At 44.2% G+C, this 72,089-nt stretch overlaps 1 non-coding gene across 1 annotated transcript; it reads left to right on the top strand.

Annotated features, from left to right (window-relative positions):
* Positions 1 to 47,368: 47,368 nt before the first annotated feature.
* Positions 47,369 to 47,487, top strand: LOC120609975 (5S ribosomal RNA). Its single transcript, XR_005654859.1, has one exon. It is a non-coding gene; the product is annotated as a 5S ribosomal RNA (ribosomal RNA).
* Positions 47,488 to 72,089: the final 24,602 nt, after the last annotated feature.

The following is a 72,089-nucleotide window of genomic DNA, read 5'->3' as shown; positions in this document are numbered from 1 at the left end:
TTAAGAAAATTCTCTCGGGGTTAAAAAAAATAATAAAATTTTTTAAGACGGGTTCTGAAATGAGGCTGCTTGAGTTCGATCCCAAATACCAGCATCAGCTAACTACAGTGCCCTTGACCAGTCGTCTTAAGTGTTCTAAGCCTGTCTCCTCCTTGGTAAAGTGGAAATTTTAATTATACATGGCTTATAGTGTCACTCTGGGGATCGCGTGAGATAATAGTACATGAAGGCTAGCTGTCTAGGATCCAGCGAGTGCCCAATAAATGTTACGTATTTCTTTTAATGTTGATCCTTATAAGAAAAAGTCGTGGTTAAAAAAAAAAAATGGCCCCTGTTCATTTCAGCTCTGTCCGTCAAACCCTGCCTGATATACTGCCTGAGTATATCTCCCACAGAGAAAAGTCTACCTTATTTCTTACCTTTCGCCAACCCCTCCTACCTTCAATCTGACCGCTCACGCAGAATCTTAAAATCCCTAGGATTGGTCTTATAATAACTTTTAATATACAGAAATAGGACCGATGGCAGAAAGTTCACCCATAATCATATCTTAATCATCTACACGTGGACCAAAAACATACAGATGGCTTTTCACTCGGGCAAATTACAGAGTTTGCTTTAAAGGTATCATATGCTACATTACAGAAATAAAATTTAAAATTTTATAAAAGGAACGGACTGTCTATTTTCAGGATTTTCTTTAAAAAAACCAAACTGGAACAAATTCAAGGTGATAGCTAGTAATTCCCGAGAATTTTGAAATATGCATTTTCTTGCTTCATACCTCCACCAGCTCCTCAGCCTCTATGCCCATGCCAAAACCACAAAATTCAGTCACATGTAAACTCAATAAAGGTCCACCGACTTCTCAGCCACATTCTCTGCCTGCCACCAGCAGAGCCAGCTTCTCAGCGGACAGGGGAAATCAGTGGACTGTTAAGACTACTTCTTGTGTCTTCTAGAAGATCCTCTTCCTCAGCAGCCCCCATCAGAGCGGCATACACAGCCCACTGCCCTCACTCACGGAGACATCAGGAGAGTCCACAGCAGAGGCGACATGGGGCCGCAGGGAGCAGAAGGCGGGCCCGAGGGACAGGCGCGGCCACACGCGTGTCGATCGATTGTGTCTCTGGTGAGTGAAGGAGTAGATAAGATTTCTCAACTCCCTTTGAGCATCTTTCGTTTCCATGGCAAGATTCAGGTCAAACAGCATCCCGCCGTGGTGCCTTCTTTTGAGTGAATGGAGAGACAAACCAAACAGAGCACAGCACCCACACGCCAAACGGTGCTGGGGCGTAGGAGGAAAGGCCCGGTTCTCGTCTGTGTGGTTCTGCGCCCTCTCACGGGCCTCTCCCCGAGCGGGCAGAGGTCCCCGCATCTCGGCACCCTCAATCAAATCCTTTATTGTGCACTAAGTAGTAAAATACTAAGAAGTAAAGGGCTTTTTTTTCTTTTTTTTTTTTCTTTGCATTTAACTATGAACCAAACCAAATTCTTAAGCTGAAGGAAGTGTAAATACCATCCTAAATAGTTAGGAAGGAGAGTTCGAAGGAGTTTAGTGCCTTCCCCGAAATCTTATCTACTAAGTAGAAATTCTACCTTATGCAATATGATTTCCCTTTACTTAACCTTTGCAGGTAAATCACAGACAGATGAAATCACAGATTTTTTTTTTTTTAAATTTCAATGCTTTCTTTTTCCTAAAAATATAATTCTTTTCATTTTTCTCCATTTTAAGATTCAGCCTTCTTCTCAGGTTCTCATAAATGCAGGACCTAAGGCCGCGTATAAATGTTTTTGGGAGGCCACACATACACAGAGGGGCAGATGGAAGGCTAGGTTTATGGACTAATTGTCACCTGTGCCGATGTAAATCATTTCTTTGACAACAGCCTTAATTTTCAGGTTCTTTCACCATCCACCCCCTCGAAATGCTACACGAACAAGATAAGTAATGATTAAAAGGCACTTTTTTAAAAAGCTGCCAAATGGTTCCCTGGTTGACCATTACATACTGAAGCACATTGTCATATGCCTCGGTATTTGCCGGAAGCTGGAGGGCTCCTATTGGTTGGTTGTGAAAGTGAGAGAAGCAACTGCCAGAAACTACAAGTCCCAGCATGCAGTGGTCCGCAGAGATCAAAGCGACATAATAGGAGATGATGATATCTTCATGTTAATTAAAAGAATTCTCTTATCTTCAAAGAGCTTTTCGATACTCCCAGCACATCACAAGGGCCATACCATTATGCATCCAACTTGAAGATGGATAAGAGGCGAAGAGGTCAAGGTGCTCGGACTTGACCCTGAAAGTTACCATCGTAGGAAGCCCCCGGACCCCACACTTTGCTCACCAGGTTGATGTTCTAAGATTTCAGCTCCCGAATGAGAGCTCTTTCCAGATCGCGTTACCATGTAATCGCTATGTTCTGGGGGAGATAATCTACATCAAACGACCTGCAGATCACTTTCTTCAGATCCCAGGATCTCAACGTCTCCCGGTAAGAGTGACAGTTTTGCTGCGAGAAACAAGCAAGAAGAAAGCTTTCAAGTCAAAGCCGTGGTGAAAGAGCTGAACACTAGGAAAACGGGAAAGATCAAAAAGCATTAAAAGTGGAAAGATAAATTGCTAATCCCCATAAAGCACTGTCAGTAGGGGGCTGCCGGAAGTTAGCCACCAAAACTTAGCCCTTCACCCATGTTGTTAGAACAAAAACACCTCCTATTAGAAACTACTTCTTTTAGAAAGAATGATGAGATAACACCGTGGCCGTCCTTCCGTAGGTCATTGGTTCCTCACGACAACATGGGGTCAAATGACAGATGGCCACTCAGAAGAGACCTACCAGTCAAGGGGGATCGGCGTCCGCACCCCACTTACTCCCTAACGAATTCATTCACAGTGAGCACCCCAGTCCTCGATTCCCCCACACCCCTTCTCAGGTTGGCTTTGTGTTTTCTTCTGATTCGTTTATCACTAAAATACACATTTTAATTGAATTATGCAAGATTCAAACTTCCACAGCTTTGAACATTTCAGTAAACACTTCTACACACCTACCTACAGCAATGCCACAAATCCTGGCAGAAAATTGAGGGCAGTTCTGACAGCTTCTCAGTAAGACTGTTTTGAAAATTATAAACCAATTTTCACCGCAAGCTCCTCAGACGAAGTTCAGTATTTCTCTTACTTACTTCCGTGTAAACTTTCGGAACCATTTTCTAATCCCTCCGTTCTTTCCTCTGTGCGTTTCTGGACCCCACGCAGGCCCAGGAGCAAGCTGTCCTGTCGTGACCTTGTCACGAGTCTCCTCCTTTAAGGGAACGAGCGTCGAGATGAACTGTCTACTCAGCTTCTGCTATCAACTCTGTCAACCATTTGTCCGTTTTCGCTTCCTCTCTAGTTCCCCGTAAGTTATCCACGAGTCTCTGCTCTTGACCTCAGGGCTGCAGCCCCTCCTGGCATTTCGGTCCAGGCCTTGGCTGTTTCTCTGCTTTGGCCTTCTCTCGCTTGTTTCTTCTCATTCCACGGCTACCAAACCCTCACCATTATCATCTCCGGTGTGCCACCTTCGTATCTGAGGATCCCTTCCAAACTCATTCACCTTCTGAGGTTTCTTCTAACAATCGTGAGGAAGAACAACGTAGAATATTTTTAAGTTGAATGCAGAATTAAATTCCTATGGGGCAAAAGTTAACCCATGTCCATAAGAGTTTCTGATTGAGCCAGTCGGCTCCACCAGTGATGGCACAGAGCCCGGGAGGCTGAAATCAGAGTGGGTCCCTTTCTGTAGAGAAATATGATTGTTCTTCACGCTCCCACTGCATCAGGAATCGCGGCAAACATTGCAAAACCGTGTGTCCTTTGGTTACAAGTCTAGGGTAAATGAAAAGATCGTAGGAGGTTTTGTACCCATCACCACTATGGGGAGAAAAGGCCATTTATGAACATATGTTCATCTGTATGCTGTATCTTTCATAAGTGAAAGTGCACATATGAAAATTATTTCAGAGAATCGACACGTCAGAGCGTGGCATCTCTACTTACCATGAGTCAACCCAAAGCCCCATTGGTTCAAAAGCTGGAAAGATTGTGACTGAGAAGACTTTACAATCGCTTATCAACTTGAAAGTCGATGTGTGCTCTCAGCTTTCGTGAAATATGATCCAAAAAAGGGCGGCGGGGGCAACATTTATGGACCACTCACTTTGTGCTAGGCACTGTACTACGTACATACAGTATCTCATTTCTCATTTAATTCTCATAAAGAAATGAGTATTGTAGAAGGCTGATGAGTTAATAGGACCAAAGTCACTCATTCACATCCAGTGATACGGCAAACATCCATCCACCCCATGCGAGATGGCTCTGGGCTCATATACTAGTGTGTTTGCCTCTGAGTCACTCAGGGGTAAAGAGACTTTAAATGCTGACAAAGCTTGGCTAAAAGGACATGAGAATGTTTGACCTGACTCTAGGGAGATCTGGCAGTATCTTAAGATGTCCTTCTGACTGCCACATGCAGAAGTGATGACATTTGCTTTGTGTGACCCCAAATAGAGAGGAAGATTTCAGCATAAGGAATGGTTTTGTCGCTATGAAGGGAATGCAGATCCTTGGGAAGAAGAGAGCTCGCGTCGCTGAAGGTGTTGACCCCAGCACTGACTCGTGTGAAATGATAATTACTCAACAGGATAAAGTCAGTGCTAAGTATTTCGTTGGGTGCTGGTAATAAGGCGAACTGAATACATATGAGATTACAGTTGGAATTCAAGAATTTGGTGTGATCAATTGAGACGAGGCATTAGGGGAACACAGAAAAGGGTCACCACTCCCCGGCTGAGGTGAAAGAATGGGGCTGGACATGGAGGATGACAGATACTTCCTGAGGAGGTGGCACTTGAGCCGAATCGTAGAGGCTGAGGAGGAGTTAATCAGACGATGAAAGTGGGAAGGGCGGGAAAACCAGACCTTTAGCGAGAGCGAGGGATTACAGTGAGATTCGGATAGCGGATGAGAGGTCTGACACTGGTTGACACTGGACGTCCAATTCTGACTCCGCAGCTTCTGAAACTGACCAAGAAAGCCATCAACCGGGCCAGGACTGATCCGCACAGAGCCCTTCTTATCTCTGAATGAGGAAGGGGATGGCTTAAGGATGCTGGGTTACGGCCCAGAACAAAAGTCAGATTCCTGGTCCTCCCAGGAAGCAGGTCGGGGACGGTAGGTGGCGAGGCACAGTGAGGGCAGAAGCAAACACACAGGGAGGTCCTGAGGAGCGCACGCTGCAGAGCGGGCCAGGTGGAAGGGCTGAGAGAGAACCAGTCACGCGAGGGAAAAGGTGACGGCTGAGAAACAGGCACCAAAAGAAAAAGAAAAGAAAAGAAAAGAAAAATTATATGGAAGCAAGGAAATAAAGGCATCATCTGGTCTACCCCTCATATTAGGAAAATAAAGCCCAATGTCTCATGACTGTTTGGAAAGAGGGAGCCTAAGTCTAAACCCCGAGGGATTTTCATCGTGCCACGTGGTTTAGTTTAGTGTTTTTGTTTTTGTTTTTTTTTTACCTTAATACGAAAATTACTGCTTATGCTTCTTTGGGCTCTCTTCCCCCCAGAGACCAGGCAGGTGATTATTTGTTTTGATTTAAAACACTTTCCTTTTACAGTTTCTGCCGGCCTTAGAGGTTACACACAGGAGGAGGAATGAATGGAGAGGGTATCAGACAGGTGGTAACATTGACTGGGCTTTTAAAATAGATTCTCACATGGCAAATCTTTAATGAGAATAACCCAAAATGGACCACATTACCACAATCAGTTGAATCTTGTTGCCTAAGAGGGTTAGATCATAAAGCATATAATAAGCTTTACGGATTTCTCAAAGTTCAACTTTATTTAAACGTAATAAATATATATTTTTTTCTTTTGGAAGCCACTCAGCAAAAAGATGACACTATTATACCAACCTTTGAGAATAGACAGTATTTGGCAAATTCATGTCAAAAGTTTCCCCCTTTATTTTTTAATAAAAGGGAGCATTTTTAAAATGCCCATAATGACCTTTTTTTTTCTAGTGACATTTTATTCATATTTGGGTCAAAAAACATATTTATTTGTCTTGCATAAAGTCACCAGTAAGCAGAAACCAAGAGGTAACACCGAAGGGTATATGGTCAGTGAGACTTTCACAGGTGTCAAAGGCAATCGTAGGCCTCAGTGGATAAAGAAGTCGATGTTTTTCCGACATAAAACTCCTGTGGGTAACTGACAGGGTAACGGTCCACCAGACGGACAGACAAAATTAAGGCTATTTAAGTTTTCAAATCTCTACCTACTATCTCGGGAACAAGTGACAATGAAGGACCAGAGTGAAGGTGCCTTTGGCATCTTAAGTTGCTGTAAGAATTACTATATAAATTCATGAGTCTCACTCATCGAATATACTTCATAACAAAGTGCCCTAAAAGAAAAGGTTTAGTAGGAGCTTGGCGCGTAAAATCTCTTTTGGACAAAGCATTTTACACACACACGCACGCACACACACACACACACACACACACACACACACACGTTATACCAAATTAATAAATATACCAAATAACACTATTATACCAACCTTCGAGAATAAACTTAGTAAATCCATGTCAAAAGTTCCCCTCCGCTTTTTATTTTTTTAATAAAAGGGATCATTTTCAATTTTTAAAATGCCCGGCTCCTTTAAAAACAACTTGAAAGCCATTTCTTAAAGGCTGATAATGTCTCCCAAGCATTAAAAATCAAAACACAAACGCTCATATTTTCTTCAATGCAATATTTTCCCTTTTTTCCCAAGCTCTATTGAGAGATATAATTGAACCAACATTGTATAAGTTTACGGTACACAACACGATGGTTCGATACATACGTATATTACAAAATGATGCCCACAATAGTTAGTTAACACCTCCATCACTGCACACAATTACCGTTTTTTGTGGGTGGAGAGAACATTTAAAATTTGTTCTCTTAGCAACTTTCAAGTATACAATACAGTATCGTTAACCGTCGTCACCATGCTGTACGTGAGATCCCCCCAAATTACTCATAACTAGAATTTTGTACCCCATTTCTCCCACCCACCCCACACCCCTGGCAACCACCACTTTACTCTCTGTTTCTGAGTTCAGTTTTTTTTTTTTTGCTTGAATGCAATATTTTCAAAATGGGTCGAAAAAAGAAAAGAACTGTTTAACATGTCCAAAATATTCATTTCATTATTAGTCTAACCCCATTCATTCCACGCTATTAAGTTGTACGTTTTTGTTTTTTATCTAAAAAGGAAGGATTCTATCACATTGAGATAGTCATATCAGCTTGAACTTTTTGTCTTTATTCTCCCAAGGCGAATTGACTTAAGTCTTAATTGGCCAGTGGCTGGAGCTGGCCAGGTAAAGATGGTATTAGTACTTAAGCGTCCGTCATATTTTTCACTTACCCATAGTTCAAGAAAAAAATTAAGCATTCTCAGCATTTACACAGTTTCATAAACAAATTTGTTTATCTGCCCATTAAAAAAAAAGTTGGTTATCAAACTGCATAGGCTAAGATCTAAGTCGCTCCAAAATTTCCCTAATATTGAGGAAATTTGGGGCCCTCAGAACACCTGCTTCTCATTTTCACCGCACCACTGGGAATGTACTACATAGACACAGTAACCGGCAACAGAAAATGAGAGCTTAGATCTGCTGGTATTGACACTTAAATATACTTTTGAGTTTGCAGGTATTTGGGTCAAAAATAAACTTAGGAAAAAGAACCGTTTGGGTATTTGACGAGCCATCTTCTAGCTCCCCCAAAAGCTAGGAACCGAGAAAACGAGCTTTTCCCTTTAGATGAATATTTTTTGCTCCTTGATAAATTATAACCCGGTATTCTGGGTTCCAGAGACAAAACAGGATTGCCGAAACAGATCGCATTTTATAAATTTTGATGCAGTAGAACTTGGGGAGGAGAAGTCTCCTAGAGTAGACATTTAGAGGGAAGAAGGAGAAAAATTAGGAAATAACCAAGAGTTTTTTATTTGAATTAAATTATTGTAAAATGCCCTTCGTTGGATGTGATTCGAAGTGGGTTTGCCATCAGTCACATTGAGGGAGACACTTGTAAGCACTCTGAACCCCACCGCCCGAGCGGCTGGCATACTTTTTATTACTTGGATGGTAAACCCAAACAAATAGATTTATAATGGTTTGTAGACAATTCCCATGCAATAACTATATTATTAAACCTAAGGCATTATTAAAGGTTAATTATAGTTCAAATTATTGAGATTTTACAATGGTGTAATCTATGGAGAAGATAGTCATCTTCCCCTGTTTGTACTATAATTACTAATCCTCAATGAGCTTCCCTCTTTAATTCCACTGCTCTCCTGGCTAAATAGCCTCTCTGAGAGAACCCGACGCCTACAACCCCAGATGACTCTTTCTGCGTTAGACGTTTAATGTCTTCCTTATCCATCTCCCTTCTTCTCCATCTCTCCCCGAGATCTTGTCAATGTCTTCAAAGGGAAAATTGTCGCTTTGTAGCAAGAGTTCTCACCCTTCCCCTACTTTCTCCTTTACCAAGCTAACACCCTGCTCTTCGCTGACCCGCGTCGCAAAGCTCTAACCGTCTAAAGCTCTGACTGTGTCACGTCAAACCCATCGAGTTCGTCCGTCAGTGACCACGGTTATTTTTCCTGTGCTCGTCTGTATTTTGCCGCCATTCTGCTTCCACTCCCGGCTTCCAGAAATGTCCTTGACCCAATCCTAAATGAAACTTCTCTTTCTCCAGTTCATCTTTCCCTTAGCCTCACAGACAAGCTCCTACACATATATTTTGTCTTCGGTACTTTGATTTTTCTCCCTTAAAACAGGATGCAGCATCTACCTTCTGAGGCCGATATTAGTATTTCATAATTAGGTCCTTGGCTGACATTTCCTCTTATTTTCCTGCCATGTAGTTTTTCATCTTCTAACCGCAAACGTTCAGATACCTCTGTCCCCATCCTTCCCAGTTATTCTTCTTGAACCTTCTCTTTTTTCAAATACGACCATTTCTATTGAGCACCTGCTGTGTGTCAGACCTGTTCTAGACCCGAAGGCCACAGAAGAGAATGACACCGTCTGGATCCCCACCTTCCTGGAGCCTGGAGGTGGAGAGAGACAGATGGTAGAAAGTATCTAAGTAAAATCATAATAATCCTAAGTAACGAATGTCACACAGTCCAGGAAGGAAATCCAAGTAATGTCATAGGAAGTGACTGGAGAAGAGGACAGCCACTCAGATAGCATGTGCAGGGGGACTTATCTGAAGGAGTGACATTTAAGGCGAGACCCAAGCAAGGCGAAGGAGTCAGCCGTGAGGACAGAAGCCATGGGCAGACTCAGAGATAGAATATTCCAGGAAGTAGAAACGGCAAGTACCAAGTGCACGTGACAGCAACAAGCTTAGTTTATTCAAGGGACCAAGGGAAGGCGAGGTTTGCCAGAGCAAAGTCAGCGCCTGGGGAGAGTGGACAGGGCCAGACGGCATGCCGAGGGTGGGCTCGAGCCGAACCCACGACCCCGCTGCCTCGGGTCAGCTGAGGTCAGCTGCCAACGTGGTAGATTCCAGATTTCAAGGCTGACTATCCCAACTTCCATAAACACGTCCCATGTTTGATCCAATTCCAGAAGCCGAAGAACAAAGCATGTCCTGTTGCCTGTCATCGGCCAGCTGCTGCAGCACCACGTCCGTGTCTTTCTCCTGGCATGATCTGCTTTCATGTCGCCACCAAAGGAAATACACCAAAATGTGACAATACTTGACTCTCGCCGCTGAATTTACGATTTTTCTTGACACTTTGCAATGTTTTCTGAATTTTCTATCCTGCACACTACTTATGTCATGAAACAAACATAATTTCAAAATATACAGAAGATGGAAAACTATGTGTACATCTCTGCGTGCAGTTGGCACTTCTCGTCAGCTGATTTATCGGTTTTTGCTGTTGAAATCATCGAGTGCTCTTTCCCCAAAGCCTCCTCTCTTCCTCATAGTGATTCTGGAACATGGAGGCGACCTGTTTCCCTGTGGAAGGGCCGCCGAGGTGGCTGCGTGAGCGCACAGGTGGGGGCACACCTGTGGGATGGACGCAGGGCTTGTCGGCACACGCGAAGGATGCTGCTGGTTGTGTCAGAGCCTCTCCCGCCTGGTGTGTTCGGTACACTGCTCTCATTTAAATGGTATCAGAGTAAACAGGATGCTACATGCAGAATGAAACTCCTCGAGCCCTTCCCTGAATAGATAAGGCTGACATCGTAAACATCACACACCATTTAAAAACGAAATCTGGGATCAGCTCCAGGGACCCGGGTCGGGACCCACACTGCAGGCACCCAAGCTTTCCAACAGGCCAGAGCGAAGCAAAGGGACCACCGTCGCCTGGAGATCATTTCCCATCCATTTCTCCTCACGAATTTCAAAATTCCATCTTTATTGAGTAAGTCAGAATGAGTAAGAAGAAGGTTGAGAGAGGTGAACTCCTGCCAAAAATCGAGGATCCCTATTTAAAAAAGAAAAAAGAAAAAAAAAAAAATCCCCAAAGTATGCCAGGTCAGCCACGGCACATCTGGGAATTGTTTGAAGGATAATGATAGTAATAATTATGATTACTTACACTTAATTCTCCCTCACAGGGGCGCTGTGAAGATGAATGAGTTAATGCTCGTAATGTGTCTTTGGTTTCCCAATGAAAGCCCAGATTATTATTATGGTTATTGTTGTTTATATTAAGCCATTCCTGCAGAAGGCTTCCCTTTCACTGCCTATCCACTTAGTTCCCACCATAAAATACAACCGTTTCTCTCATGAACAGCCGCTGGCTCCGGAGGCAGCCACGGGAAGCAGGAATCCCCACTTTAAGAGAGAAAGTGCCAGCTGAATCTCTGTCAGCACGTCCCTCGTGCTACTAGACTTCATTCCAAACTCTCAGCTAAACCGTGAGGACACAGGAAGGAAGGTCGGCGGTGTCCTACCCCAAACGGGACCTATATCGACACTGTAAATATCTTCCCAAAATAGAGAGCCTGCAGACAAATTCGTAGATATGATCACAAAATTGATAGAGAAAGCTTTAAGATAATGTTTAAAGAAGGCTCATAGAATAGCTTGTTCAGAGCCACATAAAGATAATAGATCAATGGAGTCCTATTTAACATTCATTTATTCACTTCTGTAAAGAAAACTATTGCAAACCTGCTTTTCTCCTAGGCATGGGCCTAAACCAAACAATGTTGGTTGAGCAAGACAGGCTTCCTGTCCTCGATGAGATGGTCACCAGAGGCTAGCACACTTGTCATCTACATGCGGTTAGCCGGGGAGGGGAGGGCGCTCTTAGAAACGCAAGTATGATACATTCCCTACGACGGTCTCCGGCTTTAGTGATAAGTAGAAGTGGCATTGATTTGCTCAGGAACGAAAACATCCCTTCTGTAGGGCTGACAGAGGAAGAAGTTACCAGAGTTTCTTTTTGCGGGGCTCCTATGTAAGGGCAAATGCATGCGATGTGTCTGCTTCCTTTAAGACCCTCACTAATAGCTACATAACACAATGGCCCCGGAAGAAAAGAAGAAGAAAGAGAGAAACAAGGATTTCCTTCCTCCTTCTACTCCGGTTTCTCGTTTCTCAGCTCATCACTGTCTTCACTCTGAGAGCCGGGGGTTGGGGGGGGGGGGCTGGGCCTGCCTTAATCAGAACCATCAGAAGAGGCAGAGGCTGCACGTCTCCCACTGGATAGCCTCTCTCACACCTCCCAGCCTCCCTCAGATGGAGGTGCGGCCACTGACGACCCAGCTCTGGCCATCGAGAGGCCGTGTGACCGCGAGCGGAGCCGTCAAGGGCGCTCTTCCGTCCGTCCTCCCCGCTTGCTCCCTCCCACGGCCTGGAAATCTGACGCGGCGGCAGAGATCGTAATGGCTATGAAGGACCGTGAGTTGGCCTTGGGGACGGAAGGCGGAATGATGTCCCCTGCCAGAGATGTCCACGTCCGGATCCTTGGAAACTGTGACCAAGTTAACGTTACGTGACGAAGGGAAATGAAAGTCGCGATGGGAGATGATCCTGGATTACCCAGGGGGCCCGAAATAATCACAGGAATTTTTCAAAGGGAAAGAAGGCGACCAGAGGGAGAAGGACTCGACCTGTCACTGCCGGCCTTGAACATGAAGGAAGGGAGCACGTGGGCCGCCCCTGGGAGCTGCCAGAGGCAAGGAACCAGATTCTCCCATTGCTTCTGGAAGGGACGAAGCCCTGTTGATCTCTGATTGTAGCCTGGTGAGACCCATTTCATAATCCTGACCCCAGAACTATGAGATCGATACATTTGTTTTGTTTGAAGCTACTAAGAGTGTGGTCACCTGTTATAGCAGCCACAGGACACTGATACCCTAGCACTGAGGATGACCGAGGGGAAAGAGAGAAGGAGCCTGGGTCCCTGATGACTTTGTGGGTCTGTCATACTCGCCTGGAAGACCTAACTCTAGGAGAAACGCCTTCCACGTTCCACCAGCTGGTGTTTGGGGGTTTCTTTAATATGCAGCAAAACATACCTCATAGCTGATGCGCTCACCACGCTTGAGAGACAGGAGACCGAGATCCCTAAAAGTTAAGTGACGTATTACGCAATGCCATTCAACCGCTGATTCAGAAGCAGAAGCAGAGCCCAAGGTCCCCGGCCGCCCGTGTGCACCATCCGCCCAGAAGCGAGCACCACGGCGGTGTGCAAACGTTAGCTTGCATTAGGAGCATCGGGGGGCTTGTAAAAACACGGGAGCTGGGCCACACCCTGAGGCAGCAGGTCTGGGGTGCAGCCAAGGCCACGTGCCAAGGACTCCAGCCTGGACCGACCTCCCATACCCAGAGCCCAGCCCTCGTGAACACACAGCAGCAGCTTCCGAGCCGGCCGGCCTGCCCGCGGGCCTCACATGCCCATCGTCTCCCCTAGCTCACTCGACTGCTCCGCGTCCCATTTCTGCTTCAAACCCATGCTAGCTTCCTATCATGAAACTAACTCCAGGCCCCTCCGCGGGACTCCCAAGGCCTGCCCTCTCTGCCACCCGCCTCAAGCCGTCCCTCCTCCAGCCACCCCTAAGGAGACAGAGGGACCCAGACGTTTCTTATGTTCTAGCCAAGGGGACCGGGAGCACCCAGAGACAGCTGGCCCGGTGTCCAGGCAGATTCGGACTGGACCAGCTGACCGCTCCCCTCCTCCTCAAGCTCCCCAGCCTCCCGCCCAGTGCATGTCCTCGGGGACCGGGTCCCCTGCAGGTGGCCCATCGCAGGTTCCCTTGGGGTAGGGGTGGCGGGGCTGCAGGACGAGGTCGGAATACAATGTGCATTTCAACTAATCACCCCAGAAAGGGCTCCTGGCCAGGAGGACCTGGGCTCGTCTGCCTGCTGTTATTCTGAATTCCGAAAGAGAGGGCAGACCTAGAGGAAGCTGGCAGCCCTCGGTCCCGCGGGGGCCAAACGGCGTCCCGACCCGCCTCCCGCAGCCGTGCGGCCATGTGGCTGCGGCCACAGCCCCTGCCTGTCCCTGCGTGCAGAGCGGGGCACCGGCCAGCCCGCCTGGCCGGAGGAGGCAGCTCGCACTCCCCGGGGGAAGGATGGTTCAGCTCGGGGCCAACGGGGCACCCGATGAGCCTCCGGTTGGTTCCAAACCTGACGCATCTCAGGGTCATCACTGGCTTCTCGCGTCAAAGCCGGTCTTCACAATAACGTCGGTTGTGCCCTGGCCGGGAAATCTGGTCCCTGTGTCACCAAGGGCTTTTTCTTTACAAGGGACCGCTTGTCGCCTTGTTTGTGGTACGTTTTTCTCCTGCTCCGTTAAAAAAGCATTCATTCTTCCGAGTCTTTGTTCGCAGGCCCGTCTGCTTTCTTCCATCTTTCCTTCCTGTTATTCATTCAGGGAAACCCTTTCTCACGCCGAAAGTGACTTGCTTGGTTTTTTACTGTCTCACCGTAGTCCCCACTGTGTGGTCCCCTCACACCTCAGAGCTGCAGGTCTGAGGCTCTTGGGTCCCCCCACCACACACAAAACCATTCCACTTCCTTCTCCAAGCGCAGGGGACCATGGCTGGGAGCAGCGACTCTCCCAACAAACACCTCTTGAGTCACCTGCCCTCCGCGGTGTGTCCTGTCCTCGTCCCTTAGAGATCGGTGTTCACGTTTCGTCACAAGCACCCACGAGGGTCTCACTTGCACAGCTTCTGGTTAAGGGTCAAGAACAACTTCCTTCCAGAAAGAGCTGCGTGAGATGGCCATCCCGAAGCCACGAGACTTCCTTCCCCGGTCCTTCCTTCTGTTCTGACCCCACCAGAATGGTTTGGGAAAAACGGCATCCCTGGAAAGCAGGATAGACTTGTAAGAGTACGAAAGACATTATTTTTATCGCGAGCCTCTTTCCTTGGGCTCATTGACGTTTGTTGCTTCTACACCCTTCCTCGCTCCCTTTCTTCCCCCAGAAACCTACTGTTTTTACCTTCTCAGACTGACTAATCTCTACTCAGTTTAAGTGGGAGGAAGGTGAAACCCTTGCCTTGAGTAATTTTCATGAACTTTATATTCTCCTACCTGGATTTAATTGTGGGAAGATAACTCAGAGAGAGAGAGAGAGAGAGACCCAGGTGTTCCCATCACAGCCGCTCCCAGAGAGAGCATCTCGGCTCTGCAGGCTGCAGGGGAACACACCCCGAAGGGCATGATAATTACTTTGTAGTTCTGTAGGTTTTCCTTATGTTGAGACGAGGGTAGCTGACTTTTAAAGGAAATGGGGGGTGGAAATTCCAGGTGAATTGAAAGCACCTGGCAAACAGGCACCTCTTCTCAGAGTTTCCTTGTCTTTTCCCCAGGACTGACAAGCCATTGCCTTCCCAGCTCGTCCGTGGAATTTCTGTGTGGTCTTGGCCTTGCTCAATGAACCTCTCCCCTTCTGCATTTCGTCATGCATCTATGGGTACAGGATCAACTTCAAAGAGGTCCAGGGCCTAATTAATGTGTCTAAGGTGCCTGAAGATTCTGGGGTGGAAAGAAATAAAACCACCACCTGTATGCAGAGTCTGAGGCTCCACTCCAACAGGTGAACATTATTACTAATAAATGCGACTCCACCTGAGACTATTTAGCAAGCTTCTCCTCTGGGGCATGAGAAATGTCGTTATATGTATATAATCTCTCTGTTTTCCACATATTCCTGTTGGCTTTCCATTTTTCACATAAGAGGTGTTAGAACTCATGGCCACGGTCCTTTGAGTGTTGAAGACAGACTAGGTAAGATCACGAATTAGTCAGGGTTCTCCCCTCAAAAAAAATCAATAGGATATATATTTTATAAGTCACAGTATATATAATATTTTAGATATATAAATATTTTACATATATGTATAATAAAAAATTGGCTCAAGCTATTATGGAAGCTAGCAAGTCTAAACCTTCAGGGTGGACCCACAGACTACAAAGCCAGGGAGGCCAATGTTCCAGTGTGAGTCCCAAGGCTGTCTGCTGGAGAATTCTCTCTTCTTCTGGAAAGGCCAGTCTTTTTCTCTTCGACTGATTGGACGAGGCCCACCCACATTATGGAGGACAATCTACTTGACTTAAACCTCACCCACTTAAATGTTAACCTCAACCAAAAGACCTTCACAGAAACACCCAGAGTCAAGTTCGATCGAATATCTGGGCACTTGTGGTCCAGCCAAATCGACACATAAAGTTAACCAACACAGGTAAAAAAGCCCTATACTAACACAATTTTTGATTCCTTGTAGCTTCTTTCGCTGTAAGTGTGTTTTTAACATCCTTCTCCATTTTATCTCTGTTTTATAAAGTTATGGAGAAAATGCAGACACATGACTAGTTAGTTAACTGCTTAAATATTCTAGGATTAGCCCTGTTCTATCTGCTACCATTCTTGATGGATTATTGTATCATCTAAATACGTTTTAAATGCCAAAGATGTCGACTCCAAAACTGTTTCCAAAAATCTATAACTTTAGTGCTATAATTTGGGGGAAAAAAAAAAAGCTAAATCTCTTATATACCTGAAAAGTAACAGAGCCCGCCCCCAAGTCCCACCCAATCTTCTATTTTGAAATCAAGAAGATGCCAGTGATTCAAAGAGCCACTGACCTACTTTATTTCTTGATGTTCCACATAGACTAGAGAAGGAGCAGAAATAAATCATAGACACTCCCTGCTTTCGAAAAAGCAAGCTGGCTTTGGGAAAAGGCAGCACACAGCTGTGAGAGGGCTGCATCACATACATCTCGTCTGCACGTGCCTTTGACCTTTTTTAAATGAGGGAGCAAATAATCACAATGTTTTATTTACTTTACAGCTGTTGATGATCCTGCGATGTGGACTTCAGTTAAAGCTGCAGATCCTGATCATTAACTGCGAATTATATATTTTTAGAGATGTCATAAATATAGTAGGTATCCAATAAATATTTGTTAAAGTTACACTTTTTCAACAGTTAAAAATGAGTTAACTATCACACAGACATTTGTTTGTTAATTCATTTAACCAGTATATATGGCTGAGTACTTATTGTGTAATAAGCTCCACTGAGAACGCAAAAATGACTCAGCAATCATTCCTAGCCAAAGAAGCCCAGTACACAAGGGAGACAAGCCAACGACGCATTAAAATAGCACTGTGAGAGAAGCCATACTAAAGCTAAGCTCATCTTCATACTAAGCTCATCTTCTAAGAGCTATCGAAGCAGAGGCATGCCTTACCTTCAAATGCCTTCTTCAAACCATCAGCCTCCAGATCAGACCTAGACTGTTGTCACAGAGGATATCTAGTAGCTGTAGTCCAGAGTCAGCACGATGACAGATGGACGAACAGACGGGAGACAACCAGGAAAGGCATCCAGTACGGATGATGAAGTAATCAGTGATTCGAGAGTTGAATACTACTGTGTGACTTTTCGCATCTTGACGGCTCCGAACTAAGAATATGCTCATATCAGAGTCAGCAGTCACACACTCCGTCGCCGGTACACGGGGCCCTCCCGGAGAGAGACATCGCATCTCTCTCTAATTAACAACTTCGTATTCTGCGGTTGACAGTAAATTCCTCCCCTGCCACGCGTGATGCGAATTTTCACACGATTCGGCTTTCCGACCCAGCAGAAAACTGTTCTCATCCGGGACAGAAGGTGGCATACCGAATAACGAGAGACCATTCTTGGTAGCTAGCGGGTTGATGTTTGTAATAGGAGGCATTACATACACCTTATTCACCTACTATTCCAGCTCTATCGAATCCGGTACAGTGGGGTTTGTTCGTTTGGGGTTTTTTGAGGGATCAGACTTAGAAATATAAACTCTTGAGCTAGAAATATTCCTTAAAACAGCCTCTTTATACAGATGAGGAATCAGAGGCCAAAGTAATTTGCCCCAAATGAGTTAGGAAATGACGATGGCAGAATTATATTCTAGATGTCCTTCCTCTCTCGGTCCTATTATTCTCTTAAGGGGGCCGTTAGATGGCGACGCTAAAATCCTGAAGGCAAGCGCTAACTACTACCTGAATTGTCTAAAATCCAGGATCAGTTTACAACTGGATTGTTCTTCTAGCCACAGATACGTTGCACGTGAAAAGCCACCTGGAAGAAATCGGGAGCGGTGGGAACCGATGTGTGGAGATCGAGCAATAGTCAGACTGGAGGAAGTATGCAAGGACTTATAGGGAAACGTGAGCCCTTACAACACGTGAGATCCATGAAGACAAAAATACGTGTGATTCATTCTATCTGCAGCGTGCGGCAACGCCTGGCAACGGACATAGACGCTCAGTGACACCTTGCATGCCCAATGGGTGGCTCCACAGACATCTTCACAACAACAGTGAATGAGAGTGACAAGCATACGAATGTGTCATAGATACGGAGCACCTCCCTGTAGGTTGCAGCATCTACAAAAAATAAAGAGGAGAGTTGCTGGCATTCACTCCGGTCAAGTGATAGCCATAGACCACGCCTGATTGATTTGAAAGATGATGGCCTTATTAAGAAAGAATGTCCCAAATCCGGCAAAGTCATTTTTCTCTCTTTCAGATCTGCTTTAAAATTCGCATTTGCCTACCGCAGGCATGACCCTTATCTCTTGTTATGCATTTTATGAGTGTGTGGGACTTTTCACCTTCCAGCTCAAAATGAATCTTTCCTTAAGTGACCACTAGGAAGAGAAGGAGGGGAGGGGAGAGGAGAGACAGGAGGGAGGGGAAGAGAGAGATAGAGAGAGAGAGAGAGAGAGAGAGAGAGAGAGAGAGAGAATTAATCACCTCCAAATAAAGCACTAGGGCTAATTTACATTCCCAGGAATGAAGCATAAAGCGCCACTGCTCAGAGAACCATGGGAATTTGGCCAAATTTAAAGTAAAACAAGCTCCATGCAGTGCACACAGCTGTCTGAGTCCTTGAGGGGCTCCTTGAACAAATAAAGAGAAGATAACGCTACCATTATCGGTTGCATTAAGACTCCGGGTCGTGCCTGACATTACTTCACAAGTCCTTATTAGATATTTGCAACATGAGCTAATGTCAGTGAAAAAAAAGGTGACATCGTGATTAAAATCGAAATTTGAAAGACATTTAATATTGTAGGAAAATCCTTATAATATATTATGGCATGAAAAAAAGCTACGTGATCCCGGTTGTGTATAAACCTAAAAGCGGTGTGGTGTGTGTGTGTGTGTGTGTGTGTGTGCTGCCTGGTTATGTACTGCTGTTGTATAACAGAGTTCTGTAAAGCCGTGACTTAACACAACCATACCTTAATTTAGAGAATACTTAGTGTGAAGAAGAGGAAGAGGAAGAGGAGGAGGAAGAGGAGGAGGAGGAGAGGAAGAAGGAGAAGGGGAGGAGGGGAGGAGGGGAGGAGGGGAAGGGGAGGGGGAGGGAAAAAGCCTCCACAATCCAACACATCGGACCACATCCCTGAGAGGGACATACGCGTGTAAACATATTTCAAAGGCTCTGAAACATTCTGCTGTAAAGGAGCCCGAATTCTTCTCCACTTGAACCCATTTCTGTAGCATTTGTATGTCGAAAACGCTCTGGGGAGATACTTCTCTCAACCAGGGTTTCTCGACCTCTGCAGCATTGACATTCTGGCCTGGAAAGTTCTTTGTCGCAGAGACCTACCCTGCGTGTCCCCGGCCCCCGCCCACCCCATGCCAGGTGCAGTGCCCCTTCCCGTCCCAGCTGTGACAACCCCCAAATGCCTCGAGACGTTGCCAAATGCCCCCTGGAGAACAAAAATCACTCCTCGTTAAGAACTATTGCTTAAATTAATAAGCAAAATTGGTTGTTAGTGTTTCAATAATGTAAAAAGAAAACCAGCCTTTCCCAGAAATTTTGAAAAATCGATCGAAAGTTATGCATATGCTGACTACAGGTGTGGCTGCCGGGATCACCTGCAAAACCAAGCACATTCGCTGGCTATAGATCACTTCTGCTCAGAAAAAAGGAAAACCAAGAATATTTGCTTCTTCGGTTCTCATTTTCAAAAATCTACAGTCAAATTATGGAAATCTAGCCTAACAACCAAAAAGTTCAACCTAAATTACCGGAAAGATTAACTTATAATTTTTTTTTAAATGAAGATTTTTTTTTTTTTTAGCTTTAAAAAACATGCAGGGATTACTACAAGATTAAACAGGTTTTGCCAATTAGAGTTGACGAGATCTGCTTTCGTAAGCACATACATGATTAGCAAATACGTTGTTTGTATGTAAATAAGCCTTCTCTTAGAAATAGTTGATCTAACAAAGAATCCTACTTACAGATGGATTTAAATGTTAAAGTTCATTCAAATTCATATCCAAATTGATGACAGCCACAAACTCATCATCACGGAAGTCTTCAGAACTACTACCGGAAGTATTCTCTGTTTTCCATGGGCTCTTCGGAAATTGTGAATACGATGAAGTTCTCGAAACTTAAACAAAATAGCCAAAAAAAAAAAAAAACACCCAATAAAGAGAAAAGTAAGATAGCATAGGGCTGGAAAGGAGCTGAAAAAGAGAGTAACATTTTAGAATTTTAAGATCAGGGGGCTTTAGAGGTCAGGTGTCTGTCTTTGGAAGGCAGCTGCTAGAAGCCCCCGGGACCTTGGGTGGCATTCACACCTGTGTGTCATTTGTAGATGCTTCCAATGAATGGAACATGGCGACAATGATGGAACGCCACTCCTGAGATGGGGTTCTGTCCTGAATTCATGACCCACAGAAACTACGATATCATATATGTGTGTTGTTTGCTGCCACTAAGTTTTGGAGTGATTTTTTTACGTAGCAACAGATAATGTTTAGAATGAAACGAGTCCCTCAAAATCCAAAAGTTGAAGCCCTGACCTCCAGGACCTCAGCATGTGACTGCATTTGGAGATGGGGATCTATAAAAAGGTGGTTAAGTTAAAATCCAGTCTGACCGGCATCCTTGTAGAGGCCAGATAGATATGCATATACACAGAAGAGAGGCCACATGAGGACACAGCAAGGAGGTAGCCATTCGCAAGCCAAGGACCGAGGCTTGGGGAAACCAATGTGCCATGCTCAGTTGTTTACTTACGTCTTTCGCGGCTTTCCCATGTGACACAGCGGAGTGGAGTCGAGACAGAGACCGTAATATCAGGATAGTTTGCTATCTGAATCTTCACGGAAAAAAGTTTGCTTGCCAACTCCTGGGCTCAACGAGCTCCAAGAAATCATCAAGTACCAAAATGTCACAGTCCTGGGACTCTAGAACCTAGAACCCCTGCCACCCGCTATGACTGTCTTTACATTATTAGACCAGCAATTCTCGAAGAGTGGTCCCTGGACCAGCAGCATGAGCATCGCCTGGCACGTTCCCAGGCTCCGCCCCAGACCTACTGAATCAAAAATGCTGACCTGTGTTTTAATAAACTGTCCACACGCCGAAAGGAATCGCTGTATTAGACGGCTCTCCCAATTCACGACCTCACATCGAAAACTAGGTGAGAATCGTTCTTTAAAAATAAAAAGAAAAGGCAACTTAGATAAAGAGCTCTTTTTCTGGGTATCTCAGCCTATCACATGGAAGTGCATACATCAATTTGTATATGCTTATTTTTATTAAATACATTCCTTTCCAAAAAAAAAAAAAGACAAGACAGACCAAAAAAAGTGACTCAGAAAAAAAAAAGGGGCATAACCCAGTGTTCCTTGATTAGAATGAAAAATAGAGGTGATATTAAATAATAATAATATGATGATGATGGTTTGATCTCTATCATTTATCTCTCTTTGTGGAATTAGTAAAAAACCACAGATGTCAAACCCCGTGTTTACTTTAGCAGCCACTTAAAACCATCCCCAGTCAGCCTGACAGTTTCACCTTCTGGAAGAGAAAGCATTTTGCATTGTAGACTTGACGTGCCAAAGAACGGATCATTCAAAATGGTCTTTCTGGGACCCAGAAAATAATGTCTAATTTTGTTTTACATATTAGAATTCCACCTCCCCCCCACCAAAAAAAAAAAAAATGAGGGCATTAAATGTAAACCGTAAAGGGGGAAAAAAAGAAAGAAAGAAAAAAGAAACAGGAAATGGCGACGCCCACACACTCAGAAAAGGAATCCCAGGACCAAACCCCATTTCCTGCCCCACGAGGTAACAGAAACGTCTTTTTTATCTAAAATCCGGTTCCTGTGCCACTCACTCAGAGTCAAAAGCTGAGCCAAAATGTTGGTTCAGGGTTGGCAGAAAAAATTCTATTTCTTTCTTCTCGTCCTTGAAAAATAGAACTGAAGTGAAGTCGCCCACCTTTTCTTTATGCATGAAAAAGAGAGAAGGTGACCTGGGCCCCCCACTCCGGCTTGGCTTACCCCTCGAGTGACCTCGCTCGGTCTGTGTGTCACCTGGAGTCTCTCTGACAAATGCTGACTAGGGAGGGGTGACTCCATGTGCTGCATTCTGACCTCAGCCTGGTGCCCCCACTCAACCCCCAAGCACAGCCAGAAATCAGTGAGGCGCGACCAATAGCATCGTAGCTTTTTGCTTTGGGGCCTGATGTATACAAAAGCAGAACAAGGTTTTGTCATTATCTGCTCACTTGGGAATGTGAAGAAAGCCATACTGTATCACTTGGGAAAACAGGCTCCTATTTTAATTGTGATTTGCCTAGTCTGTCAGAATTCGAATGCTTTATATGGCATCGGGGTTTTAACCAATATATTGGCTGGGGACTGAATAATCCAATTAGGTCAACTTCCAAGTCCCAAACAAGGAAACGAGTGTCAAATTATTTGTTTCTTTTTCAAATCTGCCTCTCTAGGAAAGATACTGGCTCTAGAGAAGTTTTAGGGGTATCTGCTGATTATGGGCCCATTTCTTCTTGCAAAAACAGGTACCAAGAAGAGATGCAGTCCCTTCTGTAAGAGAAACCAGGAGGAAGGTTGACTAGTGATTTGGCCGCTGCTATCATGGTTTCTGGGAACTCCCAGACAAATGATTTTGATTGCCTTATGTAGAGTCAACAGTGTAACATTCTCTGATACTCAGCTCCCCAAAGAAGAGATTAACATGCAGTCTCTGAATGTAAAATGGTACAATTGCTGTGGAAAAGTTTGGCAGCTTCTTACAAAATTAAACATACGTCTACGTGTTGACCCATCTATCCCATGCCTAGCTGTTTACCTAAGTGAAAACATTTACCCAAATGAAAACATATGTCCACACAGAGATGTGTATGCGAATGTCCGTAGCAGCTTTATGCCAAACACTGGAAACAAGCCAGATGTCCAGTGGCAGGTGAATGGGTAAACGAATGACGTAAAGTCCATATGATGGACCACCACTCAGCCATAAAAAGGAGTGGACAATTGATACGCCCCACGCGGATGAGTCTCAAAATCATTAGGCTGAGCGAAGGAACACAACATTGTGTAATTCCGTGTACGTAAATCTCCAGAAATTGCAAACTAAGCTATGGTGACAGAAAGCCCATCACTGGTTGCCTGGGGTGGGGGAGGAGGGTGGGGGAGGGTGTTGGGAGAGGTGGGGGCAGGAAGAGGGAGGAGTCAGGAATGGCATGGGGGGGGACTCGGGAGGTGAGTATGTTCACTATTCTGACCGTGGTGATGGTTTCACATGTGCCAAAACTTATCGGACTCATCAAACTACTATAAAGGTGCACAGTTTAGCTCATGTCAGTGACGGCTTCGTAACACTTTTTTTTTTTTTTTTGCAGAGGTGATTCCTGTCTTATTTTCACTGGAGACACAAAATGTGCCACAAACTGGAAGCGTGGGATATGCCGACTACGTGCCTTGAGAAAACAGATGAGGTGACCCTTTGAGAACTATGAGAAAGCTGGCTCCTCTCGCTCTGTGCCCCCCATCCCCCATCCCCCCACCCAGCCCCAAGCCCAAGCGTCTGCCAGAGAACCATCATCTGTGTCTCCAGTTTCAGACTGGGCAACGTCTTCCCTCCGGGAGAGGAAAAGAACAGACGAGGGCAAATCTCTCCTTTCTGTGAAGTCAGAGAGGACAGACCCAAGGTGAGAAGCAGCAATGCCCCCACGGGAGTCCCCACGCAGGCCACAGGAACCAGCCTTCGGCAGGAATTCACCTTGAACTTGAGCAGTGCGGCCTTCTGGGTGGGCCAACCTTGAGGCCGGGACAGAGGGTGAGGAGAGAGAAGCACCTAGTAGGAGCATGGCCCCGGGGCCTGTCCTGGCGGAGACTCTTTGCTCTTCCTGCCCTGTAGGAAAGCCCCCTGCTTCTCAAAGCTGCCTCGCCCACGGACAGGCGCTCACCAGGAAAACGTCACTCTGTGCTAAGCAGTGGGTTAGCTGCAGTCACTCAGTGTATACACTCAGCTCGGGGCTTGCCGGGACGACAAGCAACACGCGTTCTGACAGCCTCTAAGTTAACTCCCCCATCTCCAGCCCAGGAGTTGTCACAGCCACTCTGTGACAACCTCCTGCTGCCACTCTGTCACTCCCACTGCAGGCGAGCCCCAGACAAGCCCAGGTGGCTTATTCCCGAATCTCGGATATCACGAGATGATGAGTTTGGGTACAGGTTTTACCCAAGATGCAGGGAGTGAGATGCTCACGCCCTTCCAAGGAGCTCAGGCCCAGGGGACATTTGCCAATGTCTGGGGACATTTTTGGTTGTCACACTGGGGGTGGGAGGTGCTACTGGCATCGAGTGGGTAGAGATCAGAGAGATTGCTAACCATCCTACGATGCACAGGACAGTCCCCCCACCTACACACACACACATACACATACCAAAAATCATCTAGCCCAAAATGTCAGTGGTACAGAGGTCGACAAACCCTGCTACACGATGAGAAGTTGTGTCTTTCTGGGGACTTACCAAATTTATGGAAACATGAGCCACCCCCATTTAAATTCAGTCTTCAGAACATGCTGTGAGGCGAGGCATCTAAGTCTCCTGCCTCGACTTCCCATGTCTGCAAAATGGGGCTGTTCCTATGTCATTCATTCTTCTTGTCTCCCAGAGAGCAGCTAATGAATGTTTGCCCAGTGCTTTGAAGATTATAATTACTGTTATTCCCAGTCTATCGGTTCAAGATTGTCGAGCACCTGGGAGCCTTGAAGACGGGAGATAGGGAGCAAATGGAGCCAGTGCCGTCACTGTGGTTACCCTTTATCCTCCTCGGAGGGCAGTATCAGGCCCTTAGGCTTCAATTACTCAAATCGACTTCAGAATCTGCTGAAGGAAACCGAGGGTTCTCACAATGAAATCCAAGCCTTTCCCAGAGGCGAGGACCTCGGCCCAGCGCGTCCGGTGGCCAGCAAGCACGGATTCGGAGAATCTCAGCCCGTGGTGAGCGCGCACTTGATCTTGGCTGATGGCCTGCGCGGTTTAGATAAAACGTGTAACGAAATGGAGATGTTAACACCTAAATTTCAGAGTTGACGTGAGGATGACATCTATTAAAAAAAAACCATTTCGGGGCCTCACACAGAGTAAGCGCTGCCCTTTAAAAAAATATAAGCTTATCATTGAAAGTCTGCCGGGTATGACCAAGTACGTCGGCCCCTCAGAAAGTGCCCGCCAAGCAGCCGATAAACTGATGTGGGATCCCCAAATATACTGGCCTAAAGCCGAGCTGCTATGCAGCACCATCTACTCTCATCACCCCTTCCTGAGCCCCGACATCTCCCCAGTTAGAAGAGGGGGCGGCCCCAAGTTCACAGATCGGGAGCCATCGGCCTGCAGAGCTCCGCTGAGCACACACTACGGAAATCAGCACGGGGCGAGCCTGCGAGACGCTGGAAATCTGAAGGCGCCGTTATCTGCCACCACAGAACGTCCCACCGCCCCGAGAAGTCAAGGTGACCGCGACCTCCCAACGCCGGGAATTGCTCGTGCGCGTGGCACAGTTTATGAGCTCGAGAAGTTGAGAGGACAAGACCTGGCCTGGGCCAGGCAGGCTTCCGAGGTGTGGCGGGGTGTCCAAGGGCTCGGAAGCCCACAGGTAGGAATTCTGGAAGACGATGCTAAAAAAGGCAGCCTCGGCCTTTCTCCCACTTTCCCGCCGACTGCAAGGTGATCGTGGGGACTTTCCAGGCCAAATCGCACCTCAAGCATCTGGCAGGGGCTTTCTTGCATGACTGCATGGCTAGACTGCAGCCCAGGCTCCCTGGAGCTTGTCGCCCATCAGGAGGGGACCGAGGCACACTGTGGTTCTCACCTTGAACCTGCATGCAGCCAGCTGGAGCGCCTGGTGGGACACAGACTGCTGGGCCACTCCTGGGGTTTCTGATACAGGGGTTGGGGCCCGAGAGTCTGCACAACAACCCCGATGTTGCTAGCGTGGGGACTTCTGTGGAAGAACCACTGAACGACAGCGTGGCCGCTTTAGAACGAGCACAGCACCTCTTTGGGGAAAATCCTGCAAAGGCCCAGCCAACCAAAGGCTGGTCGGGGGCGCAGCTCTGGGGGGAAGTGGCACGTCACGGCCTGGGAAGTGGTGGCGTCATTTTGTGATGTTCACCATCAGGAACTCAGACGTCTCAAAGACCCGGCTCCATCAGACGAGTAATTCTTCAGCCTCCGCCGCGAAGCAGGGGCTTTGCAAGGAGTGACATCGTCCGGCTGGCGCTTTCATCTCCGCTTGAGGGGTCCGCGTTCGATGCCGCAGAGATGCTTCCTTGCCATAAAGGAAAGGAGGCGACAGACAGGGATCCAGCGAGAGATTTTAAACACAGACACACACTCACCGCACACGCCAACACACCCCGAAGTGACCTGTTGCACAGGAAGGGGTGGAGGCCAGAAAAAGGGACCGAAGAGAAAAAACAAAGTGAGGCAGATGACAGATAAACTACTCTGTGGTTGGGGCCAACGCGTGGGGATCGAATCAGTTCTGGAAAGTGGCAACCTCCCTGGTCCGCTTACTCCTCATCTTGCACATTTTTGTTTTTTTTAACCAGCGATTTTTTTTTTTTTCATGTTTAAAGCGGCTTTAGCAATCAGAGCACCTTCCGCTGCGTGTGGTTTTTTTTCCAGAATCTTCTACTAAAGAGAAGTTCTCTGACCGGTGGCAGGTGTGTGTTCGCCTTTGCCGTGAAGACCAGAGCCGTTGCTTCTGGCCGTACTGCTTTTTATTTCCTTTTAATGAGTGAAGCTGAAAACTAAGTTCATCAGCTGAAACCACCAGGGAAGTTTGAGACCGCGAATGTGATTATTAACGCCATTGAAATGTATTATTAATAATAATGCTGAGCTCTGTTGTAGCATTTTCTGGCTTCAAAGCCATTTACAAACCGACTAATTAATCCTTACCTCAGCACCGTGAAGTAATTAAGTGTTATTATTCCACTTTACAGAAGGGGAAACTGAGGCACCCAGCGGCTAAGCGCCTTGCCCGAGGCCACAGAAAGGACGGGCTCTGCTCTCTGAGTCACGGGCCTTCCGTGACTTTCATTGGTACACCGAAAAGTTCTCACTCCTGGGGAAAATTAAGTTTTTAGTGGGAACCATTCATTCTGCCCTCCCCCCCCCCAATAAAAGGGGAGGATGGGCAGATACAGCCAGGCCTCCATTTTCCAGAGCACCCTGCTACGAATAATCAGAATATTTCTTTCATGTTTTCCTTCCCCACTCACTTTTCAAAAAGCACGGTGACTTGGGGGAAATGCCAAGGCATTTTAACGATGTCTGAAATAAAAAACAAATAAATAAAACCTCCCGCCCACACAGAGAGCGTGAGCCTGCTGTTTGGACGAGTACTTCCCCCCACCCCCCTGGTCCTGGCAGCCACTCTGCCATGGAGCAGCAGCCAGAAACGTTTCTGTTTTTGTTTTTGTTTAAAAAAAAAAAAGAAGAAGAAAAGAAAATGGACATCAAAACTTAGCAGGCTGGGCCAGAAGAGCAGGGAGCTTGGTCTAAATCGCCCATTTACAAATCTCGCTCATGCTCCGTTTCCCCGAACTTCTCTCGTCTGTTATTTTTCTGGTGTTTTTCCTAATTTTCTCCCCATCTCCCTTCTGTCTTCAAAGCTCACCTTCCACAGGAAAGATAAGCGGCTGGGTGTGAGTGCCGGCACCCGCTATGTCCTGTGGTTTCCACCGAGGAGCTGAGACAGACCGAAACGACGTGTCATAATGGGACAGAGGTCCGCAGCTTCCTTTCGAGCCTGTCACAAACGTCCCCACGGCCTCCAGGGGCCTCTCCCTGCACCTGTCCTCGCAGGGGTGAGTGGGAGCTTCGCCACCATCTTTTTCTCTCCTTTCAGCTGCCCGCTGAGGGCACGTGGCGGGAGGTGGGGACAGTGGTGGAGCAGCTTCCCATGTCCCCACCCGCCCGCCCCGGTCCCGGCCAGAGTCCCACGGCCGGCTTCGCCTGGGTCATCGCGTGGACACGTGGGCACCGTTCGCACATCTGCTCGCTCGTGTCCTGCTCTCTGCGGGCTCGTGGGAAAGTTACCTCCATGAGCTTTTAATTCTCCCGTGCAATTTAAAAGACGTTATTAAAAAACCTTTAAACAACAGGAAAGTCAAACTGTAGCAATTAGGGATGCCCGTTTGGGTGACGATACCTTAAAGCAAGCACAGAAATCATGACCATGCAAGACAGAATAATGGAATAGTGGTTTCTTGCAAGCATCGGAAGGGGTGTGACAGGTCGCCTGGAGGGCTTCTGGGATGGCAACATTGTCTTAACACAGTTGCATTCACGTTTTAATTCACTTATCACTGAGTTACACGTTCTGTGCAGTTTTCTGTATCTCTGCCATCGGCTGCAATTTTTTCAAAGTTTTAAAACCATATAGATAGGACTATATGGACTTCATTCACTATATATGGGGTTATGGCACTGCCCAATGAAAATCGTGGGTTTTATTTTCCTTTGGTTTTAACATCACTATTTCTATTCCCTCTCATTAAATCTGAGAAGAGCTCTTGGTGTCCCCAAAGAAAAGGCAACAAGTTTTGACGTCTTCCGGCGGATGAATTATTCTTTGAAACGTAGATGCGGGAAGTTCTAGTCTGTTCGTCGGGGTCCGCTAGGTTTGGACGAGTTTATAGCAGCGTAAAAGGAGGGAAAGTCTCCGTGGCGAAGGCAGTCCTTTCTGAACTGCAGGCGATCTCTTCTTCCCTGCTCCTCCAGCCAGACACGCCTCGATGTTCCCGTCTACAGGAAGAAGTCACCGGTGAGACCTTACCTGAGGTTTCTTGAGGTTCTAATGTCCTACGATTCGGTGGGAAAACCTCCAACGTCGCACGTGGCTGCCCTGTGCTCCTAACCTCTCACGCGATCTAGGCTCTCAAGCCACTCATTGCCTTAGGGTTTCAGTCTTCCTCGTCCCTTTGTGTTCCTAATGATGACAGTAAAAGTCGCCGAGGGAAGACCTGGCTTAACGTGATATTCCTGGGGCACGAGCGCCCCCCGAAAAGACCCCGGCCATCGCTCCCCGCTGCCCCCACACACCACGCCAGCTCTGACTCCCACTCCAGCCTCTTCCACCCATCGCCCCTGCTGCCTTTCCAGGTACCTCTCAGGTGTATGTGTCAGGAGCCTCCCCTGACCCTTGGGCCAATGTCCATCCCTGGCACGCCATGCCCCGGTCTTAGCATAGCCCATCACACAGAGAGTGTCTGTTCACGTGTCTGTCTCATTCACTGGGGTAGAACTGGATCTCATTCATGTTGGCACCCTAACACCTGGCCTTGCACCCGCACGCAATGGGTATGTTTCTAAGTCAGTAAGTGTTTATTTAATCTAAGAGAACTGAACCATTGATTGATTATCTCAGATTGAGAGGGGGATCACCAAGGCCCCCCCCCTTGCTCTACACCCGGCGTTCTCAAACCGCCTGGCTGGTCGCCAGGATCATCTGATACAATTTTAAAATATAGATTCCTAAGCCCTGGCACAGAGAGCTTAAAAATCTTCCCCAGCATAATTTAGATACGTCAACCAAGTGTCGGAACCATCACTCGAGTTTGGTCGGAGAAATCTGACACGAGGTAAAAATGATGCTTCGGGAGACATGGAAACGAAATAGTAACATTCACCAAAAACGCTGGTCATGAGTGCTGGAATTTTAGCTTTTTGGCACAAGTAACCTCAAGCAAAATAAATTTAGTCAAAGACTTCGTGCGAAAATTCAGAGCACCTGTCAAGTAAACCACTTCTTTCCAGAAAGCAGAAGGGGGAAAAAAAAGTAGCAGGTCTCTTTAACTGAAAGTACAAACTCGAGTCTTTGGTCAATGCCAAAATATCTTCGATAACACATTTACACACCTATTAAAAACAAAATGTTTGGTCAGCAATGCCAATACATGATTCTGAGCCTATATGGAAGCCATACAGCTGCAAAAACATAAAATATAATCTCAGATTTTTAGAGCAACTGCTTCAGAAAAACCAGTTCAGGAGTCGAAATAAAATGACTTTTTTGAAATGTGAACGGTGGAAATAGGGTTGTCTCTGACTTTTTATTTTACGTGTTTTACCTGTGTGTGCAAAATCGAGTGAAGACACAGATGAATACTATCAGTGTTCCTCAGGATGGATGAAAAAAGTTTGTGATTAAGGAACTTTTTTCTGGCCTAGCCTCCAGCCTGATACCAGGCAGAACTGTGGCCATTAGCACAGATGCAGATGAGGGAGAAAATAAAAATGAGAGTGGCTATTCCAGAGCCGGCAGTAAGAAGAATGTCTCATGCCATCCTGAGAAGCCAGGCCAATGAAGACTAGAAAAGGGATTTGTTAGATTAAAAATTAACATTTCCCATGGTACCCACTGGCTCCCCTTGGGCCTGTGTGTCCATGAAGCTGTTTTCAGCTGTCACAGGTGTCGTTTCTACCCGTTTCGGATCCGGCTGGATGTGCTTGTTTGTTCAGCTTTTCCCCCTGGGCACCGCAAGGAGTTACTCTGTTGAAATTCCAGTCCCAGCTTAGTGCATCTTCAACAGTTCTTGTGTTATTAACTTAGTGACTAACTGAGAGGTGTTTGCCTTTTGAAACAGTGCCACCAAAGCTTCTCTCTCATCTCCGGGTGACGTCAGCCCCATAAATGGGAGAGCCGGAGGAAACAATACAGATTTCAGTGGTAAGTAACATTCAATGAGGTGGACTCTTATTTTCCCCAGATTTAAAATCACCTCCGTGTTGTTCTGCACCGGGCAGCTCAAAGGATCAACGAAGCAATCTAGGATGTGGATTTAGATGGAAGGGTGGTTTTGGTTTTTGACTTTGAAATTCTCTAGGAAAGAAGCGCGAGACGTCTTTTGACATTCTCCACTAGCCGATGATGTCAAGCGACTCATAGGAACTTTATGAAAAGAAATTGAAGATTTCCCAACGTACTCGACCCAGATGATCAAAACAGCCCTCAAAGGGAGGAGACAGTGAGTTTAGACTAAAGGACGTGAGCCTCGTAAAATGCTTCAGGGGAGAGCAGTACCCAAGACTCTTCTGCACAGGGACTTAGGTTTGTTCATAGCTAGAAAAACAGCCTAGTCATCAATGTCGCCTAAAAGACTAGGTGCCCCCAAAGGAAAGACACACAGAGTAACGACATTCATTAGAAATGTGACTTCAAATCCATGGTGTAACTTTTCAGAGCGATTGTGAAATGCAGCATCCACGTTGACCTGGTGAGAGCTAACGCATGATAGTAATTAATGGTTCACAGGACCTTTGCCAAAACACACAACGCTGTGCTGACACAGCCCAGTCTCTTCAACCAGTACACTTAACGTTTTGCTTTGTGTGTGTGTGTGTGTGTGTGCGTGTGTGTGTGTGTGTGTGTGTGTGTGTGACCCTCCAACCAATGCAGTGAAGAGGTGTTTACACCAACAACCTGCAACAGCCCTCCTTCACTCTTGGGCCTTTAGATGCAGCAAAAACAAGCGAAACAACAAAAACAAGGTACGAGGTGCTAAGTGTTGCAACATCTGGCTCGAATAAGTGTCCAGAAACTCATCCAAAAGCACGGAGCCTGAATTTCCAAATTCTGAGTCCGCATTGCCGTTGTCGTTGAATTCTTCTGATGCTTCAATCACCTTCTCCGGCGGCGATTAGGCAACTAAGAGAGTTTGTTTGACTTGAAGCCCGCCCCATCCGAAAGAAGCCAGGTAAATGTTAAAAGTCTCAAGAAAGTGTCCTTCACTTGCTACGTCTCTGAGGCATTCTTTGCCAGTGCCGATTAAATGACCCCCAAGACAGAGTGGACTACTATCCCCAGCAAAACTATCCCAACGCGTGGATGACTTATTTACTCGAAATCCCACCACGAGTTGAGACTTCATATCACAAAGCGGCAAAGCACCCATCTCTGCTGGGGAAGCACAGCATATCATCCTCTATTTCTGTTGTTTCCTGGCACGCTTTTTGTTTGTTTTCATGTGTTTTCTTCCCAGTTTGAATCTCAGGAGCTAGAACTCCATATGATGGTCAGCCAGTTTCCAAGTAGCCATTTGGGACCTGAATTTTGGAGCCACGCAAGGGATTTTAAACCTACATCATATCTATCTGCACATCAAACAGCAGAACACACGATATAGCAGAACGAGCATAACCTTGCATTTATAAAGCCTTTGACGAAATAGATGCATTCTATCACTGAAAAATAGCCACCCCCAAGATACAAACTATGCCTCCACCTTCATCTAGCAATAACATAGCCCTAGAAACCCCTCTGATTTTGAACACTTAACAGGAAGAAAACTTCTTGCGGCCACATCTGAAACAAGTTTCCACGGATAATTCGCAATCCACAAAGACTACCTCCATCTAAGTAAACCGGCTGGAATATGAGTGTGCATTTTTTTTTTTTTAAATAATGCTATTCAATGGATATACCTGGGTTCTTTTTTCTCTCTAAATTTCCCCACCCACTGGCCTAAGATCCTGTGCATTAGGAAGCAGCACAGCCATCATTACCAGCTGGCTACAGACCTCACACAAGACTAGTTCAAGACTCGCAGTACACCTTCCTAGGCCAGGATTCCCTCTTCCCTCCGCATCGTGCCTGTAAAATACTCAAAAGTGAACCCTGTGGATTTTGCCCTAAGGCAGGCTGGCTTTCCAGATATGGAAAATCAGGCAGTAAGATAGGAAATGATTTATTCAGCACGGGCAAGAATAAAGAACTGTCAGCTCCATCTTTCCTTATCCATCTCTAGATAAGTCCCACTAATTTTTCTCAATCTGATAAATTACTGATAAATATCAAAGGGAACATGAAGCGTGATGTTCTTGTCTCCTCAATGAGGCCTAAAAATCTGTATGTGTTTGCATACGCGCCTCCAAAATGAGTAATTTAGAATTACATGGCTTGTGTCATTTGGTAGAGTCTGCCTTCGGGCGCAAAGAACACAGGCATATTAATGACGAATGTGGCTCGCGTCCCCTGCCCTAACCAAAACCTTCAAAGAAAAGCCAGAGGGAATCTTGGTGAAGTTGGGAATATTGGCGTGTCATGGAATCCTGCAAATTCCTTCTTGTGTTGTCGATTCAGGAAGGAAGGTGGGCACAGGGATGGTTAAACAGACCCATGGGTGAGTGAAAATTACTACCTCATCAGAGAAGAAGAAGTCAGTGTGGCCTGGACGGATGATGCTCGGGGTAGCTCATCTTAAGTGGAGTGAGGTTGAGATCACCTGAGCCTACGATATAACTGGCTTTCATCAATGCAGAAAACGCAACAAAAACTCGTTATTATAGCATAGTAGTCAACGATTTCTTTGAATAATAACTAACAGTGATTGTGCATTTATTAAGTGCCAGACACATTGGTGAGCGTTCAACTGAGTTACCTGATTTCATCTGTCCCTCAAAATGTGACAAATTAAGTAGTAAAAAAAATCAGAATCCAGGTAAGGTTCTCTCAATTATCAGGTATGTGATGTTGGCAAAGTAATTTCTCTAAGCCTTAGCTCCCTCATCTGAAAAGGAGGTCATGGTGCAAACCTCACAGAGACCTTGTAAGGATGAAATGAGTGACATATAGAAAGCATGAGGTATGTAAGTGTCCTTCCCTTTTCATTTATGGCCTTATTTTTAGCTGATTTGATTTACACTTAGCGAGTAAATTAGCAGCGATAGCATCTTCCAAACACCTCGAGTATGATCTTTTACACAGAAAGATGAAACGTGTAGAACAGAAGCGTCATCTTACGGATTGCCCGAGGGAGTTCAGTTTTCCGGCAGGGCTGCAGAGGGGTGGGTCGTTCCTTCGGCCCTCGCACGTGTGTCCATCACAAAGTTTCTATCCCCAAGAACCTTTCCACGTTGGATGGAATCATCCTTTCGCCAAAAACATACGGGCCCTTGTGCTTTTCAGAAGAGCGAAAGGAAAGACTAAGGAAAGGCTTGTCTCCTACGAGGCCAAGTTCAGTTGGGATGCTTCTAAGAGCTGTTCCTTCAGCCCTCCATGCCTCCCGAGGCCTACACCAGTTTGCCATCACTGTGTCCTTTAGATCAACTGCTCCAAACTCCGCTGGCGGGTGGATTCCTCTTTCTCCGTGACCTTGCTGCAGAGAGATGGGGCGGGAATTCCTCTCGCTGTCCTCATGACGTAATTATTTATTCGTATTGCAATCCCACTCCAACATGACCACCTACTTATTCCCAAGTGCCAAGACCTGGCCTCTCTCGGGACATTCCCACACCATCTCCCTGGAGCCCGCACCGCACAGCCGTGCTCCATCCTCACTGCCATGTTCAATGTCACTTTAAAAGTTATCAGGTTCTCTCGGTCCGTTCAAAGACTACCTCCTCGACGAGCAAACAGCATAGAAGGGGCCGCTTTTTGTGTTTTTAAATATTAAAGTCCAAGGGGCCCTCGGCCTTTTGTCAGTCAAAATGTCAGTCTTGTGCCGTGACTCTTCATTCCTCCAGGGAATAGAAAAGGCTCACCGCCCAAGCGAGGGTTGACTGTTCATTCCGATAATATGGCTCTCTCTAGCATTCCACCTACAACAAAATCTAATTCTTACAAGCGAGGAGGTTGACTAATGGCCTATGGAATAATTAGCTATCTATCATTTCACCCTACTGCCTGCTATCCATACATGAGAAATAAGCACAGGAAAATGTGATTCCTACAAAAGTTAAAAGCTGGATGGACACTCAGAGCAGAGGGAAGGATTGAATGCTTTCTGGATGTGTTTTAAAAGAATGAATGTGAGACGTTAAACGACCCACGTGTTTCGGGGTGGGGGGGGCTTGGTGAGTGGGACTTCTCATCAAGACAAAGGGCTGTATCTTAATTCCTCTTGGCAAAGGAAGAGTGATGGGCAGGATTAGCTTTGTGTCTTGGAAGCCTTGGTGATGGTGATCTTCAGGGTGTTGAAATGTACTTCCACGTGCTCTCAAACGCCCAGGACGTAAACATTGGCTGGGATCTTTCGGCGCTGTCATCGTACGTAGTTTGAAACCCTCCCATGGCCCGTAGAGGTCTAGTGGAGGAAGAAGGGTGTCGGAAGACAGGATTTCAGCTTGTGGGTCTCTTGGCATCCATCTGTTTAAGATGCCACCGAATCACCGACCTCTCGGGCCGCCTCTCGGCGGTTCAGTTTAGCCACCTATGAAAGACATGAAATAATACCCGCTTTGCCTTTCTCCAAGGGATGTGGCTACTCGCTGGAATTAAGTAAGAAAGTTGAGGTCCTTGTATTAAAACAAAGTATTGCTCAAAAAGGCCCTCGAGATGGAAAATGGAAGCTGGGATTTCATCAACACACTTGCCTGCTACTCCTGAGTGAAGTGCCCTCGGGCTATAAATGGTTACAGGAGAGGCCGGGCCGGGCCGGGTGCCACGGGCTCTGCCATTCAACCTGCCGCCTGCCCTCGTTTGCTCGGAGCCCTTGGGCAACTAGGTAAGCACCCCATCGTTCAGCATGTTCATCTATAAAATGGGTATAATCATACTCACCACCTCACTCGTGGTGCATGAAGGAGTTAATTAACAGCGCATAAAGCTTTTGAAAATATAGAGTGTGACGTACGTGCTAATTATTATAAATCCAGAAAAAACACCACGGTTCAATTTTTAATTACCTATATATTTTATTGAAAATACATAAAGCACATAATAAAATTAAGCTCTGTGTCAAAAAATTACTGCTCGCCTGTGCTGTCTTGTTCCTTCCTCTGCCAAAACTATAGTAGCAATTTCCTACACTAAAGTAATAATTGTATTTCGGCGGTAGAAGTTACACCAATATGACCAGGCCTAACCTATGATTTACTGTGCTGTAAAATAGCACCTCCCATTTGTGCCTCGATTTCTCTTAGTTATTATAACCCAATTAATGTAACACCAGGACCCGTCATCAAAACGTTTTAATAAGATAACAGGGTTTTACGCCAATTTTGTGCCCAAGGGTTTAAACGCTGGAGTGGGACTTTTTATTTAGATCTTTGAAGAATAACCTAAAATAGTCCATAAAAAGCGAAAGATATTTAAAGAGCAGTTTTAAAGACCAGTTTAGAATGAGAAAATCTGAAGCGGGAGGAGGAATACCTATACAGGTTCCAGTCCCCGACTTCTAATTCTCTATTACCAGAAACGGCATGGCAAAAAAATGTCACCGCCTGGGTCCGTTGCTTCCCACAACAGCGTCGACTTCTTGTCCGTGACAAGGAACATTTCTCCTCTCCAAGAAAACCTGGGCTTATCCTGGGCGTATCCTTGTTTAATAATAAATGGTCATTCAGAATTCAAGAGAGGACAAGAGATACAAAATGCGATCGTGGTTGTCGTCAGCCTTTAGAAAATGATAGTGAAGTTATAATCAGTCGCATTATTTGTTCCCGCGGGAACGAAACACTGTGATCGAGACGTGAAGACCAAGGACGTGCTCCCTGCCTCAGATTAGTTACTGGGCAGTGGGAAAACAACACCTAAGATGTTATGAACCCAGTCGAGACCACTCTGAAAGCCGCGTGGAAGAGCGCGTGGCTGAATGAATTGAGGGGAAAATGGGTGGATAGGGGCACGTCACCGCTAAAAGAATTCGGAGCAAAGGAAAGGTCTCTGTGAAGAAGTCTTGGAGGCTGTGTGTCCTCAGCGGAGCCACAAAGAAAGGACAGAGTTGGGAGAGGCAACGAGACGGTGAAGTAGAAAGCCAAATGTGAGTGCCTGGGCCATCCACAGTGGTGACTGGGGACCGAGGGAAGGAGGAAGGTGCCAGGATGCTGTCCTTTTCTAGAAACCGAGCAATGCCAGCCAGGGACATCATTCTGCACCCCGTCCAATTATATTTTAAGCCGCAGACAAGTCTCCAAATGTTATGGAGCCACCTCTTCCGAGCGCCCCCTCCAGGTGGGCCATCCTCGATGGCGTTGCCTCCTTTGACGATGGGTACCCTCCCGGAGAACTGAGCACAGGTGACGATGAGCGAAATTCGTTTCATTGTTTGCAGCTGCAAACATGCTCCATCCTGCTTGGGAGAGAAAGCCAGCCTCCGCCATTCTGTTTGCTCCGTCCCACACTCGCTGCCATGCCCGCTCCTTTCTCTGCCGCCCGCGAGCTTCCGCGGACACGAGAAACACAACGTGCCGGAGGCGGCCGGCCGCGGGAAATGCTTACTGCAACTGCATCATGGCTGTGGCTTAAAATCACATCACCCGTCCACTTGGCACACACCCGCGGTGTTCAGAGAAAAAAAAAAAAATGGATGGTTAAATAGCACAGGGGTCACAAACCATTAGATGAGGGATCTGGGTTTCCTAGAGAAGGTGTTTCCTCTACTTTAAATATGGGGGGCTGAGAAAGTATAGGAGAGACTTTGTCAGCTTCCTCTAGAATTGTTGTTTTTTTTTTAAGAGCTTGATTACGATGCATGTGAAACATTTTAAAGTTTGAGGGCTCCCCATAAACCTATGCCCTTTATGCTAATTGTTCTCAATAAAACCAGATCGAGAATGAATCTCTCAGCCCAGGACCAGTCCCAGCATGCCTGCTGGGCACAAGTTCAGAGCACGCAGCCCCAGTGGATGGGCCTTTTAGAAACAGATAGATGCCATGGTAGATAAATGATAAACAGACAAGATACATCATATTAATAGGCAAACGATCTCGCAAGGAACTCAAGGTGGTGGAAAATGAGATACGGCAAACAGTTTGTCATCACAGACATTTCATCAGAGAAAAAGGCTTTGAAGGGAGGAGGCACCGTGTTTTGGCAGCGGCGGGGACCCACACAAACCTTCAGACCCCTTTGAACTGGAGTTGGAACAGCCAAGTGAGCAGAAGAAACAGGAAGTCAGACAAACCGGCTTATAGTGCATCCTGGGGCTGGCTGCCTCTCCCCGGGGCATCAGCTACTCCCATACTCCAGCTAAGGACAGTGACAGCCAAGTGCCAGGGCTACAGAGGGCCAGCAAGGCAGCACCTTGAAGCTCTCGACCTGGATTTGAAATCGCACGTGCGCTGGCCTCAAAGATGACTGCTGAGTCATCTCAGAGTGCAAGGGGCTCCAGAACCTTCCTCCGCCCTGGCCGTCATAGCTAACGACCCTGGGAAAGTGTTGTGCCTTGCCTACACCCTGTCTGCTCCGAGTTAAGCCTGTGCCCTACCGAAAGCCCTTCATGGACCCGCAGTCGGCATATCTGCTAACTCTTATACAATCCTGCACCGTTTTCTTTGGGAATGCCGGTTAGTGTGGATGAGAAAAAGCCGATTCCTTTGGCTGAAGCCACCAAACTCCTGTGAGATGGCGTGATTTGTGGACTAGATACCAGTGATTCTGTCCAGGCCGTTCACACACCGTTACAACAAGCAGGGTCAAAGCTCTCACCAAGGCGTTTGAGGAATTTGGCCCTAAAACAGTGATTTATTAAAGGTTCTGTCTGTGCAGTGTTTGGAAGGCTAGGGAAAGGAGATGCGTGCGTGTGTGTGTGTGTATGCAGGTCGTGTAAAGGTGTGTGTGTGTAGGTTTAGTGAAAGTGTCAGCACCAACCACTTCTCCCGCAGGCAAATTCTCCACTCACAGCTTTGGAATAGAGGTCATCTTCCCAAAGCGTGTTAGTCCAGGATCGCTAACTTCACACACACAAGGAATGGGGCAATATACCTACACAGATTAGAGTAACCCATCACATGAATGTTAGGGTCATGAGAGAAAGGTAACTGATTCTGCCTCAGCGGTCCCATCCCACTGTGGCAAACATTTAAAAGATGGCCTTTGTACACCCTTGAGGATAAATTCTGCAAGAATTATAGTATCAGGAAAGAGCCTTCTAGTCCTGGCTCCCTGTCCCCTGGCAGATAGCTTAACGAGAGAAGATAAAGGCCATCTCTCAAGTGTCTTGTTGCTAAAGATTAAAAGAACATCGGAAATCATTTCTCTGGTTCATTTGGAGGAGCGAGATGTATGCCAGCTTGAAGAAAACAATGGCGATTTTCTTCATTTCGGTACCCGGCTGGGATTTCTCGGCAACCCACAGCAGGACTAGCTGGGACTCGCTTTCTCCGGTCACGTGTCAATCTGCTTTCTGGTTTCCGTAGGAGTCTTTCCTCCAGCTTAAATACTACGATTGCATTTGTTGAGGAAAGGTCTCCGTTTCTCACTTTGATGAGTCAAATAGGTTACAACATTTTTTTTTTTTTTCTCATTGAGGAGGTACAACCTACAGGGAACATTTGGGGATGCCAGGACTTCGTGGGGGCATACCATTTTTTCTCAAGTAAGAGTGAGATTCTGACCGCAGTATCCCCCGTTCCGCAGTCCTGTGAGCTTCTCCCCGACTTTCACTCTCCCCCAAAAGCAAATCACGGATTTGATTCCTAAAATTAATTATAACTTGCTATTAATTATAATAGCATGACAGGACTTTGGCCGGCTTTTGACTTTAAACTGATGAGCTTTCTTTGACTAAGAAGCTACTTAGATAATCAAATAACATGTGACAGGGCCCGGGGTAATAATATCACCTAACTAGTTCTAACGGAGGTTTGAGTCCCATCGGTATACCGCAGATGTCATCAGTACTAGTCAGATGAGAACTGTCATCGTTAGGTCATCGGGACTAATGACAGGAGAGTTGAAGGGGTCATTCTCAAAAGCTACATTCGACACAAAAATCCTACCCAGAAAACAGTTGTAATCAGGCAGTCCTGATTCTCGGTGGATTCGATGAGGTTTTTTTTACCCCTAAAATGAATTATTTTACCTCCATTTATCCCAACAGATTAATCTGGATGATCAGGAATATAAAGAGAAACATGTGCCCATTTTCATCAGAAGGGGAGTCTCAGCCTCGTGCATTCTTCAGTGTCCTACACACCCGAAGCCAAATGAGCACTGTAGGGAAATAAAGATGTTTTCAGAATGACAATTTAAGACCAAGTGAACCTAAACTAACAGGCCTAGGAATAATATTTTCATAGCTATTCAAACTGATTCTGAATCCCACGGGAAGTGGCAGATAATTCCTATCACATATCACAGCAATCTCGGCTTCTCGGTGGTGGGAGGAAATTAACAATTATTCAGCATCTCCTGTGCGCTGGACACGATGGGAGGTTTTACTCGGATTTAATCCCCACCAGCAGAGCTGACATTCAGCTGGCCCACTCCAACACGGCATCCTGGCTGGCCTCCAGGGCCACTGGCCAGACATCACTTGTGATTGGCCTGTGCTCTCCATGACCTTTCAAGAGCTCTCTTATCATCATCTCGGTACTTAAAATGAAGAAACCAGAGGGCCTGTGAATCAGTAACTTACGGCGTCTCGCCAACGTGAAGGAGAAACAAGGATTCAGACACAACCAATCTCTTCTTCTGATGCCTCGCTTATTTCAGTTTAAACTCTTTCGTGTCTTTATTTTGCTGAGAAAGTTGAGGTAGAGTTTTGGTATGATTTTTTTTCCCCATTCTCGGGAATGCAAGTGGTATGGTTTGAGTATACCTATAAGCATTCATCGAGGGCCCTGTTTGCAAAGCAGGTGAGCATGGCTTATTACCTGTATATATCTATGAAAGGGGTTCTTATTTTTTTTAAGGTATTTATTGAAGGAGCTTAGAACACACCAGCTGGAGAATATTTGCCATGTGCTCACTCTGGGAGGAACATTCCCCCACCTACTGAAAAAACACGGAGCAGTTAAGAAGCCTTTTCTGTCTGAAATGAAGAAACAAAACAAAAGAAGTAGGAGGAACTTAGAGTGTCCTCCAGTCCCATCATCCGTCTGATGCTTCAACGTTTTGTACACTATTCCAAAGGAGGTCGCAAGGCCCGTGCGTGATACGCACAACTGAGGCCCAAATCGACAACTGTCTGCTGCCTCTTCGGACGAGCATCAGCTAGACCAAACCCAGAGTGGCATCTTCCTTACGCTGGCACGTCCAACTGAAGAATCCAGCCCCGTTGAGTTCCGTTGAGCTTTCTTCCACTTAATTGAGTTGTTGCTTGATGAAATTCATCAACTCAGCCAGCTTCTGAAATACCTGATCGGGCACCCCCATCCCAAATCCCTGTCTATTTCTCAACGAATACATCTTGATGCAGACTGCACAAAAGTTAAGAAAGACCGGCGTGCAGACACACGTGTTGTCCACAAAAGCCGAACGATGCGTTGGGCTTCCTGAGGGTTATAAGGTTAATCTATCTCTTCTTAATGAATCCAAAACTCATTTTTTTTTTTGTTCCTCGGAGAAATGACTATGAAATGAGAAGCCCTAGAAGCCACAATCTGGTCAGAGTGAAATTACAACCGTGCCTCTGTGGGGTGTCTCTTTCTCATTTAAAATTAGCCTGAAGACAAGCAAGTTGACAGGTCAAAATGACGAACTCGGCCTCAGAGGGTGGCTTCTTTGGAGCTTCCTGTTCAATTTAGTCCTAAGACATTTTCTATTAGCCCAAAACTCTCATAAGCCCCATTGTCCAGGTTTTTAAGGCATACATGACAAGAATTAAAGGTGGTAACTGGGTTTTGGGTGTGTGTTTTTTTTTCTTCTTAATAATTTTTTTTCCTTTTTTTTTTTCTAAAGTGAGTTTTTTTTTCATGCGCGCTTAACAGGTTTTAATTTTATAAAACATTGTGCAACCAGATCCCTTAGGGAACAGTAATTAACTTGGATTATGTTTTCATTTTAGTGAATTCTAAATGAGAAGCCTAAATACTGATTTTTGTCTATCACCAAATGGCAAAACACAGAGCTGTGTTCATTTCCCAAGTATATTCCTTTGCTTACGATAAACACTCCCCTAACGATATTTGCAATTTGCCCCTTTCTTAAACAGGCCTTCCACAGGAAACGCGATGGATTGTTTAAAATAATGAAAAAAGTTTACTTTTAATTTTGATAGCAGTCTCCAATCTACATTCTTCGCACCGAGGCCTGACCACCACCCAACAGGGGGCAGAATGTTCATTAACAAATATTTCTGTGCATCTATTATGGGTTGGGCGTGGCTTCAGCCACTGGATATTATCGTGAACGCGGCATCGTTTTCAAGTTGAACTCAAGGTCATTTCAAAATGAAATTATTCTTCCAGCCTCTCTCTTCATCTGTAAAACAAGAATAATCACTCCTACCTTAAATGGTTCTTTAGTGTTTAGTGAGCTACTGATACTTGGACTGTACTCAATAAGTCATCATCATCATCATCACCACACACATAAAGCACCAAGTGAACCGCACAGCCCCAAACAGCCACTACTCAGCAGCTGTTGCTCTTCCGCTCGCCCAGTGAGAAGCCTGTGTCGGCAACCTGGTGCAACACATCGACATAGGCAGACAGGTGACGACGGTCTCTCTCCCTCTGGTCTTTACTTCCGGCACCTTGCAACCGAAAGATCGCAATAGAGCCTTCATCTGAATAAATTCTGTAGAATGTCGAAAAATATTTAATAATTATAGATGTCTCCTCTGGATGATTTTTTTTTTTGAAGTACAGTTTTATTCATTTCAAGTTCACTAGGCGATCAAACTAAGCTGGCATGATTTGTTACAAGTCCTTAGGGAACCCATTTTAAGCCACAAATGGGAGAGATTTGTAGTTAATCTGTCAATTGTGTCTCTCTCTACGGGTCCACTTTCACAATGCTTTAAGTCCTTGAAACAAGCTGTCTTCTTTCCACTGCTGATTTGCCTGATCTATGCAGAGTTTCCCCTATACAAAGACACAGTTCACCCCTATGATGCCTGCCTGCCTTTTAACACATATCTCTGAATGAAACTCCAGTCCGCTCTCTGTGCGAATAAGACAAACAAATTCCAAAGCGATCTTAACCGCTTGGAATAATTATCGTGCGATAGCACAAACTTTTCTTGTTTGTGGCCTCTTGAAAGGAAATGCATGTGACTGTGAGTCTTGGTTTGGGGAAACTTGCACCAAGAGGAAGAATAAAATAAATGAGTTTTCATTGAGCAGTCACTGACTCTTCTAATGGAGTTTGGTGGCTAGACTGTCAGGAAGTTCATAGGTTCAGACTATTCAAGTGCATCTTTGAAAAATGAGCCAAATGACTGATGTCCAGTGTACAATAGAAACAATGAATGTGCTAACAACAAGTCACTCTTAACTCCTCATTACTGTGGGTCCCCCAAGAACTTCCAACAGTCCATACTGCCAACACAGGTTGGGTTACCAATCTGGCTGTTATGTGAATGTTATAAAAAGGCATTTATTCCAATAAGTCACTTTTGCATGTATTTTTTACATAAAAGCACACATGTGCCCCACCAAGCAACCCATCTCTTTCCATTCTATGAAATATGACCATAAACCTTACTCCTCACCTCAGATTTCTCTCCACGCTGTTGCTACCAAGGGCTTAGGCAAGAAAATAACGCCAACTTGAAAATCATTTTCATTTTATGCTATGTTTCTTCCTTCGTTTTTATTCTTTCCTTGGAGCAAAGCACTCTCTTATTTGTGGATTTCAGCTTGTGGCATAGGACTCACCTTAGCGAGAAAGAGAACAAGAAAGACATTTACAATAGTACAAGATTATGAATTTTCTAAGTAAATCATTGCACTTGATATATTCATTCAAAAAAGGATCTACTTGACTACTGCATTTTAAGGACTAGGTAAGGCACTGGCGATGCCAAAAACGAAGCCGGTATCTGACCTCAATGGGTGTGCCGTTCACCCTCGTTCCAGCTAGAATATTATTATGCTAGCCTCGTAAGTGAAGGAGGTTAAAGGACCTGGTTAAAGTCGCACAGCCAGGAATTGCCAGAACTGAAGTTAAACCCGAGGTCTTTCTTCACTAAGTACTGTGTCCATTCTATTCCATAACTCTGCCTCTCACCGATGGAGAACTTTCGCATCTGGTCAGCACTAAGAATTCACCGAGCACTTACTAAGGATTCGGCATAACGGAAGATTCTTCTGCAAAAGACATGCATGACGATTATGCTCTGAATCCACCTCAGGCTCACTGCAATGGAAGCCGTACATTTCGCGTAAAGGACTTCTGAGTTTCTTTCAAGTTTTCTGTATGGCGCAAACTGGAGGAAAATGTTTTAAAATCGTGTTTTCCCCTTAACTACGTAGATTTTGAATAGATAGCGGGTATCATCTGACATTCAAACACCTACTCTTTCATCTGCCTTTCAAATATTTACGCTTCAAGAGTATGACAGCCATTGACATACACTCGAAAATTATTTTTTATTTTTAAAGGCAGGGAAGCGATTTGATGTTGTATCCGCGCACAAAATGAGTATCCAAGAAAAGATCTGTATCTAATCGAGGGGATAAAAGGAGCATCGCATTAATTTGAGGAAACCTAACGGACACGATCTTAATCGCATTGCCAAGAAAAGAAAGATGGCGTTCCAGGAAGGGGAAAGAAACTGCCTGAAAATACACCATTTGTGAAGCCATCCAAGCAGCAGGAACTGCCAAGGTGCGATCACTAGCTTCACAAGTCAGGGACTCCCCAGCACATGTGCTCAGCCTCTCCTGTGCCTTCAGGTGGAATTCTTCTTTGGAAAAATAGCATGCTTAGCCATTGTGGGGCTGTCGCTTTAAAGCCAGCTTTCTGGCCTTCGATTTCCTCTTACACATCTAAGAGCAGGTGATAACGCTTCGCACCTTCCTGCCCGTTCTAATTCTTGCCACCGGGACTTTTTTAGCCTCTAGTTCATGGCACCTTCCATTTCCCCTATAATTTCTCGGGCACAGATGCAAAGGAAAACATGGAAGCAGTGTAGGAAAATGGCCATCTCTGTGATGCACATCTTGGTCCCGTGCTGGAATATCCCCTGCCGCTGGAGCCAGGCTCGGATGCACACAGAAGAGTCAGCTACGGTCCTTTCGAAGGTTGCTGCCGGATTAGAGTGGGCGAGGAGAACAGGAAGCACCAAACTGGCAGCAGAATAGTGACTGCCCTGGTGGAGAAGAGGTTGGCAGGGGAAGTTATGCGCTGTCCAAGATGACAGCCACTGGCCACCTGGGTCGGAATATTTGAAAAGTGGTTAGTCCAAAGCAAGATGCATTGTAACTATAATATATACACAGGATGGAGCAGCCAAAAAAAATAAATAAATAACTATCTATGAATAATTTTTATATTGATTACATTACATGTGTAAATGATGTCATTCTGTTGTGTTAAAGAAAATATAGTCTTAAAATTAAATTTCACCTGTTTCAATTCACTTTTGTAATGTGACTGTTAGAAAATTTAAATGATATACATGGCTTATGTTAGAATTCTGTTGGGCGTCGCTGTGATAAACTAACTTGGCTTATCCTTAGCCAACCAAAGTAACCAGTGCAACCGAGGAGTAGAAAATAGACACATTTCTCTGAAAAATTCTTTCTTGACTGAGATATCCCAAAAGGAAAATGGCAGAAACAAAAGTTTGATTAAGGATTCTTATACTCACATTTCTTTATTCTTTCTTCCTCCCAAGCAGGCCTGGCCTCTTAAATGCTCTCAAAAAAGCTGTTGTCAAAATTCTTTCCCTGACCCGAAATAAAATCAGAAAGAATCTCCAAATCTTGAGATAAGCCTGACTCATAGAATTTCTAGCTTACCTTCGGATCCTGGACATTCCAACAACTATGTGAACTTGATGGTGATGAGTCGATCTAAAATGAATCATGAAAGATTGAAAAATACCATTTCTGGATCAGAGAGTCACTTGGTATGGCCCTATTCTCCATGGCCATTGCTATTGAATCCTTGGACCGTGTGGGAAAATGATAGAAAAATAATTCCTGAAGCATTTTAACACTGTCGAAATAGTTTTGAAAAGGAACATGTCCTGCTTGGCTGTCATATAGAAGGACATCGATGCCCTTTCATTAGTAATGATTCTGTAAAAAACAGTTTGCCTCTAATTAGTGACATTTGAAATGGTTATCATAGTAATTCGTACTTATTAAACGTCCATCAAAGAAGAAGATAGATACAAAAATCTAAAAATTGAAAGGGGGATTAGTTATGTATTTGCCTGATCACAGGTCACAGAAAAATCTAGCATTAAAAAGTTAAACTATTCCGTATGACACTATAATGGTAGATCCATGTCACATTAGACATTTGTCCAGACCCATAGAATGTACAACACCAAGAGTGACTCTGATGTCAACTGTGGACTCTGGGTGACGATGATGTGTCAATGTAGGTTCATCAGTTATAATAAATGTACCATCTGGTGGGGAATGTTGATAATGGAGGAGATTGTGCACGTGTAGGGACAGGGGGGATATAGGAAATCACTGTCAACTTAAAACTGCTCTGTAAAATAAAGATACATATAAACACACACACACACACATACATATAAACATCTATAAACCGGAAATCTGCAAGCAGACTATCCATAGCTGGTGCTGCTGCTCTGTGCTGCCATTAGGGGTCCAGGCTCCTTCTGTACATCTGCTCAATGACATTTAGCTTGTAGATCCTCATCCTCAGAGCTGTCACCTCGTGGTTTCAAGATAGCTGCTAAACACCCAGGTATTTCCCTGTCCCAGGCAGGAGGAACATGAAGCAGCAGTCCCTGTTTCAGAAAAACAAAAGCCTTCGGTTCATTCTCATTGGCCAGAAATATGTCACATGACCAACCCGGTTACAAGGGAGGCTGAAGAAGTGAGTGTTTTTAGTTTAGTGCTCCTCTGAACAAAATCAGCATTCTCGTACCAAGGAAAAGGGAGCTGCACTGTGGGTGGGCATTAGCGATCACTGCCGCGGGAGGATCTGGGGAGTTTCTCGAATCACCTTGACATAATGAAACTCAAACGACTGATAACGCTGACCTTCGTCGAGTATGAAAAAGCTGAAGAAAAACACACAAACTTTCAGGAAGCTATCGGTTTATAGATCTGACGAGAAGCAAATAAGACAGAGCATTTGTTGACTAGCCACTTGAAATCAATCTTGTCGATTATAATGATGCTTTTGTAAACAATTTGCACAACTCTATTTAAATAATAATGAGTTGTTCTAATAGTTATCAGAATAATATTGAGCAAATAGCATTTGACTATAAAAGGTTACTTATGAGTTCAATGGTGAGAAGAATAATTTGAAAAAGACCAAAGAGAAAGAACTTATAATAAACCACAGCCTTGGTTTCTGTGAACACCGTCTTCTAAATGGCATCTCTAATTAATTTAACCATCTTCCCCCCTACCCAAGGAATATATAAATATTCTCTTCCAGTCAGGTCATTAGAAAGGGAGTCACCGAGAGGCCACAGATATTGTCAGTCTACCAAGAGGAAATGACATCATCCAGCCAGTCATTCATCTTGGGGGCTTTATGAAATGTGTCCTTTGAAATGGAATGGAATCGGATGAGATGGGATGGAATAAAAATGCATTATTTGTGATAAGGGTGGTATTATTCTAAGAGACTTCTGTCTACGGCCACGCCACCCTGAACAAGCCCGATCCCGTCTGATCTCGGAAGCTAAGCAGGGTCGGGCCTGGTGAGTACTTGGATGGGAGACCACCTAGGAAGACCAGGTGCTATAGACGTAAATAATTAAAAATAAATAAATAAATAATAAGAGACTTCTGGTTCAGTTATATATGTGTGTGTGTACTGGGCACAATGTCAAACACATTTCTTTCTGTGGGTTGTGGTCAAAAAAGTTTGAAAAGCCACTGTCTCAGCAGTTTCAGAAAACCTGAGAGCAGCCATGAGCATAAGTCACCAAAAAAGATAATACAGCCTGAAAAACAGCACCAGAACTCAGAACAAGAACAACAACAAAAAAAAGAAAGCCAAATATAGAACACAAGGCCACCTCCAGCACTGTGGCATGCATCGAAAACCGCAGGAATGGCAATGAACAGACAACTACCATGTAAAGGGTGGCGAATCTTTATCCTGTCATACTCATCTTCATGAGTGGTGAGCTGAAGAAGATATGACACTTGAGAACAAGGGACGAGCACTAAGTGGCACCTAAGAAGGAGACAACAGCAATCTGAAAGGCGGGTAGACTGATTCTGACCAGCTGTCTATGAGAGATGCCACCATACAGAGCAACGGTCAACAGGTAAACAAATTACATGTAACTAGTTGTATTTCTATGCTTAAATTAAGTTACAACCCTGCGTTGTTTTTATTATTTGCAGGCAATTACTTTTGTTGTTTTCTAAAGTCACGAGTTAAAGAACATCATCGGTAACTTTTAATGAAAATGCCTCATCAAATGGTAGACTTGCTTTGCTTTCCAGAATCTACCACGAGAAGGAATGCCCGAGGGCTCCGTACCCAGCTCCAAATTTTACAAATGGCGCCCAAACAGAAAGTGGCCCCGGACCAGTAGCAAAAGCCACATGAGCACTCCAGGAGGGTTAATGATCTGGTTCCGCAGACCGATATTCTGGAAACATTTGCTCAGTGTTTATTATTTAGGTGAGGAGCTGCGTACTGCACAGGTGACCAGGCCTACCCCTTCGAAGGCGGTCCAACCACCACCTAAGCCTTGTCCTTGCCTCGAGCATCTTCTGACCAATACAGTATTCTCCCCAAGAGGATTCTATAAAACAGTCGTCGCCAGCCTATCACATTTCCAGCGATTGTTAACTTCCTCTTTTAGTTGGACCTCGGGTGCCCAACCAGCCTATTCCCTGATCTCATGCTCTCTCTCTGAACATCCCTCCCCGACACCCCTACCCTTGGGTAATGGCTCACATGCTGGGTTTTGTGTGACACAAGACAGTTACTGGTGAGGGAAGAAGTGATTCCGACATCTTGTCATCGAAGGTCTTCTTGCCATCATCACTGTGAGAAAGGCATAGTACCCCAGCCTCTCTCCTTTGCATATTCTGTCCTGCTGGGACGTCTCCTCTGGATGTTTGCTAAACAGAATCTTAGCTGCATAAAAAAAAAAAAATGTTTAAGAGTTAGAAAGAGCGAGCCATGATTTATACAAGCCCTCAAGAGACCCCTTAGCTGTTACCTTCCGTGAGAAGGGTACCCTTCCTGAAATAAGACAAGCCCTCTTTAAAATCTGGAAAAGTGTTTAGGAAAATACCTAAATGAACTTTGAGAAAAATCCATTCTAACGCTAAGAAAGATCGTTGTCAAATTCACGGGAATTGAGTCACGTGTGTATGCTGCTATGGACAATTACTCTTTCTGTGCGTTTAGCCGCCTTGCCTCCTCCACCTCCAGGGGTTCCCCTGCCACTTCTTCAGGGAACCTCTGCTCCTCTTCCGCTGTAACTTAATTTTGGTCAAGTTGCTAATTAAATACGCAAAGCCCCCACCACAGGAATGGAGCGGTAGGGACTTATCGCCGAGGTTGTTTGAACTGAGCCTCTTAGGTAAACGTGAGTTGGGAGCTTTGGGTGGCCATCTTCTCTGTTATGAGCAGAAAATCGATCTGAAGAAGAAGAGAATAAGAGCAACGTGGAGCTACAAGCAGAGCCAAAAGGAGAGGATGGCAAGCTGACGACCTCATACGGGTCTCTGGATAAAGTCACTGCTGAAACCGGATGTCTCGCTATGTGAGCCAACGCATTCTCTTCTTGCATCCCTCAGAACTCATTTGATTGTAAGTGACAGCAAGTCAACACTACCTACTTCAAGCAAGAAGAGAGGAGTCAGGTAGGAAGTATGGATATATCTGGCCCTGAGTCACTTACCATGTCTTCTCCTCCAGAAAGCCTACCTTGACCTTCCAGGGGAGAGAAGGCTATCGACCTCTGTTTTCCCAGAGTGCTTTGAGCCTGCCTCTTTTGCAGCCTTTCTCTCATTGTTGGTCTCTCCCAGTAAACCATGAGCCTCCGGAGTCTAGAGCACAGGGACTGGACTTCCTCCATCTTTATCTGCTAGGTCCAGAGCAGTGTCTGGTCTGTGAAAGGCATGATAGACATTCAGTAAAAGTCTGCCAGATAATTTTGGCTAAGGGAAAGCCAGAGAAACCGCCATTATAAAACATTCAGAGAAAGAACTCGCTCTCTATAGAATCACCACTTAACACCCTCTGATTTAAAAATGATGGGTGAAACACAAACATCCCCTCAGTGAACTACACAAGTTATGGACCAGTTTCGTGTCCACCTCTGTGGGCTCTGCAGAACAAGAAAATCCCACGTGATAGCTATTTAATCGATCAATGTGTTTATTTATTTGTTCAATAAGAATACATCGAGTACCTAAGATTAAACTCTATGATCTGAAAAGGTAGATCGTCACCGCTTATGTCAGCCAGTCGAAATCGAGCTTAGTGCATAACACCATTGGATAAAGGATATTGGGTTTAGAAAATAATATGCAGACGAATATTTCTATTTTCTTTCTTTTATGCTTTTAGGTTTTCTTTCAGGATTTCCAATACTGTAAAAACTGTAAATATGTGTACTCTCTAGGGTCTTTTGTATTATTGGAAGCTGAGAAGTAGGTAAGTTAAAGAAAATTTTTTGCATCAGTAAGTGTTAACAAAATCATTATAAGATTTGCAACCCGTGCCATCTGTGGTAAACCCTAAGTTTTTAATCTATGAGCACAGCTACCATGTTTTAATGCTTCCATTTCAAGGCTATAGCAAAACTCTGAAATGTATCTTTGTCAAACTGACTATAAACCAGACAGTGCGCTTCAAGATTTCATTATGCTGATCCCACATCACTGGATTCTTTACGATCGCCATATCCAGGTGAAGAGTGAAACAAATCCGAACTATTTCATCAGGGCAGAGGTGTCAGTCTGAGTGGGGAAGAAAACCCTAGAAGGTCAACAGAGTTGTGTCATTGTTTTAAATGACAGACCAACAAACCATTCTGGAGATTGCAGAGCGGTAATTGACACGATGGTTTGTACAGATAGTAATGTCTTCTAAGGATATTCATCTCTCGGGTTTCTTTAGCTGGAGGACAAGCGCTTAGCAAAATCAGCCTGAGTTTTGTGAATACAGCTACAGGTAAAGAAAACTCTTTCATGAGATACCCAGGAGAGCTCTCATCATGTAACGGCACAAAATTCTATTTTGCCGTGAAGGCAGCAACAGCCCTGTGGTTCTGTAGATCGAGTTTTGAATGACTTCTCGACGAAGTGTTCATCGTTGTTATTCGGCTGTGATGTACGCCAGCTGCTCTCAAAGTGAGCTCTGATGGATCCAGGGTCCCCAAGACCCTTTGTGGGGCATCAGAGATACAGAACTGAACTCAGAAGCAGACAAGAGAATCCAGCCATTTTCTTTAAAGAGATGAGTACAAATGTAAAATAAGACTACGCTTCTCACTAATTTTATCCTGTTTTGGAAACTATAGTTATTTTTCACGAATCATGTGGTTTGTTAATATGGAATGGATTTGTCGTGGTTATTTTTTAATAAATTTACAAATAAATATTTTTCAATAAATTTACAAATAAATATTTTTCAATAAATTTACAAATAAATATTTTTTAATAGATTTAAAAATGAATATTTTTCATGTCCCATTTTAAATGCCTAGTATGAGTGAATATCACAGATAGAACACATAAACAAAAGCACTGTGAGGTCTTTCGTAATTTTTAAGAGAGGTAAGAGATCCTAACACTAAAAAATTTGAGAACCACTGATATATATACCCTGATTACGTTTTCCAGGACTAGTCCACATATTCTGATGTTTCTTCAGTCTACTCTCTCTCTTCTTGATTTTTATATGTCGTCAGTTCACTGAGAAGTAGATCTATACAGGAATCTTGCTAGTGCAGTAGATGAAGTTACAGCAGATGAGCAGTGATTGAGAACCTAGTATGCACAAAACGTCATGTAGGTACACAAAGGCCGAGACAAATGTCCCTTATAGCGATCCCCCTGGAGGTGTCTAGGTTACAGTAAATCTACAGCACGCAATACATAAAATACTCCTATGGGTTTGGATGACCAAGGTGGAAGGGTTTGTCTCTGAAAACATCCAAGAGAAATGCCAAACTTTCCTTGGATGATCGCCTCTTACACTGAAAATAAGAACCCGATTCTTTCTTTCCAGGGTTTTGTAAAGTGTATGGCTATTTGTTCTTAACCGTGGCAATGAATGCTGTTTTTGATTAGAACAGGACAAGTTACAACACTGACTTTTAATTTCAAATAATATTAGCACACTTGACACAGACTTGGCCGTTGCAAACGGCTTGTGACATAACCTCCGATTGCATTCTGTGCTTAAAGATGGGAGTAACCAGTTCTCTTACTTCAAGGGCATTTGGAAGATCAGAAAGTAATTATGCAGAAAACAAACAGGAAATACGAGGAATGAAATTTCATCATTGCGCCTTTAAATCATCTTGTCAAATGTCTATAGGATTATGTCCCACTCAGGTCTAGTTTAGGGGATTTTGAATAATCCAACTAAAACACGGTCTGTATTTGCCTATTCATTACCATGTCAGCAAAAATAGTACATTAAGGTAACGACTACCCAGACAGCCTTTGTACCAGTACACCCTACGCATCTTTTTAAATGAGTACAGAGATGGCTGATCATTTTATAAACGAATTATGGGCAATTAGTAAATTCTAACCAGTTGGTTGTAATTGCCATTTTGTTTTGCTTTGTTAGAGAAGTAAGTTCTGCCCATGCTTCTTTCTAGATCCGTGTATTTCATTGTATTAGAGGAATGGTCTCTCTATGTTTTCTGGTGAGCACACAGTGCTCTAGGACAATTAGACTCTTTGAAATCTCTTCAGATAGTTTGTTTTGGGTGCAATTAAAGAGAAAGTGGTAGCTCGTGCATCTTGAATTTCATGTAAAAAAAATCAGTTATTGTCCCTTGAATATAACTGTCAAATAAACATATTTCATTAGATGATAAACATTTTTAACATATCGGGTACAATAGTTGGCTTGGTGGTAGAAATTTATTGGTATCTACTTTGTTCATTATCTGAAGACAAAAAGAAATTAGTCAGACAATAAGCCCTGTTCATATCTTCTGAACAAAGCGATCCTTGTTATTTAAGGTGGTTTTCCACAAAAATGGTGTTCAATCTTGGGTATATGGGAGAAAAAGTAATCGAATCCCCTTCATCCTCCTCCTTTGTCTCTTTCTTCATCTTTCTTTTCCGCTTCTTATCATTCTGTCATCTTTTCTCTTTCCCTATGTTCGCGTTAAAAAATATTGATGAGTGCCCTGTGTCTCATTATAAAACCCATGTGCTCACCTGGCTGGAAATTGGTCCCTATGTCGCATTTACAGTGGAAGGATAAACCTTTGGCGTTCGATTCAGCTTAATCTTGGCCAAAGATCGACATGGAAGCAAGAATCACTTGCTATGTCCAACAAAAGATACTTCGTCACCCTTAGAAGTTCATGTGACATCACGGATATCTCACGTCATTGATGGCTGATGTCATCATGAAAGGCTTATGGTAAGATGACTTTCAACTCTGGAATACCACCAACGAAGGCAAGATTATGCCTGGCTGAGCCAATCAGGACAGAACGAACCTTTTCAGTGTTTGAGACCTTTGCTTCAAATCTCAAAATACTGAGATTTCTCTCTCATATTTCTAAAAGCTCACTTATGCACTTCCATAGGCAAAAAGCAGTAGAGCTCTTTTAAGCTGTCTGTAAGGAAGCGAGTGGAAACATGGGATTGAATCTGGGGGGTGGGGGTGGGGAGGGGGAAAGTCATGTCAAAAGTAAACAGAGAGACTGCCCTTCCACTTATCACATGTCATAAACCGACATAATAAGTGTGACTTTCCTGTAGCTTATAGCTCAGGCTTATTTTTTTCCTGAAACTTTTTCACAAAATAAATTGAAGCAATTTTATAAAATTTCAGAAAGAAAATCATTTTAGGGCCTGAACTATCTGGATATGAAAGGACAAAAGAGTTTATTTTCCAAATTATTTGGATAAGGCATTCGAGTCTTTGTTCGTGTCGAAACACCTCTGAAATGCTCATTTTTAAAGTCATCAGTACGTCAACATCGTAAGTAAGCTATGAAGAAAAATTAAGTCCTGTATTCATCAGTCAAACATTAAATATTTACTTAAGTACCTACTATGCGTCCTTCACGGTATTTAACAGAATAGTTGATATAATACAACGCACTCAGCTCTTGTGCGCAGTTTATCCCTTCTTTGTTAAAATGATTGCTGGAGTTTTGTTTAAATACATTTTTAAATTCGAAATGATTTATTAGTCATAAAATTGATAAACATCTTAGAGTTGAAATGGACCTTAAATGTTACGTAGCCTACACTCTTTTAACAAGGTAAAGTTACCTAATTATTTTCACAGACAACTATACCAGACTTTTATAAACGCCGTTTTGCAATTCTAAAATCAATTATAACTGACCTGTGGAAGTATCTCGCAAATGAGTTTCTTACAGTATTCAGAAAAAAGTATACAGTCCTTGAATCCCATATTTTTAAATTTGTGCATAAACTCATTAGCCAGGAAGTGTGTATTGAATTACTCATATGGGATTTTCTTGGCAGCCATGCTCACCCTTTCTGAGCAGCGTTCTGCCAAAATTTCCAGCTCCCACCTGCTCCTGTTCTTCAGAAAGCCATCATATCTTTCTATCAGTTGACTAAACAAGAACCCAACTAAAATCAGCTTTTTTAATCAGCTAGGTAACTTGGAACATTTAAGAGATAGGTTACTGCATATTTAATTATTATTGTCAATTAATCTAAAGTATGAGTATGATATTTATAGAACACAACAGAAATAGGTTACATAAAGAATATTTACTTCTGGGCATCGCTTCAGAGTTCACATCGCAATCATTTATTTTACCTGCAAGCACTATTTATTCTAAAAACCTCGGTGCTTTTGGAAGTTACAAAAAAATATTTTTAGTGGCACTGTTTTATCTCATTTCGCCTAAGTTCATTTAAAAAGAAAAGAATTTTGAAAATTATCGACTCTTTTTTCAATTACATGGTGCCAAATGACTGCATTCATTGAACTTTTCAATTTGTTATTCGGGTAACATTTAGACACAGGCGAGTTTCACGAGGAGTGTGCAATGCACATTAAAGATTCTAATTAATCATTCCACGTTGGAGATCAAGGCCATTTCCATTCATAACTTTCCTTCTGCCTTCCAGGAAGAACAAGTTAAGATTAAAATAGAGTGAAAAAAAGATAACAATGTTGTGTGAAGAGAAGCAGATCAATGGTCTTGGGTAAATGTGGTTACGGAAAATATTTGACAAGCACAAAGGTGATATTTAATAATCCGTAGCTGTCTAATACTGAACAGACTGTGGATTTTCAAGTTTGCTGTTTTCTTCTTCCTGTTTCCTCTACTTGGAAATCGCTCTCCCACCTGGGGAGCCCCCTACTCCTCCTTGAAATGCAACTCACGTGTCGCTTCTGTAGAGCACTCTAAGATTCCGTGTTAAGTACATACTCCTTCGAGCACACGTATGTACCACGTAGCTCCACAATCATTGTGCCTTGCCCTCCCTCGTTCCACGTTATGGTCCCCTATTCACCTCGGTGTCCGTAAGTACCTAGCATGGTTCCTGTGCCAGAGAAATGGCCCCTGAAACTCTAGGACACTGGTTGCAAAGTGCAGTCCTGGGACCAGCAGCATCACCTGATTCATCTGTTCTCACCTGAGAACTTATTAGAAATGCACATTGTTTGTTAGGCTCCACCCTGAACCTGGTAGAATCAGTAATTCTGGCCCGGGGTGGAGGTCGGGGTGAATGGGGAAGGGACAGAAGGTTGAACGAGCCCTCCAGAAGATCCCAATGCACACCGAAATTTGGCCTTTGGCAGGAAAATCCCGAAGCGAGGAAATGGAGCTGAAGCCCTCTGCCCTTCTCCTTGACTTTGAACGTGTCCTTGAGGTTCTGTCCCTCTGACCCCACCTGCTACTACACTTATTTCCCTTTAAAACTCTAACCAATGACAAAGGAGGCAGCTGGCTATGTCTCCAGTTCCATCGGTTTAGCTGACTCAGACCATGATTTTCAGAGTGTTCTCTAAATTCTGAGAAGGACAAAGCTTTAAAAATGAAGAAAGACTAGGAAACAGAGTACAGTGACGTTGGCAGAGCAGTTGATTACCTTGTAGTTAACTTGAGCCAGAAACAAGGACTGTCCCAGTATACATCTAAGAAAAGGATTAATTCTGGTGCCCTATAATACCATAGGGCATGGTACACGGCAGACTCGGACATCCTGTGGGCTAAAAATGGTCCCCAACACAAGTGCAAGCCCATCCTGTGGGCTAAAAATGGTCCCCAACACAAGTGCAAGCCCAGCGAGGCAGCATAGAAATAGCCCTGAGGGTGCAGAGGTCAGGGGGCCTGGCTGACCAGCTCTTAGACAGATTATCAAAATAGTCCAGCTTCTCTTTTTGCTCCCATAAAATAGAGATAATACCCATTACCACATGATCATCTAAGAGCAGAATAAGGTCATCTCTGAAAAACACACTTTGTAAGCCATAAAACAGCAGTCCCCAACCTTTGTGGCACCAGGGACCGGTGCCCCTATGAGAATCTAACACCCGATGATGAGGCGGAGCTGAGGCGGTGATGCTGGCGCTGGGGGGTGGCTGCAAATAAAGATGAAGCTTCTCTCACGTGCCACTCACCTCCTGCTATGCGGCCTGGTTCCTGACAGGCCATGGACCTGTTCTGGTCCACAGCCAAGGGTTTGGGGACCCCTGCTATAAAACACTAAAGCATCATATATATGATGTCCATATATAATATTTACAATTATACTAATAATAAAGCTTGCTAACTGTTAACACATATCACAAGTGCTAATCACATTTTGAAAGATTAACATCATCAATGAAGTTTATCAAAATAGAAATAGATTTCAAACTTTGATAAATTTTTACTTTCCTAATTTTCAAAATTTTGTTGGAGAAATATTGAAAAGTAGAAGAAAGTAAAAAAAAAAAAAAAAAAAAAAAAAAAAAAAAAAAAAAAGGAAAGAAAAAGAAGGAAAAATTGCTTGGATACCCTACCAGAAACAAATAGATCACGTTTTCCATTTTTCTGTTCATTTTTGGCATAAAATTAGAGTCGTATAGTAAATAGTACATTGTAATCTCTTACATTCACTCGGCAGCATATCATGAAGCTTTTTTCTATTTTGTAATATCCTCCCACAAAATTAATTCTACTGACTGCACAGTCATCTCCCACACCGGGATTTATGTCACCATATTCTTGGTGAGACGTTTAGGTTGTTTCTAGGGCTTCACAATTATAAAGGTATATTTTGTACATTTATTCTGATATCTCAGTTTCCTAAAGATAAAGTCTTAGAAGCAGAACAGCGAGGTTTGTGTTTGTCAACACGTTTAAGACTTGAATCTCAGTGCCAATCTGCTTAACCCAAAATGTATAAATTTACATTTTCACCAGCAGCAAATGAAAGTGCTTGATTTCTGGTGCTATTGTCAACATAATGTCACTATTTCTTTAGGCTTCACCAGTTCCTATAGGGGTACGATGCTGTCACATTTTTGTTTCAATTTATGTTCATTTGATTACTACCAAAGTTGATATAACTAAATGATTAAATGTATTTTAGAACGTAAAATGGAAAGATTGTGGAGAAATTGTCATTGTACTTATCGGAAAGGTATGTAGAAATAATGCATATTATCATTAAGATCAGAAAATAATTTAGGTCTTATAACTACAGATTGCAAATGATTAAATTTATTTTTACAGCTAGATGTATGTAAGCATGAATATGGATTATGTAGACGCAGACAGAGATCTGCACCAGCCAAGTACAAAGCACTGCAAACGTTGCCTTTTATAACCTTCGTACGAGTCCAAATTCATCCTTAGCATCATGGGCTCTTTGAAAGCCCTATTGTAGGTTACGTATTAGGGTTGTATCGACCCTTTAACAGGTATCTTTAATGCTAGTTTCATAAATCTCCCTAAAGTATGCCAGTGTCGGAGGAGGAATACTGCCAATATAAGAATTTAATTAATAGTGTTTTTATACAATCTACGCGCAGAAACGAGGCGTTCTAGCTCCTTCTACATTTGCAACCCTCCGCTCCCTGCCCTGACATCACAGGGGTTTCGAATCTCTCCCCTCACATAACTACCCGCCACCTTGGTATTCTCAAAGTGGCAAATCGTGGCCGACGTCCAATGCCCAGAGCCACCAGCCCTATCTTCCAAGAATAGATCCCTCTCTCTTGACTTAGTTTGCTACTTACATTGACCGCTACCTCCTTCTCCCCACCGATCCAGTCTGTTTCTTCCTTACCTTCAGCTGATTCTATGTTCTCTTTCTCTTCTTGTCTCTAACTCTTCCCTTCCTGATCTATTTTGAAAGTCAAGGGCAGCTCAAAATGGCCCTTACTATACAACATTTCTCCTTCTTACTCGATCTGAGGACTGATGTCAGCCCACTGAGCACCTGCAAGGGTTTGTTCCTTGGTCCATCCTTTCTGTTTTACCAAAAAAAAGATTTCCTCTTCCCGGCCGAAAAGATGGCGGACTTGGGGGGCGAAAATCCAGATTTAAGAACCAAATGAAGTCATTTCTCGGAGCCAGGAAACTTCGACTCTGAAGCACTGTGTGAATTAAAATAATTCATTGAGTCAAGGTTTCTAGAGGTTTCAGGAAAGCGTCTTACTTTATCTCTAATTTGCAGTGCGCCTTAAATGGCAACATTACAACAAGGACCCAGTGAAAGAAACTAGGTGGGAAAACTCCTACTCTATAAATACTATGACTCACATTATTTTTATTATATATAGTAAATTGCAATAACAGTAAGGCCTACTACCCCAAATAGATTTGAAGTATAGAAATCTTGATTCTGCTAATACAAGCTCAGGATACAAATTTCTCCAGTGCTATGTGATAGTACTTTAAGCCGTTTTTTTTTTTTTTTTTTAACTTATTAAAATTGTCATAGATGAGTCTTTTCGGCCCTTGGCACTCCTGGATGGGTGGATATATACGCTGATACATGCACAAATGCAGTGCACTTAAGGACACAGCTTGTCAAATCACATCAATGGATAGGTGGGTCTCTTAGCTGATGAATTCACATGGGAACATGATTACTCAACCACGTACAGCTGCATCTTCCGTAAACCAGGCTTGGCTTTAATTGGATTGTATCTTGTAGGAGAGATGCAGTGACTGTGACACTCACCTAGAGTTGCTCAAAGGAAGGCCATCGGGATTACATCATCCTGATTGAGATTTAACCCCTGGAGGAGCCTTCGGAGGGGATTCTGCAGCCAGCACCTATGGCTGTCCTGCCGTTCTGGGGAAAGGCTTTTGATTTGAGTTGCATTTCGGTTTACTGCTGTTTCTCAGGAGGTGTGAGCCTTCTGTAAGATAAACAATTCTTTGTTAAATTTGCTGCCCTGACAGCTTACTGACACAGCCAGGACCTCAGAGAACTAACCACCTAGGACCATGCCTGGCTCCAAAGAGGTCTTCCAGGTAGTGATCTTATTCCTGAATTCAGGGTGTATCGGAATTCTAACGCCATTGTGGTTCATGAACCTGGGTGCTAACGATGAAACAGCAAAGTAATGACGCCTATGGTATTTCGCTGGTTAGTCAGAATTATAGAATTTTAGAAATGAAAAGAATTTCAGATGTCGTCTAGACCGATTCATTTCCAGATGAAAAAGTTACATACAAAGGCGCAGACTGACTCAGGTTCATACGATAAATTAAGGAAATCGAGCCTCAGGTCTGTATGAAGAAAGTGAGGGTTTCAATGGTAAATGATATAAAATGCCCTCGCCCAAAGTACTCATATTTAGAGAGATGTGTTTTGTAATTCGTTTGGTGAAAATTTTAAAAATTATCATTCAAAAACAATAAATAACTATAGTAGACTTCTCTGCAATAGACTTACACTCTTTTTAATTTTTTTTCTCCTACGGAAATCTACTTATATTTTTAACTTTTATTATGAAAATTTTTTAAGTGTATACAAAAATGAGAGAAAATGATAAAATGAACCCTTATGTCCGGTGTCATCGCTTGTCACCGATCCATGACCAATCTTCTTAAATCTTAACTCTCTGTTTCCACCTCGTTTTTTTTTGAAGTGGATATCAGCTAGCGTGTCATTTCATCTGTAAACATCTCAGAGAGCATCTCCAAAAGATAAGGACTCTTTTCTTAACGCATAACCACAATACCATTATCACTCAAAAAAAATGTAACAACAATTCCAGGATAGAAATAGATTGCTAAGCTTTCTATGCATTATCCTTTGCCTTGGGACAATTCCAGGCTACTGTAATTTGATAAATACTGTTTCGTTGATCTATTCATTGAATAAATAATTACTGAGCATTCATATAAACATTCACAGGTATTTTGTTTGCATGGAGAGTTGTGGAGAAGGCCCAGAGTCTTACTTTTTGAGAGGCAGTAGAGAGTCGAAGGAGAGAGAATTCTGGAAACAGACAGAGTTGGCTCTGTAGCTTAGTGTCATCCCTTGTTGAATGTGCAAATGTCTTAATCTCTCAAAGCCTCAGTTTGGTTATCTGTAAAGTGGGGATAATAATGTCAATTTAAAAGAGTGACTAAGAGGGCTAAATGAGATTAGATACATTAAGTTACAGAGCCCCAGGCTAGACGACACTAAAAAAAAAAAAAAAAAAAAAAAGGTTTTTTTTTTTTTAAAATTTCAAACAAAAAAGAAATAAGAGTCATAGATACAGAGAACAAACTGATGGTTGTCACATGGGAGGGGAGTTCGGGGGCTGGGTGACAGAGATGAAGGGATAGTTAAAAATCGTCATGGGGACGGGAAGTCCGGCATAGAGAACATAGTCAATAATTTTGTGACAACTATGTATGGTGCCAGGGGTACCTGGCTAATTGGGGGGATCGCTTCGTCAATTGTATAAATGTCTAACCACTATGCTCCACACCTGAAACTAATGCAATATTGAATATCAAGTGTAAATGAAAAATTAAAATGAATAAATACAACAGGCAAGTAAAAAATAACTTTTTCTCTCAGATTTGTTTAATAATGTTCAAGTATCGAGTTACTAATATTTGTGTCACCAAACAGATTTATTAGCTTTAACTAACTGATGGGATATGTGAGCACATTTTAAGGGTCATTTTTCTCTTTCTGAGCTGCACAAACAAGGTTTTAAAAAAATAGTCTATTTCTCACAGAGGAACTTAAAGTCGAAGTGACAATAGTCACAGAGCCCTAAGAACTGTCGATTTGTTAAGGATCGTCAATTCAACAGATAATACTTGACGAATTCATGAGTGAATAAATAAATGAGGAAAACTGGAGACACCCCTCCCTCTCCTGAAAACCTTTCAAAAACATTTTTTTTTTTTTTAACCCGCTTGGAACAATTAAATGTAATAGTACCAACGGGTTAGGTAACTTTTCCTTACGTCTTTATGCTGTGTCCCTTTCAGAGACGTGTCCCTATTATTAAAGGGGAAAGCTTTCACCCAGGGCGACTCTGCCAGGTAAGCTACTATTCCACCATTAAATGCTAGAACATTGCCCGACCGGCGTTTGCCTTTGATAAGGATGTAACTCTAGTTCCTAATTCAGCATTCACGTAGCACTAATCGTTAACAAACCCTTTCGCATGTACCGATCAGACAGTCATTTTACTAGACTTTTCTCACTACACCCCTCCGAGGTAAGCCACTATTATTGTCCTCACTTGATCGATGAAGAAACCGAGGCAATGAACGTTTAAGGAATTACTTTCCGGTGAGATGAGCCCCAGCGGAAAAGGGCCTAGAACGCACGGGTCTCGGCAGACTCCCCTGAGGATGCACCGAAACACATCAGGCTGTGTTGAACGCTGTGTCACAGCTCTGAGCCTGGCCAGTCGCCACCACCTCTGGGCAGCCCCCCACCCCCACCCACCCCACCCTCACCCTCACCCCAGCTCCGAGGTGCCTGAATCGTACCCATCTGCAGCCCCGATGCTAGCACGCCAGGCACATAACAAGTGCTCAGTCAACGTGCGTGAGATGTTGCTGGGACCATTGAGATGCAGGTCCAGGTGACTTGCAAAGAGCTGATTCTGCCCCGAAATCGTATGGCGGGGAGGTGACCTGCTTACTCTCCTCCCCGGAGCCCGACGCATCACGGGGTGTCACCCTCTCCTGTCTTCACAGGACGCACTCACCGCTGCCGCTCCCCTCTCTCCACGGGAGTCATCCTCTCCCTCTCCTCGGTCCCTGCCTCTGGGTGACGCAGCTGCCCATCCAGAAGAGGGCTTCCCGCCAGGCCTGCCCTGCGCTCCGCCGCAGGCCCCCTTCTCTGTCCTTCCCGCCGCTCCTCGCGCCCCAGTCTGGCTCCCGCGCAAGGCCAAGCCAGGGGACGAGGAGGATACAGGGAACCTCAGTGGAGCTCCTCCAGGATGTGATACTAGGTTAGTTAGTTCCAAGGTACGGAGCCCCGGACCACTGCTGCCCATCACCCTGCAGGAGCTTATCTAGTTAGGGTGACCGGACGTGCCACTGGGGTTTAAGGGAGCCAATAAACTCTCACCCCTTTCCGCTACCAGCTCCAATCCAAAGCAGAATAAAGGATAGACACCTGCATCAGATAGATACGGGCCAAAACATCCTCTGTGTGGCTGGTCGGCTAGGTTGCGGGATGCTACATCATCTTCGGATATGGGAAAGGGGGTGTCATGCAAGCCTAACATGATCGAGTATCAACGCGGTGGGTATAGAGCAGCCAACAACAGGAGAGATCAGAGCCCAGGTGGCCCCCTACCCCCCCCCCCCCCATGGCTCCCAGCCCTGGGCCCTTTAAATGAGGAGAATAAAAAAGCACAGAATGCTCCTTTGAGGAACACGAAGATGCCACTTTCACACTGAATTAGATAATGAAGAGGCTGTGCCCATTCCGAAATATAGCAAAAGACTCAACACCGAAACATTTATCTCTTTACTGTTTTTAGACATAATAAGTGTACGAAGATATGCTAGATGTCTTTACGTTATGTTTTTGCTAGGCACGTATGCATTACACGGATACGGGTGGATAGATACGCATACAGAGGTAATTCCAGGTGAGTATAAGATTTAAGTTGGTTTTTCCACTAAAGGTTTGAAAATTATAGTAGGCAAGTATGGCAGTTACAAACCATGTGACTTTTGCCTTTATTATACATAGTAGAAATCTGAGTGTCTGGTGTTTTCTAAGAAACGATTGATTGGCGTGCTTCGGGTACACAGAAATTCCAGACCTGCCCCCCACTACTGATTAAATGAAATAAGATGGAAGCCCTTGTCCTTGAATGCAATCGTCCTGCTTTGCACAAACCCGGATAAGAATCCCATTGGCTTGGCAGCCTCCATGACATTGAATTTTCCCAAAGAAATGCAACCTACATGGCGTTCCTTCTCAGCGACATGCCAGGATGTCCGATCTTATTCCATTTTGATATTTTATTCTATGCTCTGAATTAAAATAACCAAATGTCATCACTGGAGGAGAGTTTAAAGGTCTTTCCGTTCCACTTGATTCAACCCAGGCTCCTCGGTGCTCTATTGACCAAAGCCACCAGGAAGGGGCCCTTCAGCAGGACAGTGGCTTCCTGAACCCCTGCTTCACCCCGTCTTCACCAGAAAACTCTGCTTTTCTAAATTGTGATCCCATAGAAGCTTCTGCAGGAGGAAATGATTCAGCTGCTAAAAGGGGAGTCGAAATACATCAGGCTAGTTCGGCTACTTCGTGACCCAAACTAGGAGACCGAGGGCCTGCCGACAGAAAGTGACTGGTGCCAAGTCCCAAAGGGAATTAATTGCAAAGTTAGGGGGTAAACCGCCTCTCTACGGTCACCTTCCAGAGGACCGATGCCAAATGGTCAGTTTGCAGCCTGAAGGACAGATGCCAGGAGAGTAAAATGAGCGAGTCGTTCATTACAAAGGACAGCAAGGAGGCTGAGCTAGCACATTGTGAAATAAAAGTCAGAAACTAATAATTCTAGTGATGATATATGAATCTTATTTTGCTGGCTGCCGTTTTCGATATTACAAAACCCCAAACTAATTTTCTCTTCAACCTCTGTTTAGACAAAGACGTACATATCTCGAGTATCTAGCCTGATCTCAATAACTGCAATAAATATTATACGAACAGCTTAACGACTGAACAAAATGTCTTTACTCCTCCTGATCTAGCTACAATGTCTCCTGGACCCGAGAAGGGCAGAGTGACCAGGTGCTATCACTGGTTAGTTCAGATGGCCAGAGTACAGTGTGAGGAAGACGCGATACCTGTCAGGGTCTGTCAACACTTCCCTTTTCCATAGCTAACTGCTCCCTAGTCCTTGCCCAGCAGGTACGTCATTGGGCCATTGGCAGCCGGGCGCTACCTACTCATCCTTCAAGGCCAGCTCGAGCATCACTCATGCCATCTGCTCTATAGTCTCTCCACTCTGACTTCCCATAGTTGTTAGGCGCTATCATATCCACTCGGCATATATCTTCGGATACTTTGCATTGCTACTTAATTTCTTAGCATATGTGGTCTTCCCAATCCAATGATATCCTCTCTGCTGCAAAGGTGTCGTATGCTTCCTCGTCTCAACAGGGTCTGACACCCTGCCCTTGCGTACAACTGGGCCTCTTTATATAGCAGGTCTGGAGATGGTTTGCCCATGAAGCACTTGACACCTTCCATTTTAAGAGTACAGGAAACAAATCGAGATATAATGTTATCATTCATTCATGCATGCGTGCATTCAGCGAATATTTATAAAGGGACAGCATTGAATGGAAATCACACTTGACTTCTAGACAAAGGCTCAGATTTAAATCTGGCTTTATTATTTAGGAGCCGTGTGGCCTCTCTTTGTCTTAGTTTCTTTGCCTGTAAAATAGCAATAATGATAAAACTGACCTCACAGGTCATTCTAGATATGAAAAGATGAGTAAAGCACGGCCCCCAACGGGAGGTCACGGAAACCCCATGGTGACATCTGGCTCAAACCCAGATCTAACAAATAAGCTTCTCGATATTTTTCACACCAGAATAAATACTCGCTACTTCTATTATGGCTGCACGATCAGAGGTGCTGAAGCCTAGGAGTGAGACGCAGATAGCGAAGACGATGGTGGCGACACAGGTTCAGGAAATTAGAGCTGCAAGGAACTGTAGACGTGAGGTAGTTCAAGGGTCCTCATCATTTTCTTGAGGAGACAGCATAGACTGAAGACAAAGATGCCTGGGTTCGAATGCCAGCTCTGACACTTTCTAGTTGTGTGACTTGGTGTAAATGGCAACCGCCTTTCACCTCGTTATCTTATAGAACGGGTATAATAAGGGCTCTGACACAATTGTGGAGTAGATTAAGTAAACTGAGATTTGAAGATTACTTGGAATGAAGTAAGCTATTTGCAAAGGATGATCTTTATTAGTTATCTTTATTATTTTATTATCACTTTTATCTTTTTATTATCTGATTTATTTTTTGTTATCTGAATTGAGACATAAGAGACATGCGACATTGTATTTGCCTAAGGTGTCCAATATCATGATTCAATATATGTAGTGTATATTGCGAAATGATCAATGATAAGTTTCGTTAACATCTATCACTGCCACAAAGTTAGAAATATTTTTCCTTGTGATGAAAACTCTTAAGACTTGCTCTCTTAGCAACTTGCTCTCTTAACAATGTAATATTGTTAATTACAATCACCAGGCTGTATATTCTACCCCCCAGGATGTATTTATCTTATAACTGGAAGCTGAGATCTTTTCGTGGCTGGGTTAAGGAGGGGTGAGGCGTATGGTAGCCGAAGAGCAAAGGATTGGAGTGAGAAGTAAAGCCTTTCTTTGGAATAGAAAGAAGATATCAAATTGAGTTTCGTCTCCTTTCTGCTGGAAATTCTGACAAATCTAGAGAAAAGGAAATGGCAAGAATGGCACAAAACTGACTCATAACTCTGCTGGAAGACTCTAGTGAGTTCTAGTAGAAACAGCCTACTCGACGGGGTCAGGGGCTCTAATCTAAGTCAGTGGGGAAACCACAGCCAACAAAGGCTGTGCACCTCGGGGCCAGGTGGGTGGGTGATGGAGCCGGAATCCACACGCACATCTTTGTACCATACCAAGCTTTGTATGCTCCATTAATCCATTCAAAGACATGCATCGGGCACCACCCCTGTGCCTATAATTGTGATCGTGGGGCAAGGCACGACTGTACTCATGAAGAAGGTACAGTGTTAAGTGACGGCCATAATGAAAATCATCTTGATCTAAAAAACCCAAGGAGAACATTGACCGGACCATCTTTCTTTATTCACTTTTCGCTCTGTTTTGCACATCAGTCGGAAGAGATGCAAATGGTGGCCCGTGACGGGAGGGCAGGAGTAGCAATCTCGGCTGGCCACCTCGATTTCCTGCTCTGCCATCTCCTGTGCTTCAGAGAGGGACTTTCCTGGGTGGCTGGTAACCTACATTTCTCAAACTATTAGATTCTTTGCAAACTGAAACCAGCAGAAACAGAAGAAAAGTTTTAACGCGATTCACTTAAAACAGAATCTACTTTTAAAAAAAAAAAACAAAACACATGTGCAAACGTGGAAACTTTTTAGTAAGTCCGAATGCTGTACGACTGAATCTCACGCATAATTCTGTTGCCTGAGAAATGTTAGTGGCTACACAACAAGAATACCACATCCTAATGAGTAACAGAGATTACATAACAGTCGAGATAAGCAACGCCACCCACGGATTTTGTGTCAATGCTAATATTGAATTCTTGGCCACGGTGTGAGATAAAGGGGTAGGAACGCCACACGACCCAACTTCAAAACGCGACTCCCGATCACGACCTACGACCGCCATCGGTTCTCCACGCATGTTCCTTTGACCTTTTCCTGATTGTCGGCTCTCCGTTCCGGAGGCCGCTTTTTGCTTTCATTCGCAAAGCAGAGCGTTTAACTGCGTACGGAAGCCCTGGCTGAATGGGGACCTAAAGATGGCCTGTGGGCTGACGGAGCTAAGTCTCGATAGGACAGTCACATCGTCGCCTGCGTCACCCATCGCAGAGCTTCCCACGAACCGTCCCTCGGGATGTCTCATTTGACTCAGCCTTGCCGACGAGTGGGGCATCTCTTCCGGAGGGCCCGTGGGTGTTTAAAGCATGGACGCCTTAAAGCCGTGTTCTCAGACTGACCTCGGAACGCTAGTTGCTCAAGATAATAATGATAATTATTATTATTGTTATAATGAAGGGGGGGTGGATTCTATAAGTAAACGGTTCAGAGAATACCATATTCTGTATTCCCACCTTAAAAGCTCAAAATGGACTATTAGCATATTAACAATGTTGAGAAGCCCCATAGTCACAATGCCTCTTTCATTTCATCTTCTGAGCAGAATCCTGCTCCCACCACCCCCGCCGCCCCGCCCGGGCCCAAACACCAATTATTGGTTCTTAAAATTGTTCTGTGACATACACAATGGGAGATTCTGTCAGAGATCACCGGTTCAATCTCTTCAACTGCTGCTTGAGGAACCTAGAAAGATAACAACTTGCAAACGTTCTGAATGGGAAAGTTATAAACTCCCACTCCCCCAATCCCCAAGCAAAAATATCAACATTCCCTTATCTTTTTTTAAGTCGCTGATCAATTCCTTTTGGCAGAATGGATCCCACTGGTTCCACGGACCCGCTCCTAAATATAGACACTGCTCAAAATTGCTCCCCTGTGTTGGATGCAAGTGTTCCCGGATACGTTCAAGGCCGTCTCGGCTCATGCCTGCGGTTCAGAGGTGCATCGTTGTTTGAACTCCTATGTGATGCCGCCATTTCAACGCCTTGGGGAGGAAGGAGAGGACTTGGCAGAGAGTCATGTCAGAGCAAGGAGTTTAGAGATCATCTCATCTCATCTCTTTATTCTGTAGCCATAATTAACTATGGCCTAATGAGAGAAGTTGACATCTCCCAGGGGACAGCCAGAGAGTGACAAAGCCAGAAGTGCAGAGCCTCTCCAGTCGCCTCTCACCCCTGCATCCCTCCATCCACCTCTCCTGGGATTACACAAGCCTGTTCCCTGAACTTCAGTCTAGAAAAGTGGGCTTAGTGGCAAAAGCACTTGCTTACCAAAGAGTTTGCAGAAGCCAACTTATTGTTAACGCTGTGTGGCTTTATTCCAAGTGCAAAGGTGAAGAGATTTCCACCTCTGACAGTTACGGAAGGATCACGGGACCGTGGAGAAACACTGGTTTCCTCACCAGCATCTCTGCACAGACCCTCCAGGTTCCAGGTGAGTTCTCCTGGGTGTGCGGAAGGTTACAAATCTGGCCAGAGATGGAAAGAAAATCGTTGAAAGGAAAATAGAATTGAGTAGGTCAAGCTGGGAAGACTTTCAGTATAAATGTCCTAACAGCTCCCTCTCTACATATAGAATTTAGAGTTAAAATTTGATGTCTGCTATTTTTTTCACTTTGGATTTTTATTTTACGTCCATTGCACGATAGAGAAGTTCCTTCTCTCCATTCACCCCTGGGGACATTTAAATTAGATTTTATTCTTGAAAACGAGCATTTTTACTCTTAGCTATCGATTTCAGAATGCTATGAACTTTCCCTAAAAGTCATTTCCTTCAACCTTCTACATACTGAGAGAGTCTTACCCCTGCTCCAAACAAGGTCACATTTCAACAGATCTTGTGCCCTCCCGGTCCTCCCCATGCCTGACCCCTAGGAAATAAAGGCACATGTTGCGTTGAGATGGCTATTATGTATCTCCACTCATCAGAATCACGGTCGCCAGGTGGCGAGAGTACAGGATGACAAGGAAACAATCCCATCTTTCATGTCCAGCTTCTGTCGCACACGCCCCTTCGACCTGAAATCAGACCAGAAAAATCCAGTGAGAAAAGGTTTGAAAGCCTCTGCACCAAGGTGACGAGGAATCACAAAGTCCAACTGTTATCTGTCTGGCAAGAAAGGGTTCACAGGGAACCAGAAAGAACTCATGTGTTCCCTTTGCTTATCAAGCGAAATAAAATAAATTGTACTCTCCGAGTCAGTGATTCATCTGGATTGTTTAGGGCGGTTTCCCTATTTTACGTTGTCTCTAAGCTTGGCCTGGCCTTTAAAAAAAGAACTGTCATTTCTATTCAATTAACTGCTTCCCCCTCTGACTTTAAATCAAGGGCAGTGTCTGTTCAATTTAATTACTTTCCAAGTCACCTGCATGGCAAAGCAGCAGCCGCTAAAGCGAGAGAGCCATGTGGTGCTTTATGAGGTAAGAATTCGAGATAATTTAAGGCTGTTCTCCTACCCGAAAATGCAGGAAGACTGATTCCCCGCCCCCTGCCCCCCCGCCCCCGCTGCATTTGTAACCACTTGATATGTACTATGTTCACAGGTCAAGTTTTAGCTCAACAGTTTGAAGCAAGTAAATTGGGGCGAGTGTCATTTACCCTCTGGAAAGTCTCTGGGAGGACATTTTTGAAGGGCGTGGGCCACCTCTTCTGATTCCATGTGAAGAGTGATCTTCTTCCAAGAAAGTGCTTATTTTTATTATCCACGTGCACAAGATTTTCCAGCACCAGCTGCATTAGTAATTACAGCGACATTGGCGTAGTCACCATCAGAAAGCAAAAGTGTGTCAAAATTGTGAAGTCATAAGGCAAAAACTGCAGAAATACAGCACAGCCAGGACGCCAGGGCCCTGATCCTAACCAATGAGCTGTGGGGCGTTGAGCATCTTGCCTGACTTCTCAGAGTCTGTTCCCTTAGCTGCAAACGAGGGAGCTCCATTAAATTAGCCGTAGGACCTTTGCCTCTAATATTCATCAAGACCGTCAAATGACAGCAAGGTACCTCCCGGTGGCCAGTTACAATCTCACGTGGAACATCCATCCCCCGTGGAACAGAAGAACCAACGCAAGGACAGTTTCAAGCAATAACGTAAACCTCAATTATCCGCAAAGAGAAAACTTAGGGCGCGACCAGCCAAGATGACGTTGCTCTTTTTAATTAGTGGCATCGGATGGTCCAGGAAAATTCCAGTCAAATGAAATGTTAAAACGTGAGGAATTCTACATTCGAAAGAGGGATGTGCAGGGTATAATCAGATGTTCTAGGATTTAATGTCTTCTGTGGTTAAATATTTTCGTTCATGTACGATGCACACTTTGCACAAACAATCTATATGGAGACTTTTTTGTTCTGTGGACACTACACAACTACTTGATAGTACAGAAAGCAAGTGAAGATCAAAGGAGTATCCACACTTGTTTACTAGAAAGTTCTCTTTTGCACTCTCAGAGCCAAAGACAATGGATTCTCCAGTCAACTGCAAATTAACAGTGGGTCTTCAGATCACACATTAGATCTTTTCTCTTTGTTTCTATAAGATCCATCTACCCAAGCTGACGCTGACCATCAGACAGTATGATTTAATTAACTGTGGTTCCAGGTGAATTCCAGGTAGCAGGAAGCGGGAGAATACTACTTTAGCTATGACAACTTTTAAAACCCACCTGAATTGCTAAAATTATATTATCTGAGACCTTAGAAAGCCGTAGAAGAAAAGAGGACACAATGAACGCGATCAAAGATAAGCAAGCTTTTCCAAGATGAGTAGGCAGCCACTGGCTGTTTTCTCTCCCAAAAGGGTTTACCAATTCTAACTGCAAGATGAGGCTTGAGGTTGGCCTGAGTACAAGGACATTACCACGGGAAAGAAAAACTACCAAAGCTTTTGGACATTGTGTGAGACTGGGATGATAATTTGGAAACCTCATAATCCCTAAGTGCACAAAGGCCATGTTCCCCTGTGGAGTCCAGGAGTACTTGGTAGGTGAGGGAGCATCTCGGAGACAGCAGACTGAAATAGACTGCAGTGTCACAGTAGCGGGGAGACGAAGCCAATCTCGAGGAGCAGCATCTGCTTAAGGCATCTCCTCCTTAAGGCATCTGCCAAATTTGGAAGAAGCTTGGGGCTGGAGACTAGAGAGCAAAGTTCAAAACTGCCAAAAGCCAGCCTGACTGCCCTTTGACCTTTGCAGGTGGAAATGGGGGAGGCAGGGACCTGCTATGCCACGAGTCGAAAACCAAAAAAGAATCTATTATGACACTCTGAAATGTTTGAAACTACAGATAGACTGAATTCGACTAAATCCCCATCCCTGATTCAATCAACCAAAGGGCAAATCTTCTCTGAGTCCAAGTAATTTAAACTCTAATCTGTACTATTTTCTCATGCATAGTGTCCAGCATAAAATGAAAAGTTACGAGACATGAGAAGAAGCAGGAAACAAAAAACAGCCATTTGGAGCAAACAGAGAGACGAGCTACATGTTGGCATTAGCGGAAAGGTCTTAAAATAACTGTTATTAACATGGTAAAGGAAATAAAGAGAAAAGTGGACAAATGATTAAAATATGAAGTATTTTAAGAGAATTGAAATCTATGAAAAGAATTAAAAGACACTCTAAAACTGAAAATTTAAGTACTCAAAGTAAGAATGCATTAGATGGGTTTAACATCAGACTGAAGAGAGAGAAGCCAAGATTAATGAACTCAAAAACAGGTAAACTTTAAAATATTTAGAATGAAATACACAGAGGAAAAAGGAACAGAACAGAAAAGACCCATTAGACATACCCAAATTATCTAACAAACGTATAATTGCAATCCCAGGAGAGGAGCGTATGGGGAAGAAGCAATATTTGAGCAACATGGCTGAGAATTTCCTAAAACTGGTGAAAGATGTCAATCCACAGATTCAAAAAGCTCAACAAATTCCAAGAAGGAGAAATATAAAGAAAGCCACACCAGATTTAACTGATCTGAGGTTAAGACCTCAGCACCGATATTTGCGCTAAGAATCACTCGTCTAGAGAATGCCGTATTAAAAAATAATGTACAGTTTGCTTAAAATTTTTTTTATGTTTTCAAGGAATCATTAAAAAAAAGCAAGTTCTAGCCTTTTTTTCCTCGAAATGTCCCCTAATAAAGAATCAAGGAGCACATTCACAGCTCGATTATCATTTCTGTAACTCAATCGCACAGTTTTCAACCGATGGCATTAATACCTGCTTTCCCCATAATCTAGTGATCACCACGGAAAGGAAAATGAGATGGTATAGATTCGGTGTGGCCAAGAATCTTTCTGAATGAAAAAAAAAAAGCATCAGTCAGGAAGCCGTTACAGG

Source organism: Pteropus medius, unplaced genomic scaffold (assembly GCF_902729225.1).
Source record: "Pteropus medius unplaced genomic scaffold, Ma_sr-lr_union100, whole genome shotgun sequence".
Classification (NCBI taxonomy): Eukaryota; Metazoa; Chordata; class Mammalia; order Chiroptera; family Pteropodidae; genus Pteropus; species Pteropus medius.
This window is presented reverse-complemented; position numbering and strand designations above follow the sequence as displayed.